Source organism: Dreissena polymorpha, chromosome 1, assembly GCF_020536995.1.
Source record: "Dreissena polymorpha isolate Duluth1 chromosome 1, UMN_Dpol_1.0, whole genome shotgun sequence".
Taxonomy (NCBI): Eukaryota; Metazoa; Mollusca; class Bivalvia; order Myida; family Dreissenidae; genus Dreissena; species Dreissena polymorpha.
Genome location: NC_068355.1, coordinates 150206227 through 150270302, shown reverse-complemented (window position 1 = coordinate 150270302; position 64076 = coordinate 150206227). Strand labels below are relative to the sequence as shown.

Sequence of the window (64076 nt, the reverse complement as noted above, 5' to 3'; positions counted from 1 at the left end):
ACGTTTCTCTGGTGGAGATGTATTTACAAATATCACATCACGGGAACTTTGGGTAAGTGGCAACTGAAGCAAGAGATAAATGGCAGCTTGAGCAGAGATCTCACAGTGATTCAAAAACTAGTTTGAGATGAGTCGTAATTTTTCTCGGAGTTTCACATTGCCCTTTTGCCTCTTCAGCAGCTGTTTGAAGGAGTACACTCATCCCTCTCTGTGATTTCATCATATAGCTAGCTATATACACACATACAGCCCAAGGGTCCAACACATACTGGAGGTCTGTATTGGCTTGCCATATCCTCAGAATATGAAAGTTATCTGCATTTATCCTGGTGTCTTTTACTGCTCTCTTTAGGAGGATCTGTTTTTTCTACAGAGACGATCTAACTGAATTGATGTACTGATCATAAGTTAGTCCACATTTTTCCAGAAATTGGTCAAAATCTGTATCTTCATCTTTAGGTGAACTGCTTATCACTTTCAAGACATTTTCATAATTTTGTTTGTGTACTTTTTGCTCTTTGTTGTCAGTTTGTGTGTCATATGGTTCCAAGATTAGAGTCTCTTTCATTGGAGGAAGAGGAAAACCAAACCGGCATATTCCTTTACCTTTCTTTTTTTACAGGATTTAGAATGTCTGTGCACTTGCAACTGTACAAACTGCTTACTCTCTTCATCAACATCCGAACTGGTACTGATGTGTGAGTCTATGAATTATATGACTTTCTTGTCATCTTCATGTCCATATACTGGGACATCCTGAATCCTGAATAAGCAGTGAAGGTGGGGTGATCCTCTTTGTTGAAATTCTACACGGATATAGTAGTATTGTAACTCACCAATGGGTGATATATCACTCCTCAGTATATTGTTAAGGAAAAGTTGTGACCTTTAGTGGAAATGTCTGGCACATGCAGTGGGTTTTTTTCCGAATCAACTCGCATCTTTCCATCCAGTTTAGGTTTGTGACATTATCTTTTTATCCAGATTTGTTACACAGTAACTGCAGTAAATCTGTCTATTTGGTCTCAGTAGCAGAAAAAATTTCAAAAAATGTTGGTAATCCCAACTGGTTGATCATTGCAAACAACTCCTTCTGCTTGGTTTATTAGTATGGTGGTGCTGATCGTAAATTCTTCAGGAATCTGAAACTGTCATCATGTTGGAAAATGTTCTGTATATTTGCTAATGATTTTAGTTCTCCAGCTGTGAAAGACACATTCTTTGACTTTCTGATTGCAGTGGTGGCCATGACCTTCACCTGAAGCGCCTGTAGTTTCTTCAACTTGAAGAAGATGTTTGGAACTGAGTTGGCAAACCTACAATCCACATTTTTTAGATCTGCTTTACATATAGTACTGTATGTTACTGGAGCAAAACGATCATCATGCTCAGTCCTCTTTTTGCCAGCAAAGATAACAGGAAAAGACTTTTCTTCAGCGTACGGGTCCATAAACAGACTAATTGGATGATTTTTCTTTCCTGGTGCTATTTGAAGGGCATGGAGACCATGACCTGTGAAATCTATATTCTGTTACATCGTTTCTTTGTTGCCTGCTCCAGTCTGTTCTTGTTCGGTTAGTTCATTCCATGTATCTTTGTCATTCTCTGTTTCGGTATCGTTTTTTCTTACATGACTGTAAATATTTTCTAAATTCTCAGAAGAGACAAAGTTTATGTCAGAATGCTGCGAACAATTTTCAAAGCATTCACTTTATGTTTCGGTATCATTTTTTCTGTCTTGACTGATAATATTTTCTAAATTCTCAGAAGAGACAAAGTTTATGTCAGAATGCTGCGTACTATATTCAAACCATTCACTATCTTATGAAATGCCTTCTTCTTTATACAAATCACTGTTGTCTACAAGACCTTTAGTTATGTCATAGATAACTGGTTCATGTAATAAAGACGTTTTGACTTGTAGTCTTCTTTTAAAGTGTAGGTGAATAGTTTCTGTATCCTCAAATCTTCTAGGCAGAACATGTACAACACTTGATGGGTTCGTTGGGACATTAACTGTATTGCCATAGATTCCAAGTTGATTGCCGACACCTAATTGCTTTTACTGAATGAATTGTATCCTTAGAGCTGTACACCGTTCCTCTGTCTCTGTAGGATGTAGCACAGGAAAGTGTTCATATAAGAATGGCATTGCGAAACCATTGGCAACTGACATTGGCGGAACCTTACTGCAGGAGATGTATCTGTAACAGGTTTTACAAATTCATTCTTGTTCCAACATGCTTTTATAATCTGTGAGCACAGTATCCATGAACTGTGGTGATATACCTTTATTGATAAGATTTTAACGACCTACTGTGTAGATACTGTGCTGGTAGAATGATTGTTGGCAGCTAGTGCAAACAGATGTGTCTCCTCTTCGAAGCAGATCGTTATAAAGATGAACCTGGTTTTCAAGTGTGACTGTTCTTGAGTGTGTCTTTTGCCAATGCGTGTTTTCAATTTGCCTAAATCTGTCATCACATCTTAAAATTTGTCTAGTACTATTTCTCTTTTGATTCTCTTTCTCCTTAACTATACTGTCAGTTCTCCACTCTTTCCTTGTCACGTTTCTTTGCCGATTCTCTTTTTCCTTAACTATACTGTCAGTTCTCCACTTTGTCCTTCTCATGTTTCTTTTCAGATTCTCTTTCTCCTTAACTACTCTGTCAGTTAACAACTCTTTCCTTGTCATGTTTCTTTGCCGATTCTCTTTCTCCTTAACTATACTGTCAGTTCTCTACTTTTTCCTTATCATGTTTCTTTTCAGATTCTCTTTCTAATTAACTTCACTGTCAGTTAACAACTCTTTCCTTGTCATGTTTCTTTGCCGATTCTCTTTCTCCTTAACTATACTGTCAGTTCTCAACTCTTTCCTTGTCATATTTCTTTGCTGATTCTCTTTCTCTTTAGCAATGCTATCAGTTCTCCTAAGTTTTCTATTTGTATTTAACAGCTGGTATTCTGTTCTAGAACCTTGTCTCACCAGTTCACTCCACAACATACTGTTTTCTTTAGCACCTTACTCAATGCTTTTCACTGGACCAACCGTCAAAACTACATTAAAATGACATCCTGAAGAATGATCCAAATATATACATTTATCAAAAACTTGCAATGATGGTTCAATCAATACTCAGTCTGGTGAATGCTTCAACCATTGCAGTTGGCTGCCATGCTTGGCATAAGTATATATTATAGTTTTCAATAGGTGTGTCATAGTTATAGTTTTCAATAGGTTTGTCATAGCCATTATTTCCACTTCGGTAGCCCACACTTGATTAAAGGACATCCTTGTCTGTCTGATATATTCAGCCATTCCAATATTTGTTGAAAGGAGAGAATGAAGTAAATCTGAGAATGTACACATATGTAGTAGAAGTGCTTGCCGTATTTGAACATAGTAGTTCTGATCATCACAGAGAAGGAACGATAAACACCTAAAGAAGCAGTTCCCATCACCAACTATCTTTTCACATTTTTCCTGGAATACAATAGGTGATTGTTGTGTCTGCTGTAGGTTGTTCACTATGTTTAATCCAGCATTATAAGTTTGGTTGATTTCAGTCACCTTGTTTATCTGCCAGTTAAGATCAATAGGATTGAATGAAGCAGGCTGCACCTAAAAAGAAAAATGACATAATATCTGTCTCTTTAAAAAAAATCTAACAATGAATTACACTGTTATGGCCCAGACAAGATCATTTATGGCAATTTTTTACCTTTGAACTCAAAGTGTGACCTTGATATTACGGATATCAACATAATTCTTTCGCGTGACACACCATCCAATGATGGTGAACAAATGTGTCAAATGATTTGTGTGTTTGTACATTCTAAATCGTTTGTACAATCAGTTGTACTAAAATAACTTCGTGTCGTTCTTGTAAACATGAACATGAACATGGCATTATAACATGAACAGAACAGAACAGAACAGAATAGTTTAATTGACTTACGCATATACAGCTCATCGTCGTTAACATACATATTCAATAACAGCATGCGTTATAATTAAATACAAAATATACATCATTCGAAGGAAGATCGATTCAAAAAGAATGACATACAACATGTTTAAGTGAGAATGTCACATGGAAGAGGTTAATACTGGGTGACCACATACTGTAAAAACGTTGTTTAATGCTTACAACACGTATAACATTATTATACGCTTAGTGGCTTTATGAAAGATATATAATATATAGTAAGTTTCCAGTTTTTTTTGTTGGAAAAATCGGCAGAACGCAATTGACCATTGACAAACAAGTAAACACAGTATAGTCAAAGTGCATCTATGAATTACAAATACAATCAAGTAAATAAAATATACTACAATGAAACATGTTCACATATATAAGACATTTTCTCGCATTTCAAAGCCTTTTAAACAAAACATGGCTAATTTTCTTAACACATTTTTATCAACAACAAAAGAAAACAATATGGGCGACGTTATCTCCCCCTGAAAAAGGCCGACGTTACTATTGAATATGTCTGATAAGTTACCCATGTGTTTGACCTGTAATTTAACTTCATCGTACATTGATCGAATAAGTGTTAAAAGTTTACCGTCGATGCCCACATTTATCATTTTACTCCATAATTGACCGCGATTGATGACGTCATATGCCTTCCGGTAATCAATATAACAGCAGAATAGTTTATCTTTATTTTGAAACTGTTTTCGAACTTATCAGACATATTCAATAGTAACGTCGGCCTTTTTCAGGGGGAGATAACGTCGCCCATAACATGGAATGTGTGTGGTCTTAGGAAACTTGTACATAACTGTGACTTTGTAAATTATTTATTTTCATTTGACATCATAGGTCTATTAGAGACATGGGGTGAGAAAAACAGTGAATTTTGTGATTTATTAGCAAATTATACATGTTTTGACTCTGTGAGAATTAAAGTAACTAATGCATATCGTAATAGTGGTGGAATAGCCGTGTATGTAAAAAACGAGCTGTTAAAAGATGGCTATATTTCACAAATATGTCATAACTATCAGGATTGTATTGTTTTGTATATCAAAAGTTCTATTTATAGCTCTTTAAAAGATATCATATTATATATAGCCTATGTATCACCAGAAGGTTCACCAATTTATGAAAGAATGAATGAGATTAATGGTATCACTATTATTGACTCCAATATTTCTTCTTTAAGAGTACTTTATGCTGATGCATGTATATACCTAGCAGGAGATTTAAACGCACGCACAAAACATTTATTAGATTATATACCTGATGATAATGTGGATGACTCTGAACGATATAACAATTTTGGGAAAACACTCGTTGAACTTTGTTGTACGCAAGGTATGCATATTTTAAATGGGCGTAGCAACGATGATTTTTTAGGAAACTTTACATGTCTTACATATAATGGCGCTAGTGTTGTTGATCACCATGTTGTATCCACTGAGCTATTTTCTCATATTACTTATTTTTGCGTGGAGATGAGGGACGAGTCTGATCATATGCCTATTAGCTCTAAAATAGTTTTAGGTAAAAAGAAAATTATTCGTGCTAACTTCGTCAATCAATATTACTTAAATAACGGTATGGAAGACTATCCAAAAATAGAAAAGTATAATTGGAAAGACGCGCACAAGCAAGATTTCCTGAGAGTATTTGAAAACAGTTTTAACATTCAACATTCGCAAATATTGGAATCAATCGCGTGCACGGATATTGACGAAGCGATCGATAAAATATTAAATTTATTCAAATACGCTGCACCCGATATGAAGGTTAATTATAAAACAAACTATCTTAATGAAAAGGCCAGTTCAGTAAATCAACCGTGGTGGGATAGAGAATGTAACGCGGCTAAACAAACGATCGAAGTACGCAGCATTAAGAAGATTCCGGTTAAGCAATGATATATCGGACTTTCAATACTATATATCACTCCGTAGAGGGTTTAAAAATATGTGCTCTGCCAAAAAACAAGCGTATCAAACGACGAAACGGAACGAATTGGGTTTATCGCGTACTAAACCAGAGTTGTTTTGGAAAATAATAAAAGGTAGTAATAAGACGAACAACAAAGTTTCTGGTAATATAGCTCCATTAGCATGGTACGATTATTTTAAAAGCCTTCTTTGTAAGGACAATCAACCAAGTCTAAATGAAATAAACCTAGAGGTTAACGAAACTGAAGAGGATCAAGATAAAATTTTAAACACAGAAATCACTAACGAAGAAATCATAAAAAGTATTTCAAAACTCAAAGATGGAAAATCGCAAGGGACCGATGGCCTTGGGGCGGAATTTTATAAAAGTACGATGCATCTGATAACACCTTTATTTCGCGATTTATTTAATAAGATTCTCAATACAGGATTTTTTCCAAATACTTGGCGGGATAGTATAATTGTGCCGGTATAAAAGTCAGGCGCTACAGATGACCCCTCTAATTATAGAGGTATATCTTTAATTAATGTAATGTATAAAATATTCTCCAAAATCGTATACAACAGACTATGCAAATGGGCAGATTTAAACAATAAAATAGCGGAATCACAAGCCGGTTTTCGCAAGGGATATTCAACCATTGATAATTTATTTACTCTTCAAAGCATGGTTCAAAAATATACGTGCAAACCTGGTGGTAGGTTTTATGTGCTTTACGTCGATTTTCAAAAAGCATTTGATAGTTTGATTATTCATAAACTATTTACAACTATGAGTAAAAATGGTGTTAGAGGGAAGCTTTTTCAAGTATTAAAATCCATGTATTCAAATCTACGCGGATGTGTACGGATAAATCATAAAAATATATGTGTGTATATATGTGCTATTTATTTGTTGTACTATGTAGTTATTGTGCATGTGCTTGTATAGGCTTTTAAACATGAATTGTGTGCTATACTTGTTTATAATATCTTAAATTTTAATATAGGTCTGCAATGCTTTGTTTGTACAACAAGTGTATAACATATGTTTTAATAATGAACTTTGCAAAAACAGCTCCAATATAGTTTTTAAGTATATTTCTCTTTGTTGTATTTGTGTGCAACTTACAAAATATTATGTTTTAATGAACATTCTTACTAAATGTTGTGTTTTATGTGCTTTAAATATGTCCTTGTACTATAAATGCTTATATAATATGCTTAATCTTTCTTTCTTTCAACTCAATATACACTTGTTATATATATATACAATTGTTTTGTCGGGAAATAGCTCATGAGTTAATGTTTATTGTTATTCACATCCGACGTTAAATAAAGATTCTTGTATCTAGTATCTTGGGGGCACCTATCCTAGAGCCACCGATTCATCTAAGTATTTGAATTAGTATATTGTGACCTTATCTATACGTATGGGAGAAATGTGTATTAAACATAAATAATTATATTCCTCTTATAAAAATATAAATAGATTATTAATATTAACAAATAAAGTGTAATAACTTTTATTTGGTATTTTTTTCTAGTGATATGAATGATAAATACTTAAATTAGGGGAGAAGCAAATTCACCAAAAACTAGGAATGGAAACAAAATGGCTATCACTTGACAGTTTGAGTCCTGGGCCTAAATCTTAGCCAAGGGAACTCGACAGTATGAGTTCAGTGGCTCAGATGTTAAGGTATGTGTAAGGATGATTTTCGATTATTTGTATTCACTTATTAACCGGACGGTTTGTAGATCCGATCACATTGTAATGGATATTTCGGATGTGCATCTGAGCGCTATGACAACTCAGTAAATCTGACATAACATTTCGGATTGAATTGTTTCGGATAGAATATAATTGACAAAACGTCTGACAAATTGGTGATTTTTGTCAAATTTTTACACTGAACAAACATGCCGTATGTTCATCTTAAATTTATTGTGGTATTTTTGTTTAGGTGTTTACTAGCAATACAAACTTAAACTTTAAAGATGTCTTTAGGTTAAGTTCCAGTTCCTGTTTTTCTCTCACATAATATTCAGTTTCATAATTGAACACATTTGGTAGTTTTGGTATCTCATTGATATGTTAAGTTATTAAAATTAATGACAATAAGTAACACTTACTGAACATTTTGGGCATAAAATGTACATGTTGAGAATGTTTTTTTCTGTTGCAGACAAGCAGATGCTTTGAAGTCCAGTGTTTCCGGTAATTATAGTTTTATATAATATATAATACTATTGTTGACATTGTTGACCTTATTTTGAATTTAAAGACATTGAGATTAAACGAAAGATGGCCGTCATCAAAGGGATTGGAACACACATTGATTTTGATCACAATTAATACTGGTGACTTTGCATAATATTCTTAATGTGAATTTAAAAAGGTTTTCATAAATAAGTATTGTTGATTAGTTTTAAGATGGTTTTTATTTAAATGTCTGTTTTAAGGTTTGTCATTGTGTTATGCACGCGATATTAAATTTTTCTCCCCTCAGACTTCACCTCAATCACACCCCTGTTAAAAACGACGTGCATTCTATAGATTCACAATAAAAATAGGTATTGAAGCTCCATATGGCTTAAATTTACCATCCCTTTATTTCCCTCTATTTAAAAACCATTTTTACCACTCCAGTGTTGTTTTTTTACACTGTATCAGTGATTTATCTGCAAATTATTTTATCAGGCATTCACTGCATTGTGTTTTTATGATAGGGGTTGCTATTTGCTATAAATGCATTGTAGTGAATATTAAGTCGACTTCTTTTGTATTTCATGACCCAATCAAGCCCAAAGATACTATTACGCAGTATTCTTTGTATTATACGTAGGGGTGGCAAAATCAAATGTCCGAGTTGCCTGAGTCGTACATTTGCTTGTCTGGGCAACTGATTTTTTTCAATTAAGTTGTCCGTGGACAACAAGTTTTTTAAAAGTCAGGTCCAGGTATACAAAAAAATACATTGTATTAAAGCCGTAATTAAGTTTTACAAAACCGGATGTTGACATGCGATTACATTGTCAGTGCTATTTGCGGAGCAATCAAGCTAAAATACGGGCACTCTCCTGCGCAGTGATCTCCCTTATTCTATAAGAGACCAGGAGCTTGCCGCATTTTAAACATTCGGTCCGACTGTTAGACAGTGTACAGACTGGTTTCTTTATATTAACAATCAGATGGAAATAAAAAGTATCAAAGTAAGATAATCAATACACGGTCTACCTTGTTATTTAAGAGGACTTTAATGGTAAAAATGGAACATTTAGTTTTTTTTAAATCTTCAACAACGGGGCAGAAACCCAAAGCTTTGAGCAGTCCACCTCCCAAAAAAACTAAGAAAGATTATGATAAAAAATATGAACTAAGTAAACGCACCAGAACTTTTCAAGAAACTTGGCTCACAGATTTTCAATGGTGACCAGTTGATGATAATCAAATTGCTACCAGTAGCCGCGCAGAGCCTGAATCTGATGAGGTCGACATATTGGACTAGTTTAATTTGATAAGATTACGATGTACTTATGTTCAACACATGTTTTAATAACACTAGCTTTGCAAGATTAAAAGTTTTAGAAAGTCTTTATATTGTTTATAATATACTGCTATAATGAATGTACTATTGAAATACAACTATTAACAAAACTAGCAAATGATACTCATTTTGGTATATTCCACATTGTTTTACTTTAATCAATAAATGCATTTATAATTTATATAATTTGTGTAGTTCAGCAACGGACAAGTTAAACTTCTTAAATGGTTGTCTGTGGACAAGTATAGTTTTTTGAGATTTCGCCACCCCTGATACCACCTGAGGTTAAAAAACCTGTCAAAACAACCATTTTGTGTATCAAACAAATTGAGCATTGACGTTTCGCATAAATTTACTTTCGTTTTCAACTGATTTTTCAGAAAATTGTTTGTACATTTTGTATCAAACTTAATTTTGAGTTAATTTATGATTGGTTGAATGAAAACAGTGCTTTATGCGCGTACATTGCGTTACAAGATATACACATGTTCCTTCCGATCGGATGTCATGTACAGGCATGCTCCACATTTCACTTTATGGAGTCATCTGCATAGTGCACATTTGTGTGCCTTTCTGGAAAATGGAGAACGTTTGTGTTCATGAAATTCTTAAAAACAATATATCATCAATATTTGCAAGAAATTATGAGGATTTGTAAGTAACAGACTGATTACTGCCTACATTCAAGGTTGCTTGATTGTTTGTGTTTGGTGTCCCAATTTTTGGTCAAATGTCCCGACATTTCTTATGGAAAGTCCAATTTCGGACCTGAAACATTCTGGCATGTATGCCAGCTAGTTCAGTATAAATATCAGAGGATTGTGGTTTTGATCCTCAGCATGGCCACATTACTTGTGTGGTATTTTGTCATGCAATCCTTTCTACAGTCATTCTATTCCTTCTCTGATAGATTCAAGGAGAGCAGTTGTCAGTTATTGGTTTAGTGCACTTAGTACTGGTACTTAGTACTTCTAGTACTTGCAAACCAGCTAAACACAGGTACTTGAGTGAAATACAGTGACAAACAGCATTCACATAATTTTTCAACTTTCTACCTTTTATTACATGCTGTGGTTGTAGAGGGAATTTTAATTTGTCATGAAGCTCTAAACTTTCCTGGACATTTATTCATGCTTTTTTCTTAGGTCTAACTTTTTAACTTTTATATGATTGTTTTTATTTTTGTAGATACATCTAAGACAATATCAGAGACATGGGTTAGTCGACAACGTCTTGAGGACATTTACAAAAAGGTTCTCCTGACTGATTTGGAGTATGCACTGGACAAAAAGGTGGAACAAGAACTGTAAGTTGCAAGTGTTATGTTGTTAAAAATGCTTGCAAATAGGGGGTGAAGATCTTTAAAAAGTCACTCCCTCTGCAGGGCTACCAACTGACAAAATAAGAATGAAACCGCTCAAAGTTTAAAGTAACATTACTATTCAAAATCAACGAAAATTTGGTACAATTGTTTGTAAAATAAACTTAACCAATTAAAAATCAGTGTTCCTTATGACAATTGCCGAAATTTTAACGTCAGATGTGGTCTGGTAAAATAGATGTTTGTAGATACAAAATGCTCGTTTTTATTATTGTTTTGCATATCTATTCATATGACACATGAACACTAAAATGGTGTTTGTGTGTCGTATGAATAGATATATTTGTGGGAATTACTTGTGGCCACAAATAAATAAAAACGAGCATTTTGTATCTACACAAATCTATGTAATCCTACCACATCTAGAGTTGAAAATTCGGCAATTGCTATAAGGAACACTGTTTGTTAAGGTGTTAACTTTATTTTACGAAATACTTAACGAGATTTTCGTTGATTTTGAGCGTTATAGAGACTTTAACATTTTTCACAGTCATCAATTCCAGGACATGATTTTTCTCATAAGAAATAATGAATATCAAGTAAGATGAAAACTATGTTTATGCTGTTTAATTCAACAATAATAAACTCAACAACTGGACACCTGTCCCAGAACCTGTTGATGATCCGATCAATAGATTTTGTTCTGGAAAAGAGTACATGTTGTTACTACAAAATAAATAGGCATATACATACATCATAAGATTTATAAAAATAAATAATTCCATGCCTATTTGATTGACACATTTATTTAATATTGTTCACTCTCTGTTTCAGATGGAACTATGCGTTCAAAAACCAGATCAACAGCCTTCAGTCTCAAGCCAATGATAAACAGGTAAACAATTGTTGACCATTTTGCTGATGGTGATACAAAAAATTGTGATATTCATTAAAGGCATTATAATATAATTTCAAAATAACCACTTAAGTTAGGGTATATACCATTGAAGTGGGCAATAGGTTAACAAGCTCAGCTGATAGAGCGCTTGACTGTGTCTGCAAGGTTTTTTGATTTAATTCCTTGCCTAGAAGAAGTGTGTGGCGATTGATCATGAAATTATTTTTATTGTTATTCTCCAATTACATCTTTTATCAAATAGGGCAGTTGTCAATCAATGGCATAAGTATGTACAGGTAAACCTAGCAATCGCGGGAAAATTGTGAGTAGGTGAACTCACTTACTGCCATGAAATGGCCGATATACGGAAAACATCCAAATAAACGATGAATGTGTTCAAGTCCTACAGAAACCATGTATGAATAATATCTTTATATATGACATTGGCACTTTTTAACATTTCCGTACACATCCCACTGATATGTTGTTTAAGCTAGTAGACAGATATTGCATGGTACAGCTACTTGACATTTTACTTTGATTGCAAAGTTGTTAAGGCCACACACCTTGAAATGAAATACATGTCATAGTAAATTTGAGTATAAATAAGAAACATATCTGATCTATGCCAATGATGGTTACAAGGTAGAAATCCGTCTCTTTTGCGCTTTAAAACTTATAAAATAATTGCGTCTGTCGAAATGGACCTATACGTCTAGAAATCCTACTTTCGGTTTTATATGTGGTACCGTTTGAAAAATAATAAATTACATGCTAACTAGGCTAAAGATTTAATTTTATCTATGCCAATTTGAATATATCTGGTGGTTACAAGGTAGAAATCCGTCTTTTTGCGCTTTAAAACTTAAAAATAATTGCGTTTGTCGAAATGGACGTATAAGTATAGAAATCCTTCTTTCGGTTTTAAAATTAAAATAAATAAATAAATTACTTGCTTACTAGGCTATAGATTTAATGACAATTTTGCACACTTTCCAATTGCATCTATATGTATTGATTTACATGTACTTCATTTCATGGTGTGTAGCTTTAAGACTAATGGATTAAAAAAGTGAACGAGAGCTTTAGAGGATGTATGTGAAACTGTTAATACACATTAAAGTTACAATGAAACATTTTAGATTTAAAATTATATAAATGACAAATTTAGATTTAAATGTTTAAAAAGTGACATTATTCACTGATATTCACAGTTGCTTACTGTCTAGGGATCTGTGTGTTACTACTGTACTACTGTTACTGGTTTAAACACTATTTATTTAGTTCAAATGAAGTACATTTAACTGAAACTATACAAACATATGTACTAAAAGTTTAACATGTGTGTGTGAATTAAAAACAAAACCATATTTTACTGTAACAACCATCTTGTTTATATGGCTGTCTATTTTTATATGGAGCCCCTTAGTTTTTAGTTCTTGAACATGGATTTGAAAAGGGCAGGATGGTGTTATGTCATAAGGGAACTTACAGGTACTTGGGGGCAGTCATATTATCCCTGTGGCCTTTTTTATATGTGTTGTATATACAAAAATATTTTGTTTTACATGGATTTTCATTTAAAACATTGATTGCTGCATTAAGAAAGCTATTGTCTATTGCTTAACAATGTGATGAGATTGGTGACATGGAGATGCATCCTATTTTTAATCCTAGCTGGAGCACTAAATTACATATGGATGACAATAACCCAAATAAAGGACTTTACAATGTTATTTTTCAGAATGTCAGTCGAGCAGAGGTACAGGCAACACTCAACGTGTTCTTGGAGACTGCTAGTGGCTTCTATCTTCAGGTAACCTTGGAAAGATAAAACTTATGTTAAATAATATGCTGGATGTTGAGATTTGTGTAAGACAATTGTGTCAAGTCATTTTCATATACTGTAAAACCATTAAATTTCATGTGGTACGAATTATCGTGGATTTCGTTGTTCCACTGAACCACGAATTCAAGTACCAACAATTATTTTTACATTTTTAATCCGAAATTGGTCCTTTCCGAATGTCATTGCGGACATTCTCTATTGTTTTCGGTTATCAGAGATATTTGATTGAGAGATGCTAGGTAATACAATATGACTTTTTCTTGATAAGTGTTTGGGTAATAATACTTTTTAAATAAAGCACGGAATTTAAACTGTACATCAACGATTGTTCTCTTTTACGTGACGTCGTCAAATTAACAGTTTGCAGATTTATCACATATGTCAATTAGTGCCAATTAAAGTTAAAAGAGACAAAACGGTTTTCACACCTGTATTTTGGGGACCTTATTACTCAATAGTTTCTACTAGAGGACCGATTGAGCAGAGAATTGCAAATATTGTCAAAACAACATTGATGGCAATTAGCGAGCAGGGACACACAAGATCGCCGCTTATTCGCTCTTATTGACAATTATCGGCAACACTTTCATGCTTCAGTGCACATTAATTACACGCCTTGTTTTCAACACACATTAGCAGATAATTCTTCGTTATTACTCTGGTTGTTTTAGAAAAGTTTAATTATTATGACTGTCAATCTTCCCCGAAAATTTGAAATCCACGAAATTACGTGTCAATGAATTAGTTGTTTTTTATTAAACCACTAAATTTCATATCGACGAATTTCTATACGTTTACAGTAACAAATAACGGGTAAGTGTGGAATACAGGTAAGTTTTTTAAGAGCTGAGACTTAAAACAAAACCATATCTCAAAATGTCTTTAACTTTGATGCAATCAGTTTTGATATATTGGTATTTATATTAAATCTTTTTATCCCCCGCCATAGGCGGAGGGATATTGTTTTGGCGTTGTCCGTCCGTCACTTTTGTGTCCTGAGCCATACATTGGAAGTGCTTTGGTGGATTTTATTGAAACTTGGTATGGGTATATATATGGATATGAGAATGATGCATGCCAAATGGCATTGTACACCATCTGTTAATAACAGAGTTACATGTATGGTCCTTTGTATAATGAAAAAATGCTTTTTTGTGTCCAGAGCCATATCTGGGAAGGGCTTTGGCGGATTTCATTGAAACTTGGTATGAGTATATATATGGATAAGAGGATGATGCACGCCAAATGGCATTGTACACCATTTGTTAATTACGGAGTTATGGCCTTTTGTATCTTGAAAAAATGCTTTTTGTGTGTCCGGAGCCATATCTTGGAAAAGCTTTGAAGGATTTCATTGAAACTTGGTATGAGTATATATATATATGGATAAGAGGATGATGCACGTTGGCTTTGTCCATCCGTCCAGAAAACTTTTGTGTCCAGAAGTATATTGGCGGGGGATATCAATTCAACAAATTTGCTTGTTATATCTAGTTCCTGCAGTTGCTGTGCTCCACATTCAAGCTTGACCTGCCCTTCAGACGCAAGGCTGCCTGCTATGGGGTCATGAAAGGTCAGTGGGGTCATGAAAGGTCAGTTTATCAGTTACTGGCTGCTATGGGGTCATGAAAAGTCATTTTATCAGTTACTGGCTGCTATGGGGTCATGAAAGGTCAGTTTATCAGTTGCTGGCTGCTATGGGATCATGAAAGGTCAGTTTATCAGTTACTGGCTGCTATGGGGTATGAAAGGTGAGTTAATCAGTTACTGGCTGCTATGGGGTCATGAAAGGTCAGTTTATCAGTTACTGGCTGCTATGGGGTCATGAAAGTTCAGTTTATCAGTTACTGGCTGCTATGGGGTCATGAAAGGTCAGTTTATCAGTTACTGGCTGCTATGGGGTCATGAAAGGTCAGTTTATCAGTTACTGGCTGCTATGGGGTCATGAAAGGTCAGTTTATCAGTTACTGGCTGCTATGGGGTCATGAAAGGTCAGTTTATCAGTTACTGGCTGCTATGGGGTCATGAAAGGTCAGTTTATCAGTTACTGCCTGATATGGGGTCATGAAAGGTCAGTTTATCAGTTACTTGCTGCTATGGGGTCATGAAAGGTCAGTTTATCAGTTACTGGCTGCTATGGGGTCATGCAAGGTCAGATTATCAGTTACTGGCTGCTATGGTGTCATGAAAGGTCAGTTATTCAGTTACTGGCTGCTACTGGGTCATGAAAGGTCAGATTATCAGTTACTGGCATCTATGAGATCATGAAAGGTCAGATTATCAGTTACTGGCTGCTATGAGATCATGAAAGGTCAGATTATCAGTTACTGGCTGCTATGGGGTCGTGAAAGGTCAGTTTATTAGTTACTGGCTACTATGGGGTCATGAAAGGTCAGTTAATCAGTTACTGGCTGCAATGGGATCATGAAAGGTCAGTTAATCAGTTACTGGCTGCTATGGGATCATGAAAGGTCAGTTTATCAGTTACTGGCTGCTATGGGGTCGTGAAAGGTCAGTTTATCAGTTACTGGCTGCTATGGGGTCATGAAAGGTCAGTTTATCAGTTACTGCCTGCCATGGGGTAATGAAAGGTCAGTTTATCAGTTACTGGCTGCTATGGGGTCATGAAAGGTCAGTTTATCAGTTACTGGCTGCTATGGGGTCATGAAAGGTCAGATTATCAGTTACTGCCTGCTATGGGGTCATGAAAGGTCAGTTTATCAGTAACTGGCTGCTATGGGGTCATGAAAGGTGAGTTAATCAGATACTGGCTGCTATGGGGCCATGAAAGGTAAGATTATTAGTTACTGGCTGCTATGGGGTCATGAAAGGTCAGTTTATCAGTTACTGGCTGCTTTGGGGTCATGAAAGGTCAGTTTATCAGTTACTGGCTGCTATGAGGTCATGAAAGGTCAGTTTATCAGTTACTGGCTGCTATGGGGTCATGAAAAGTCAGTTTATCTATAACTGCCTGCTATGGGGTCATGAAAGGTCAGATTATCAGTTACTGGTTGCCAGACAGCCATCAAAATAACCAATTCAACTAAGCAAGCCTGAATTCTTATATTATTACTTGACAACAGTAACAGAACAATTTTACAAGCCCACCTATTTAAACCAAGAATCTAGGAAAAAATGATTAAAAATTTAACAACCCACATAGGTGGTGAAATATCAGCAGGCCAAATGAATGCATTAAGGCATTTTGACCTGTTTTAAAAAGATAGGAATTTAAAAAAAAAAATAGTTATGATAATATAACAAATATTATCCTTTAAGGTATTTATTTGCTGTCAAATAAATTGTTTTTAAAAACTCTAGTTTTGTTTAATGAGTATTGTTATTTTTCTTAGGATGGTGAGAATTTTTATAGAGAAAATGTTCATAAGAATATAACTAATATTGTAACAAACACTGAGTCACTACACAAATATCTCTGATATGTTCAGAATGTTGTGCATCTGTCACAAAAGTTTGTATTTTTTCAATGCAAAAAATACTTATTGAAATATGGTTGCAGAAAAGTCATTAACAAAGCTAAAGGTGACCCCTCCAAAGAAGAGCTCCTGTTTGTATGTCTGCCAACACTGTCTGGTGCACTTGGGCGACATTGGTATGTCTTGTAGTAGCATTGAGCAATGTGGTTTACATTCTATCATAACATTATGAATTGAAAAATAACATAGTATAAACCATGTTGAAAACAGCCAACACACTGAATGCAAAGTGATTTTGTCACACAACTCTCATTTTTAATGACCTATGTACACACAGGGACACTGCTTGTATGGGAATCTTCAGTATATATTAGGGATGCAAGAGGTTAACCGGTTAACCTACCGAAATGATCAGTTAACCGGTTACATTTTCGGAAAAAGGTTAACCTGGAAAAAAATGGAATAATTTGTACGATTTTACTTTTTTCGCGTGACATACTGCCAACTTGCGCTGGCGACTAGTTAGAACAACATGCCGCACGATCGACAGTAATAAATAACGTGTCAACAATCAAAGTAATAAAACAATTAATCAATACCTTTGTGATAACAAATAGGCGGTACGTTTTGATAACTGACACTATTGTGTTTTTTTTTGACTTGCTAAAATTTAACTAGCGAACTGCGGTGAGTGGGAGCTATTAGCAAAGAAATAATTGACACGTTTATTGAACTCGCGATAAAAAACAATGGAGACATTAGACGGCTTATTTTGATGTTTTGTTAACCAATACCCAACACTGATTGCTCGCAAAAATACCGTGTTTATAAGTAACATTTTTATCAAGAATTGCATCCGTAGTTGAAATCTTGACGAGTTAACGTCCTTTCGTTTATCAAAAATTAATATAATTATGGTAATATTACGTCTAATGATTCCACCATTACCGTTCGATGAAAGTGTTATTAAAGAAAGCAAATTATTAACTTATTAAATAATTAAACATCAATTAAAAATTGATACAAAATAAAACCGTTGAATTTAGTATTTGTGTAATTGCTTAAAATTTTCGCGCTATGGTACATTAACAAACATACGTAACTATCAGTATTTGAGATCATTATACTTAGTTACTTCGCTATTAAATAAATGTACTGATTATATTAAACATACAACTTACATATCGTGCAAAATTAATTTAATTTGCATTTGTGTTCTTTATTTTAACCACATTTTTTAATTGTATAATGAAAATACTGACAAACGATACTTATTCGGTTACAAACGCCAAAATGCAAACAACAAAATATGTAAGTATCGAATAAGAAGAGATGCGAATTTGTTGGACACATATGACCCACTTTACGTCGAATAGAAAGGGAATAAACGTTTATATATTAAGCCAATTTGAGTTTCAAAAATTAAAACAGAATGAACACACCATTTTTGTGAGCGATACGACGCGAACGTATAATAAGCGGCCCAACCAAAAATAAGTTATTAACACGTGAAAATGAACATTGTGTAGTTTGTTGTTTTTTTTACCCCTGTGCATGTACGCAGGAAAACTAAATAAAATATATAGCATATATACAAAATTATTAAAATAAATTGTACAATACATTTTCTTACGAAACTGGCATGTTATCAACGCAAGCGATTTCAAATTTGAAATAACTTTTGTTTCTACAGGGCTGTTCGAGCGGTATGAATTTTTTTACGTACTCTAAATCATTTTCACTTCTTAAGGCGTTTCGGTTAACCGGTTAATAACCGGTTACGGGAAAAGGTTAACCGGTTAATGATTTTTGTAACCTCTTGCATCCCTAGTATATATTTAAGCCCCAATTGAAGTAGGCCACATATTGAAATGGCAGTGTTTGTCCTTGCATGTGTCTAAATCTGTTTGAAAATTCTTGCCCCAGCCATAAATTCACATTTTATTGATGGCTATAAAAGTAATTGGGCACAATCCGAATTGAATGGTGTTTTCCAGCTCGCTACAGACAGCAGATAGACCAGGCACAGACGTACTACTGGCATGCAGCATCGCTGGTACCTTTCAATGGTGAGGCATGCATAACTGTCTCTACCCTTTACCACTCTGATAAGCACTTTGGCGGTTATATATATTTTCTTAGAGATAAAGGCTCAAATATAAGTAATTCTTTCCAACTAGACTCAAGTTTTAAAGCCGATATTTCCAACCCTAAGATACTAATAAGCAGCACACAGCATAAAATCTGAACAGACTGTAAGTAACTCGCAGGCTGGTCTGGTTTTATTGCATATAGCCATTTTCACTTTGCTTCCTAGTAGGAAAGGGGTAAAAGCACCATTCTGTTTTAGATTGTATTGCCTATAAAAGTGGAAGAGTTCCTGTATTGCAAGGATATAAAAAGCCAAGTTTGAGTTTACTTACCGGTATCCAAATCAATGTTTGCAGTCCGTTTCACTCAATTGTTAATTTTTAGCTCGGCTGTTTTCGGAGAAAACCTGAGGTATTGTGATAGCCAGCTAGTCCGCCGTCCACGTTGTGCTAAAACCTAAATATTGGCTCTTAAATCAAAGTGCTTCCACCTACAACTTTGAAACTTCATATGTAGCTGCACCTTGATGAGTTCTACACACCACACCCATTTTTGGGTCACTAAATAAATTTTAAACTGCACCTGCAGCCGAGCGTTGGCACCAGTTATGTGGTGCTCTTGTTAAATCATACAATGTACAATATGATTTGGGCGAATTCCTTCCAAAAGCTGAACAACCTTATAAGTTCCATAAATAAAATACATTCCTGTGTAGCTGTGTTAAATTTTCCCAATGTGCTAATTGTTATGATCATGTAATCTGAACATTAAATTTTTTTGTGCAACTGAATTCATAAATAATTAAAGAATATATGTGCGACCCTTTTCTCAAAATTGTTTTTATGAGCATAGGAGAAAAGCCTTATACTCCTATATTTAACATTTGTATGCAGGGCTAAATGAACCCTAAACTAAAAGAATTTTTTTTGTATGTGCAGCAAATCTGATGGAACGTTTGATCAATTTGTTGTAGCCTTACAGTGAAATCTCCAAAACACCCATGACTATCCCGTTTATTCCAGGTCAACCCTACAATCAGCTGGCTATCTTGGAGGCGTCCAAAGGGAACAAACTCTCCACGGTCTTCTACTACATTCGAAGTCTTGCTGTGAAGGTGCCGTTCTCTGTGGCTGCCACCAACCTGGAGAAGTTGTACTCTAAATTGACCAAGGACATGTGAGTTCTTGAGCTTTGTTCTGGGAACACTGGGCTTTGGGCATTTTGGATTTGTACCTCACATTTCCCTTGTAGAACTTATTGACGACATTGTCTTGCAAATATGTTTTTTTTTAACCCTTTACCAGAAAGATACATATTTTGATGCATGTGTAGTCCCTTAGAAAGTTACGTTTAATTAAATACCTTTCTTACAAGATTCAAGTTTTAAAGGCTTAATTTCCAACCCTTAGTTACTGATGAGCAGCAAACAGCATAAAACCTGAACAGACTGCGAGTGACTCGCAGGCTGTTCTGGTTATATGCTGGTTTCAAAAGCCATTTTTACTTTGCTTATTATGGGTCGGGTTAAACAACCACTTTGCTTAGCTGTCTTGAAGATGTCAGTTTCCGGAATGTATGTGTACTGATAAGACTGCCAAGGAAAGGTACCAATGAGATGTGACTTAAATACTGAAAACTGCTTATGCATATAAAAAAAATTCATTAAATTATTCAACAGCCAGCTTTGTCTACTTGTTTTCAGCCCGGATTTCAAAGGTCGTCTCTCAGCGAGTGAAATGATCACAGGCTTCCTACAGTTTCATGCCCTGGTGCATCTTTGCACAGGTGGGTGGGTTTAGTACTCCAGCGCATGTTTTCACACATAGAGAAACAAGGCCAGGGCCCTTTCCAGAGGGGAATATTGACCTTGAGTACCTGGAAAGACGGATTTTAAAAATGTCTTTCATTTACTTAAAATAATGAATCCCTATTTACTTTGAATTGCTATTAATAGATACATGCAATGCTGATTAACATTTAGATATTTTACTATAACTAACTAAAATTTAAATAGTTTGATTTGTATTGTTTTTATTGTGTGTTTTTTTTTAAAGTTTTTGCATTCAAGATTCAAAGAGATAAATAGGGAAATAAGATATATTTGTTCATGTTTCTGTACTATATATATATATTACTGAAACTAGTGCAGTAAGAGGTTTGGTATCTGTTTTGTGACACATTTGCAAATTAGCGAAACCAAACGTGATTCTGTTGAATAATAACTTGACAAAGATGAAGCATTACAAGCGTGTCTATAGAAACATGCTTCTTCGTGCAAGCTTTATTCATATGAAGCTTTATTCAGCCCAGTCCTTATTGACTTTGACTCAAAAGGTTAATGCTTTTAAAGAGTGATTAATAATATTAGTTGCGTTGAGAAAATTTAGCTTAATGCATATGCCTAAAGTGTCGTCCCAGACAAGCCTGTGCAGTCCACACAGTCACATCAGGGATGTTTTTATTTATTTTTCATTAAAAGGTTGTATCTTCATAGCAAACATCTAGTAAAGGCTGATTGTTTTGTTAATCTGAAAGCTGACTGCACTGGCTAAACAAGGATGACACTTTACACAAACGCATTAAGCCCAGTTTTCCCATAAAGCATCGCATATTCAACTGTTTGTACTCGCTACATACACAGACCTGGTGAAAGCGGCAGAAATCTCCGACAAGCTGGCAAGCGGTCTGCCCGCCCATGTGACCTCGCAGAGTTTCCCCTGGCAGGTTCTCGTGCACATCGTGGCCATCAACATCTTCGCAATGCACCATGTACAGCATGTGAGCGCAGGGGACGCCCAGTCAGGGGTCCCTAATGGCGACTCAGGGGAACTCACTGATGACGAGGAGACCTGTTTTAGTCTCGTGTTCACTCTGACGGGTCTGTTACACTTTATTTAGCTATTTTTTTTTATCAAAGCAACAAAAGCAGTCAATTAGCACATTTACTGCAGGGGTGTGATATTTCCTGCTTTCAGCTGATTTCCTCCCTTTGAATGTTAAACTAATTTTACAAATAGTTAATGTACTTTGCTGGATCTGTATACATATGAAGGGTTTACTTGAATAATGTAATGTGGTAAGAGGCGGTTCATAAATCACACCCCTGTTTAGTTAACACCTCAAAATTTAAAGTACCGGTAACATTTGTCAAATTAAGTAAAACCTTTAAATAAACATAATGAACAGTTTAAGCACAGTATGTAATGAACATTTTGGAGTACTTACTTTGACTTAGTACACTTTATAAATTTCCTTGATAATAACTTACAAATCCTTATGATTGCCTCTGCCTCTACTCATATCAGTGAACAGGAACTGAAAGGGTGTTGGCAGTTCATTAGAACAAGAAAAGTTGCTTATTCATCTATACACCATTAATTTGATTTTTTTTATAATTTCTTTCATGTAACATTATCTCACAAATGTTTGTGTTCATACAAAACTATTTATTTTATTATGGTCAAGATAAGGTAATATTTTGGTATTGTTTTTTGTAAGTTAAACAACAGTAATTTTTTAACGGTTAAAACAAGCATGTTACAATATTTGAAATATTTATGCAGAAAACTTCATTTAGTCGTTTATAATTTGTTAAATCTGAATTCATATACTAAAAATATTCAAAATATTATGCGTTTTTTTCACAATCATATTCCTTTTTTTTTTTTTTACATTTGAAAGAATATCTTTTGAAAACCATAATCACTAAAAATAATTGAATTCATTCTGACATGAAATCTGTTCATTACTTTGGTAAAACTTACATTAAAATATGAGCATTGATCTGGGAGATCCAAACTTAATGCAGCTGTATAAAATATTGTCCCAGAGGATCCTGTCCAATCCAAATACGCGAGTAAGAGACAATCCTATCTGCCTAATCTAGATTTAGAAGTGATTTCCTGTAAACAAACACCTTCATAAAAGCGGAAACTGCTGTCCCTGTTTAGTCTGTGCTGACTGCACAGTCCAATGTGGGACATTTTTTTACACACAGTAATTTAGCCCAGATTTCCTACAGCGGTCTCATTTGTTGATGTTGGAAAGTTCTTGGAAGGACTAAAATGTACTCTTTACCATGAGCTTGGTAACATAGTGCACTTTATCAATGAAGGAATCGCAACCCAAAAGGTGTACAGAAAAATATTATAATTAACCACCAAACCTTTATAATAAGTCAGATTAATAGTGGTTAATGGTATTTTCAAATGCATTATGTTCTTTAGAAATGTTTTCTACATATTTTAATGTGTTAGTGGAAAGGGATGTTAAACAAAAGACATGCTGGTACTTTTCAGTGTCGATGCTCGACATTCTGCTACAGTACACTCCAAAACAAGAGACAAAAGTGTGCGAGTATTTCACGCTACCTGCTGTGAAACTCATCCTAGATTGGCTCAAACTCAACCCCCAGAGCTTTGATAGACATGTCCTGAAAACCTCAACGTATGTATATTGACTTGTTTATCCCGTTTTCTTGCAGGGTGTACTTTTACTCCTGAGAGAGCAATCAGGGGCCTTTGAATGGTGGAATTTGAACACAGAATACCAGGGGAATATTAGAATATTTAAAATTTACTTACAATAATAAACATTGTTTCGCTAAATAATAAATAGTTTGTTACTAATAGACACTCATATTGAAAATAATTTTAGGCATTGACTTTAGAGCATTTTATACTTTTTTGCTAAATAATGAAAACTTGAAAATCTGATTTTTATTTTAACTTTCAATTTATTTTTTTATTTTGTGGAAACATTCTTGAAAATATACTTTTCGTAGTAGAAATTGGGTCACATTCAGCCCCAAAATTTGAGGAAAATATCCTGTCTTGTGTCTTAATTCCAGAAGTGACAAATATGTCTCTAACACTGTTAAAAGAGATGTCAGTAGTTTAATTAAAATGTGGTAAGTTATAGTTTTGTGAAATTCAATAGACATAATCGTTGTTTTAAAATAATACAATTTGCTCAGAATTCTGAATGGATGCCTATTAAACGTTGCACTTATGTCATTATCAAATCAAATCTAACTACCCGGGAACTGTGAACACATTATGGGTAAAATGATTGATTTAATATTCCCCCTTCCAAAATTCATGGGAAAAGGGTTTCTTGTTTATGCTTTATCTTTTTGCCTCTAAAATCTGACTTGTGCACTTTTGTTTTCAGGTTATGGGGCAACCTCAACAAAGTGTTAAGCAGTATACAAGTGCAGCAAGGGAAACTTGAGGCTGATGTTACAAAATGTAAGAGCAGGCAAATAACAAGAAGGTTATAATATCAAAGAAATGTATTTTTTGATGATGCATTTATGTCAAAACGGTCTGCACAATTTGGTCGAGTCTGAAGAGAAAAGCTTTTATAAAATAAGTACATTTATGAGCTGCAATCTGGGAGAAGGGGCTTTATGCATGTGCCTAAAAGGTGGTGACCCTGATACGCCTTTGCAATCCACATAAGCTAATCAGGGACAAAACGTTTTGCTTCGATAGATTTTTTTGTGTAAAACAAGTCTCTTTTAATCCAAAATCCAGTCAAGGCAGAAATTGTAGTCCCTTATTAGCCTGTCGGTCTGCGCAGGCTTATCTGAAGGTTGTCATTAAATTTAATTGATAAATGTATTCATTGGAACTAAATAGTTCCGTTAAAAAAGCAAAAATGGAATTAATGAAAGAAAAAAGTAACCCTCAACTTGGCTCGAACCACTGACCCCTGGAGTAAAAGTCTATCGCTTAGACCAACTGGCCATCCGTGCTCATAGGATGAGTGATGAATTTTATACTTAATGTAAGCAATCCTCGTAGTATCACTAAATATAACGACAGGGCCCTCAATCCATTTTAGGGAAAGCAGGTCGCTACCCAAAGCAGGGGGAATTTTTGCGGCATTTCCCTTTTTGGGGGATTTTTTACTTACTCTCAAATTATTACATTTGTACATGTTTGCACTATATTCATTGCTTTTTTTCATAATTTAGTATGTTTGACAAGATTGACTTAAAATAGAATTGAGATATAATAATTATGAAACACATCTATTTAAAAAAGAAGAATAAAATTTAGGGGGAATTTTTCCCCCCAAAAGGGGAAAAAAGTATACTTTTCAGGTGGGGCAATGCGGCCGAATTTCGGCCGTGAATTTGACAGATTGAGGGCCCTGTAACGACAACAACAGAACTCTCCAAATTATTCAATCGTTTGGCGTTTGCAACTCTTTACAATTTTCAGTCAAGAGATACCTATTAGGGATATTTTAGTGTATGGTCAATTTTCAGTGTAACTGCTTTCTCGCAAATATCATAACTACAAGGAAAATTTGTGGATCTGAAACAAATATTTTCTATTTTGTATATTTACCAAAACGTGAAAAGGTCCCTTTCAGATTGTAATTGGTAGGCAATAATAAATATAAATAAACTTCAATGCAGATAACTAGTAACATTAATGTTAAATCTGCAGTTTAATAATAAAATTTTCATAGGCACTTTTCGGGTTGAATGTTATATTGCCCCCCTCACCCAGTAGTGTTCACCTTTCGGCTTCTGTTTTGGCTTTGGTTGACAAGACTCCGTGGGGTGCAGTATTTACTATACCCCTCAACTGTGTATTATATTAATAATAAGATTTCCTGTTTCTGTAAACTGTTTTGTCACATGCAGGCATAACTGGAGGGGATTATATGTTTACCACCTGTCCTTGAATCTGGATTGTGCAATATCTCAAAAAGTTCTTAAGCTAGGTTAATGAAACTTGGTACGTGGTTAGGGAGACATATTGGAAATATTTGTCATATTTCAGAGGTTCTGTGTGTCTGCCAAAATTGTGGTTGCATTTTTCAAGAAATACATAAAAACTAAATCTGAATGAGGTGAGACCTCATAAAAAACTTTAGCTAGATGGATGAAATTTGGTATTTGGATAGAAGGCCAAATGGGGATTATGCACGTTAAGTCAATTAAATCTGTTGGTATTCAGTTGGTCGCGTTAGCGGCCAAATAAATTTACAGAGCATGTTTTGCAAATCAGTATGTGCTTAGCTACGCTAAGGACGGTAACTCACTATGGTAGGAACGATTACTGCAGCTTGTCTGCACTGCAGACGACGAATGCTTAGGAGCATCTGCTCTACTACTGCAGTGTGTGTATTAACCAGCTTGTAAGACGACATTGGCCAGTCTAGTGTTTATCATTGAAATCTGTACGTATTGGCTGCTTTCAGGGAAAACGGGGCTTAATGCATGTCAAATAAGATTAGCCTGTGCACACTGATTAGCCTGTGCAATGTGCTCAAGCTATTGAAGGATGACAACAGGGAACAACTTCAGTGCCTTCAGCGCTTTGATTCAGATCGTTTAACAAATCTGGCCATTGCGATAAATAGAAAGTACTAACCAGTCAGTACTCAGTATGTGTATGGAGAGCAATATGGGGATTATACACATTATTTTTTTGACAAAAAATGTGGTTGCTATGGTTACAGAAATAAATGATGACCAAAATCTGGATCCTGCAACAACTCAACAAGTATTTATGTTAAGTTGTTTAAACTAGGTATTAGTTAAGTGGTCACGTTATTTCAGTTTGTTCTGTAAGACCAAATTGTGGTTGCTATTGTTACAGAAATGATTGAAAAATATACTCTGCATTTTGCCATTACGAAAACATACATTATGTAGGCTACTTTGACAACCTGGTAAGGGACTGCTGTTATCTCTGTGACAAAGCTCTTTCGTAGGACAGTTGACATATGTTCTGGAATTATTTTGTCTAAATATCCTGCCCTTGGGGTTTTAAATGAGACCACTAAACTATATATGATAAAAATTTTGCAGACGAAGATTTCCCATTACCCGAGGATGCAGAGCTGCGCTGTTTTCAGCCAATAGAGAAGGCCCACAGTTGCTATAGTTACAGTAAGCTGCCCCCTGAAGGCCTGGCCACGGAGATCGAGACTCAGCTAAGATGTCACAGGCTACTGGAGCACGGTCGCTGGATCAGCCAGCAACACAGCAAGTGAGTCAGGGAAGAAAATGAGACATGCTGTTGGAATGCTGGGTTTAATGCATGTGCCTCAAGTGTCGTCCCAGATTAGCCTATGCATTTTGAAAAGTCTAATCAGGGACGAAACTTTTCACGTTTTGGATTTTTTGTTTAAAATCAGCCTCTTAATGAAAGTGCAATGTAGTTGGAAAGTGTTGTTCTTGATTAGCCTGTGCTGACTGCATATGCCCTGCTTTACAAGAGCAAGGCAGATATGTATGTATGGTGATGGAATCACAAATGACATTCAAAGGTCTTAGTGGCAGTTGCATGGCAGGTATGACAATAGCTTTATTAAGTAAAATCAAGTGAGCAATAAAGGGCCATCATTTTTAGCTCAGATGTTTTTGGAGAAAACTCAAGGTATTGTCATAGCCTGCTCGTCGTGTCGTCCGCCGTCTACCGTCGACGTTGTGCTTAAACCTTAACATTGGCTCTAAAATCAAAGTGCTTCCACCTACAACTTTGAAACTTCATATGTAGCTGCACCTTGATGAGTTCTACTCGCCACACCCATTTTTGGGTCTCTAGGTCAAAGGTTAAGGTCACTGTGACCTCTAAAACAAAAAATTCTTCTGACAAGCTTTCATTTATTATGCTCCCCCAAATTTATTTTGGGGGGAGCATATAGTCGCCGCTTTGTCCGTCTGTCCGTGTGTCCGTCCGTGCACAATTCTTGTCCGGGCTATTTCTCAGCAACTAATGACCGGAATTCAATGAAACTTTATGGGAAGCTTCAGTTCCAAGAGGAGATGTGCATATTATCAGTGGGTTCTGGTCAGATGATTTTTCACAGAGTTGCCCTTTTGAAATTTTCCATTAACTGTACATATAGTGCAATTCTTGTCCCGGCTATTTCTCAGCAACTAATGACCACCGGATTTCAATGAAACTTTATGGGAAGTTTCACTACCAAAAGGAGATGTGCATATTATCAGCGGGTTCTGGTCGGATGATTTTTCACAGAGTTATGGCCCTTTGAAATTTTCTATAAAAAATTCTTGTCCCCCCAACTACTGTGCCCTCAAGACGTTTCCTTTTATCTGAATATATAGTGCAATATTGTGACAAAAAAAACTTTGGGGAGCATCACCCGTCTCCGTGTTTCTTGTTCACAACTGAAACTGCAGCTGAGCGTTGGCACCCGCTATGCGGTGCTCTTGTTACACATAACAACAAGTCTAATAACAGTTATAAAGGCAATATGAAGTGATAGGGGGAAATATGACATTACATCTGCGTGTGATTCCATTTGACCGCAAGTTTATGATTTCTCGCCCATCTGATTTTTCTCTTTCAATGCTACAACAGTTTTAATAATTAGTCTGCATCTTTGCTTGTGTATGGGTGCTCCAAGCATAGGGTTTTCTTTCCCAGAGTTGAGTCTAAAGCCACACCCCTGTCATTGACATTCAGCTGTGTTGAACCATCTTTTTGTTTTAATAATTTAAAGCTCTTTATCAGAAGTGTAATCTGATTATAGTCAAGATGGGGACGTCCTTGCAATACAGGTATTTTTTGTTGTTGATTACCATTTATAGCTTTTTAACCAGTTTTTTTTTAAGGAAAAAACTGGTTATTAGATTGGTGAATGTCGTCTGGCGGGTGGGCGCGTGGGCGGGCGGAACAAGCTTGTCCGGGCCATAACTTTTTCGTTCATTGTGAGATTTTAAAATCATTTGGCACATTTGTTCACTATCATTAGATGGTATGTTGCGCAAAAAATAAAAACAATATCGCCAAGGTCAAGGTCACACTTTGAGTGCAAAGGCAGGCTGTCAAGCGGTCATACTTTTTCCTACTTTTTCCTACTATTTCCTACTTTTTCATCAGGATCCTACTTTTTCCTATTTTTTTACCAAATCTTCCTACTATTCCTACTTTTTCATTTTCAATGGAGAATTTTTTTTTTTAAGAGTTAATTTAGTAAACTTGCAGGATGAATGAATCTATGGCATGACTGTATCCCTGTTAATGTGCATTCATCTAGATGAGAACTGACATACCATGCTGACTGTCTGCTAGCACCTCTTCAGGAGCATAAATATTTATTTCTTATGTAACTTTTAAAATTATTGACAAGTTTTTTTTGAAGTAACAATAGTGCCTTGTTTACTAACTTAGCATTTGTACACTGCAGACTTCACTACCTTACACAGTTCCCAGTGATGCAAGAGCTGAGGGAACCCATTGTTTATTCCAGTTTTATTTTGTTTCCATTGACAACAATTTGACCAAACCTTATGCATGTTTACATGATATTGCTGTTTGGAATGTAGAGATATAGAGATACATGTATTGTATGAGTGGTTATGTAATATGGAATTTATTACACAAGTTATTGGAAAAAAGATAAAACTGATGCTTTGCCGAGTTTTTATCATTTACAAATATAATGTAATAAATTCTGTATTACATGACAACGGATATGATGTTCTATTGATATCATAGGTACATCATGTTTAGTAATTAAAGATAAATGCACAGAGCCTAAATGCCCTGATACATTTTTATGCTCCCGGTAGGGTGGCATATTGCAGTTGTACTGTCAGTCCGTTTGTCTGTCTGTCTGTGTGTGTGTGTCCGTCCGAAAACTTTAATATGGGCCATAACTTTTGCAATATTGAAGATAGCAACTTGATATTTGGCATGCATGTGTATCTCATGAAGCTGCACATTTTGAGTGGTGAAAGGTGAAGGTCATTCTTCAAGGTCAAAAGTTAAAAAATACAATCCAAGGGAAGTAATAAGCTTTAAAAGGGAGATAATTTCTAAACCTGCCAAATGATATATTGAAATTTTATTTCAAAGCTGCGCAATAGTGGGCATTGTGTTTTGGACAAACACAGTTCTTGTCTAATGATGCCATTGCTAGTGAGGTAACTTCAAGGTGTTAAAGCGAAGTATTAAAATTATTAAACAGCATTATTACACTCCCGCAAAGTCATCAATAATGTAAAAGCCATTATTTGAAACTGGAATAAACAATGTAGTGCAACTGTTTCATTGCCCAATCAATGCTGTCATAAAAGATGTCAGGTGATAAGGTCCTATCTCCAGTTGCATAATCTGCTCTGCAATGACCAGTCATTTTGAATGTAACTTAAGTCATTATAACTGCACCCTATTGTCAATTTAAAGGTTTCACAATGTAGCTGTAGCAGAGCATTTACACTTCTTTATATACTAGTATTAATCTTGTACAACAAGTTGGTGTATCACTAAATAAATTTGGTCTTCTGCTTAAGGATATAACATGCACAATATAATTACCATTTTTATATCGATACACAGAAGACCTCTAACCACTTATTTGATGATACACAAAAATGAACAGCATCTAATTACATGTATACTTCTTTATCAGGGTAGCTTTGCTTGAAACTTAATTATCATAGATACACTATAAGTGCTAAAATTCCTAGTGGGAAAACAAAGTTTAACCCTTCATGGATGGAGAAGTTGGACAACAGTGGAAAAACACTGGGATCATGGTGCAAGAGAGATACCGGCAATGAGTTTGCAAGATATTGTACTGTCTGAATGAAGTCCATCTTGTAGTAATTCTGGTGCTAATCAACTTATAAGTCATGCAGATGGATAAAAACACAAGGAAAACATGAAATACATGCATGATAATTCACAAAAGTGTTTGTTTGGAAGTGCCCAAAAGCCAAGCAGCTCTCAGGGTTGTGGGGATAAATCTATCTGTATGCAAGTACATCCATCACACAAGGAACAGGTACAAAAGGCTGAAATCTTCTGGGCCCTTAAGGTAGCTTCAAGTGGGTATCCATACAGAACATGTGATGGCACTCCTGCTCTGTTTCAAGCTATGTTTCCTGGACCTGTGTCTAAAAAATAAGTATTATGTATTCCTACTTTTGAGGGAAAAGTTCCTACTTTTTCCTACTTTTTTCCTACTTTTCTTGCAAAAGTAGTTCCTATTTTTTCCTACTTTTTGAAAAAAGGTCACTTGACAGCCTGCAAAGGTCAAAAATGGCCAAAAATGAGCTTGTCCGATCCATAACTATGTCATTCATTGTGAATTTTAAAATCATTTGGCACCTTTGTTCACCATCATTAGACGGTGTGTTGCGCGAAAGAATTACATCGATATCTCCAAGGTAAAGGTTACACTTTGAGTTCAAAGGTAAAAAATCGCCATAAATGAGCTTGTCCAGGCCATAACTATGTCATTCATTGTGAGATTTTAAAGTCATTCTGCACATTTGATCACCATCATTGGACGGTGTGTCGCACGAAAGAATTACGTCATTATCTCCAAGGTCGAGTTCGCCACAACTAAAAATAGATTTATTATGAAACTTAAGGGGTTCATTATAAACAATCAGTTCAGTTTGAGTTGTCTCCCTTTATCAGACTTTTTTTCATATTGAAAACCTGGTTTTGTGACAATTGTGTCCCTTGTATCAATATCTTTTAATTCGGCTTTCCAGCCATATCAGCAAGAAAATGATAAGTGTTTATTTTGTTTAAATATTCACTCTCTATCTGGACTTAACTGATACGGCTGGAAAGTGAAGGGAAAGTAAATATAAAACAAAAGCAGTGAAAAATACCTGTCTCTGCAAGGATGTTCCCATCTTGACTAGCATGTTATTACCCTCTCTGTTAATGTACCACATCATTTTATATAATTTCGACTAAATTATTTCAGGCTGAATTTCTCAGTGAAAACAGTAAAAGCTGAGGAGGGTGTAAGTGTGTCAACGTCAACCATAACCAAGACAACCAAGACTGTGACCCTGGCGATTCCTAGCGATCACAACTCGGAAAACAAATCTACGATGATGCTTGGTCCCAGCCCAGAAAGAAAGTCAAGACAGAATGTGGCCATTCAGGTAATATTGCTCTGTTCCAGTACAATGAAATGTGTTTCTTTGTATTTAGCTTTCTCACCATCTGGAAAGCTTTTTACTTAGGCAATATCTTGTCCAAGTTCAACTTTGTGCAAAGTGGGGTCAAAAACTAGATCATCTGGTCTAAGTCTCATTTTTTACCCTATCGCAATGAAACTTGGTCTGAATGTTTATGTTGACCATATGCTAATCAAGTTTTCAATTGAGTCACATGAAGTAAAAATACATTCAACAATACATATCTTCAACATTTGTTGTACCTGAAACTCAGCTAAGCCCTTAAGGGCTAAGGGCTTAATTGCCCACTTCTAATTTATTATTTACCTAATTTTTGTGCAGACTTTTCATGCCCAAGGCAGTGAATATCATGTAGTCCTCTTTATATTTTAGGCCATCATGCAAAAACAAGCCCAGCAAGACAATCTGAAGAGCGGAAAATCAGTGAAAGACGAGCCCAACTCGCCCAAGTATCTCCTGGGTGCACCCACGACTGAGCCCGTGTTCTTCCGGTCCCCAGGGGGCAGGGTTGGTGCCCAGCCTACGCCATCACCACAGGCTGCCCAAGTACCAGCTAAAACTGTTGGTAGGTAATGTTATGGGCCTTTATTACCGGGCCCCACAGTATTGAAATAAAATTATTTTTATAGCGATTTATTTTATCATTAGACACCTAATCATTAGGCATCATTAAACACATTTGACATGACATTTATATCAAAGTATTCTAACAATTATAATTGTATTAATGGGTAATGTTGTTGTACGGATTTTATAAAGCCAAAGATGATCAATAGTGTTATTATCCAATTGATTTTATCTTAGCATCCAATTAGGATGTTTTTCAAGTCCCCAGTCCGACCACATAACTTGTGTGGACATTGGCCATGAAATGCACTCTACTTCCATTGCCACCGTACCTCTATTTAAGTGAAAGACGTAATACCATTGATAACAATTAAAATTGAAACCAAACACAACAAATCTGTTTCAAATCTACCCCCACACTATTTTGGTAATATAAAATCAAATGAGCCTCGCATTGGAAAACCAGGTTAAATGAATTTGCTAAAGTGTCATCCCGGATTAGCCTGCGCAGTGAGCAGAGGCTAGTCAGAGACAACACTTTCTGCTTTTATTGTATTTTTGGTTTAGATGAAGTCTCTTCTTAGCAAAAATCCAGCTTGAATGATAAGTGTTGTACCTTATTAGCCTGTTTTGACTACACAGGCTAATCTTACATGACACTTCACACTTATGCATAAAAGGGATCTTTTCATGGTTTGGTAAATTGACAAAATTGAAGTTGTTTCAGTATCGCAAATTTTCGGTTTGTTATGATATTTGTGAGGAAACAGTATGACTGAACATTTGCCATGGTCTAATATAGCTATATATGCATCTTTTGACGATTTCAAAGCCTAAAAATTATAAAGCGTTGCAACGCGAAACAATTGAATAATTGGAAAGTTCTATTGTTGTCGTTTAAATTTGTGAAACTATGAAGATTGCTTATATAAGGTATAAAATACGCATCTTATGTATGCTTGGCAGGATAGCTCAGTTGGCTAATGTTTGTTAACTTCAGGATTCCGAGGGTCACTGGTTCGAGCCCTGCTGCGGGCTACTTTTTTTTCCTTTTTTAAATTTTATTTTTTATTTTTTACTGGAGCTTTTAAAATTTAATGTTAACATTTATCAATATAAAGCATTTAATGACAAACTCAACAACATGCCAAACCCTGTGATAAGGCCCCTTTAAGTCACGTGTTCCTAAAGGAAGGCTCACAAAATTATATTTACATATTCCTGTCATTGTAGGGAGTGGTGTTCACACTGGGGGTGTATTGGTTCTGAAAAACAATGAGCATCTGGCTCCCAGCAAGCCTGCCTCACAGACTGAGAAGGCCTGGAATCAGCCCAGACAGGCCTCTGCAGGGTCGTCGTCGTGGCAACAAGGGAAGTCACCCAGTGACAAGCAGACATGGACCAGCTCTCCGGTAAAAGACACTTCCACATGTGTCAATCATATCTCATATAATATGCAATCTTTTTATCTTGTGAGATATAAAGTGTTACGCATTTAAAACCATTTTGTACAAAGAGCGTTAGGTTGTTTTTTTTTGGTGATTTTTTAGACAGTAAAGCTCGATTCCATTTTCAAGGAATGTGTCTGATGCTTTCATTGTGATGTGCGTAGAATGCCCGTCTATCAATAACAACACAGGTTTCTTTACTTGGCGGGCGTTAATATCGGGTATGAAAACGTTTTTAGCCAACAAACGAAAACCTCGCAGTCCATCCAACCGTTTTCAGAACGACCAAACGCAGCTTCCTCAAAGACATCTAAGGGGTCGTATGGGAAGCCTTGGCCAGGAAAGATCATCATTGGCGTTACGAAGTGACCAGAAGCACTTGCTGCTGCCATCACCGTCATCTGAGTCTTGTCCGAGTTGCCAAAATGATATACGACGGGGTCTCCTTTTTTTGCAACAACTTTACTATTCTTGTGTGCACACAAAGAGAACCCTGTCTCGTCTGCGTTGTAGTTTCTACTAGGATCAAGCAGCAGAGTTTCATCTTTGAGCTTATCCTTAAAGTAGCGTTCGAATTCGGCAAACCAACGTTGAATGATGAAGGCCCGCTCCTTCCCTAATTGGATAATTGTGTGGACGGACAAATACGGATGACGCTTAAAAACCCCACGCAACCATTGCTGTCCCGGTTTGTTTTCAAGAAAAGTTTTTTTCTGCCAGCGTCATTGATAATTTTCTGGACAACCGTACACAGCTCATGTCTTGTTCGACCGTAGCCAACCCTACTCATATGGACCACCCAGTTGGCAATTTGTTGCTCTTCGTCAGCACTGAGGACGGTCTTCGCACCGATATGGTCAGTTGCGTACTTCCCACGGACACGATCATTGAGTGTTGTTTTAGGTATTTTATACGTTTTGGAAGCCTGGCCAAGCGTCATTGTACCCGATTTTATTATTTCGACTGCGCGACCAACCACTTCTGGGTCGTACTTTTTACGTTTTGCTTGTAATTGACGACTCATAATATCTAAAATAAAACGAATTCATGTGACAAGACATTAGCCATTTATTTTAAGTTTTGGTAATTTATAAAACAATATTCTTGTAAGTTTTTGCTTTATTGCAGTAAACTTCAATGATAAACACTTACAAAAATTTGTTCGGAATAATGAACATCGTTTAATATATCGGTTGTAATTCCGAACACTTGATTTTTGCCTTTTTTGTTTGTGGAAGCTATACATAGAGCATACACACTAGTTGGGAAATGCCTAACTAACAATAGAATAGCAAAACCTGACGGGGAAATACTTAAATGACGTCACGTAACCTTAGGAATTAGTGAAGGTGAAATTGAGATTTGCGTAATTCAATTCACTTGACTGGTTGGTGAAACGACTTTGCGAGATTCTTCAAAATTTAAACAACGTTGCCGCTCAAACATGGACGAAACGGAAAGAGTTAAGTTATGATGTCATAAATATGATGTCATATGTCAGAGTTCATGCTTGAATTATATTGTTTTTAAATGTTTAAATTTTCGTTCGAAATTAGACGCTGTTCGAAAATAGGTACACCCGCTCTAAATATCTTTAACTTAAGCCTTGGAGGAAATTAAAGTTTTTGATCCAAAGCTCAGATGAATTTGTGGTGCATTTTCCTCACATTTCATTCATCAAAAATATAAATAATTCGTCGAGTATTTCAGTTCATCTTAGCACAGCCTTGATCATTTCAGCTCATCTTAGCACAGCCTTGGGCATTTCAGCTGCTCATCTTAGCACAGCGTTGAGCATTACGGCTCATTTTAGCACAGCCTTGATCATTTCAGCTCATCTTAGCACAGCCTTGATCATTTCAGCTCATCTTAGCACATCCTTGATCATTTCAGCTCATCTTAGCACATCCTTGATCATTTCAGCTCATCTTAGCACATCCTTGATCATTTAAGCTCATCTTAGCGCTAACCTCTCATAGATATGCTTTTATGGACAGTCACTGTCTGTCTTCAAATGTCAGTTGTTTTGATACACAATTATGATCAAATAACTTCTTTAGATGTCTTATAGATATTAACCAAACTTTTCAGAAATGTTTCTTGGGTGGTTTCTAAATTAAAAGTACGTTTGAAATGCATGATCCTTTTTTTGATCAGCTTCTAAATGCCTAATATTATTTTGAATTTATAACAAAGTAATATTGCAATAATCCACCAAATATATTTTGATTTGTTTAAAAAACATGGCGAATACTTTTTAGCTCGACTATTATATATGAAATATATATAGTGGAGCTATCCTACGTTGGCGTTTTCAATCCGTTCCGTGCCGTGCCGTAAGCGTGCCAATGTTAAAGTTTTCGTACTACCCCAATTATTTTCATTGTCCCTTGACATATTGCTTTCATATTTTGCATACTTCTTTACCAACATGACCCCAACCTATAAACAAGAGCAGACAACTCTATCAAGCATTTTGTCATAATTATGGCCCTTTTCCACTTAGAATATGCAGCAAATGTTAAAGTTTGTGTACTATCCCAAATATTTTCAATGTCCCTTGACATATTGCTTTCATATTTTGCATACTTGTTAACCATCATGACCCCAACCTATAAACAAGAGAATACAACTGTATCAAGCATTTTGACAGAATTATTGCCCCAATTATACTTTGAATATGCATATGCTATGTTAAACTTTGCGTACTACCCCAAATATTTCCTATATCCTTTGACATATTGCTTTTATATTTTGCATACTTGTTTACTAACATGACCCCAACCTATAAACAAGACCAGACAACTCTATCGAGCATTTTGTCATAATTATAGCCCCTTTTCCACTTAGAATATGCAGCAAATGTTAAAAGTTTGCGTACTACCCCAAATATTTTCAATGTGCCTTGACACATTGCTTTCATATTGTGCATACTTGTTTACCATCATGACTCCAACCTATAAACAAGAGCATACAACTGTATCAAGCATTTTGACAGAATTATTGCCCCTTTTATACTTAGAATATTCATATTATTGATAAATCTATGTACTACCCCAAATAATTCCTATACCCTTTGACATATTGCTTTTATATTTTGCATACTTTACCAACATGACCCAAACCTATAAATAAGAGCAGACCACTGTATCAAGCATTTTGACATAATTATGGCCCCTTTTACACTTAGATAATTGAACATTTTGCTTTAATTGCCATAACTTCTTTATTTATGATCACATTTTATTATTACTTTGACAAAACAACACTTACCTGAATACCACAATGGATTCCACCCAAACAATACCCCACGCCCCTACCCAGAATCCCTCCCCCCCCCCCCAGCCCCCCCCCAATTTTTTTTTTAAACATCATCAAATAAATAACCACACCCCACATTATACCCCCTCTCAACCCCTCCCCCCCCCCAAAAAAAAAATAAATTATTTTTTCCTTTTTTTATTTTTGAAAGATCGTCTAATAAATTATTGAATATAATCAATTTCCCCATGATGGCTTACGTTATACTGTCAAGCACTCGAATAGTAGAGCGCGCTGTCCTCTGACAGCTTTTGTTTTTAAAATTGCTACATAGAAAATTAAACAATCCTAGAGAGTATGGACTGGATTTCAAAATAATTGCGCAGAAATGTTCTTTGGATGGCCCTCTAAACAGAATAAATTGTGTGTTTGAACTGTTTTGTATACTAGTATTCATTTTCGTTTTTTGAGTGTATATGGTTTATAAGTTAAAATGACACAAATTCAACATGGGAGAAGTTTAATATTTATATGTTACTCTAAATTCAAGTTTATGTACATGTTTTGACTGTATTCAAATACATTCATGGCTGAAGGTCAATTTCACAACAGTGGGAACAGCGTCTGGCACGAGAGTTATTGCTGGACCATTTGAACACACACTTTATGTCATAGTATGTAATATGTTCTCAAAATGTTTGACCTTTCAGCAAGGTCAAGGTCCCCAGGGTCAAGGGTCTCCATGGCAACAAGGTCAGTCATCCGGGCCACGACCCCAGCTTTCACCACAGGCAGGTCAAGGCCAATGGTCATTTACTGGGCAACCAGGCTATTCCAGGCAGGAATTCAGGTATGTTTGCACCAGACTGACCGGAAAACAGGGATGGAGTAAACAAAATCCCTTTAGGGCAAACTTCTATTTACTTTACAATAAAATGAAAATTGGAATAGTGGTTACTTCTAAGAAAGGTAAAACACCTTTTGATTTTGAGGTCACCTGGTGAAAAATTTAAATAGGATCTTGTAACACACCGTTTGTTGCAGCACTATTTTTAAGAATGCTTTTACCTACTATTATGCAAATTGGTAAGAGTGTTTTCATGTGTGGAAAAGTAGACAAATTTGATTTGAGGTCATGAGGTCAAGGTCACATAGGCTTGTATCATTACATTGTTTGCTGCACTATATCTTGAAGATTCATAGGATTCTAGTTAGTCTTGATGAAGGATGACACCGATTGGTTTTGAAATCAAGAGATCTTTGTTCAAATTCACAGAGCTGTCTTTGCAGCAAGTTGTGGGCATACATGTTAACATGTTCAAACATTTCTTGATATTTTAATTCCAATTTTACACTATAATTCATTAGATTTACATTTTTATACGCCCGTTTTTATAAAAACGGGACGTATTATAGTTTCACCCTTGGCGGGCGGCGGGCAGCGTCCACAGCTGTCCGCTCTCTTATTCAAATAGTTTTCATCCGATGTTCACCAAACTTGGTCAGAAGTTGTGTCTAGACAATATCTAGGTCAAGTTCGAATATGGGTCATGCTTGGTCAAAAACTAGGTTACGGGGTCACTTAGTGCATTTCAAAGATTAAGCATGTTGTCCTCTCTCTTATTGAAGTAGTTTTCATCCGATCTTCACCAAAGTTGGTCAGAAGTTGTGTCTAGATGATATGTAGGTCAAGTTCAAATATGGGTCATGCCGGGTCAAAAACCAGGTCATGAGGTTACTTAGTGCATTTCAAGCATTTAGCATGGTGTCCGCTCTCTAATAGACCCTTACAGTTATTCGCATTTACTAGTGTAAGAGTTGTGTCCCTTAGCCAGATGTGACGTAATGAGATGAAAAAAATTCCGCCAGAGAGAAAATTGTACAGTGTCGCTGATAATATCAACGTCTCTTGCACTATACCGTTTATGCGTAAATTGCACAAATATTTCTTTTTTTATTATATTTACGCCTATGAAAGCTATTGCTTTTCGCATATTTCATTTTAGTACATTGAAGCGTGAAAATACATGAAACATTCCGTTCAATAACTCTGTGTGTTGCAAGACAAATCCCGCACTGTTACCACTAAACTTTAAACGTATATATTTTATTAAAATGCCATATATTGAAGAAAAAAAGAGCGCCGAACGTTTATATTTTAATGGTATTGATCATTGGCATATGATTTAAGCGCTTTTTTACCACTTGGGACCATGACCTTTACCAATAAAAAAGGGGAATTGAAGTGTCAATTCACCCCACCTGCAAAGTTTAGACTCTGCCCACTGGTTGGCAAAAGGAGGTGGAATTCATATAAGCGCATAAAGGGAAGGCTGACAAAATCATCGTTTGTAATAATAATCATGCAACATATCAAATAAAATTTTACTAGTTATGTCTGAATAAAACATTTGCATGCAAGAAAATGCATTTTTGAAACGATTATATTGTTGTTATTATTTGTTTTTACTAATCTCCATACTTGGCACTTCTTCGCGACCATTTTTTTTGCTAAAAAATTCTCATTAATTGAACTTATTTCAGAATAAATTAAATTTAACGAACGAAAACAAGTAATGATGAAAACAGAAAACAATTAAATTGATCGATTTTATGTACGCAACATATTGCACCTGATTTGAAACTTTTTTTGTCTGAAAAAACATACCTTGTTACACATAAAATAAATTCTCTTGAATAATGTAATTGTTTTATTTAACTGTTCACACAAATGTTGACACTCTTTGTTGCAGCATTTTTATCCCCGTGTTTTATTGCACCTTTGTTCATCACAACCCGATTATCTCGTTATGATATCAGATACTGCCCAGACAATTACAAAGAAAACAAGGTGTCATAAACCCAGGGACATATACTTGGGTCCCTACATAAACCACATGTTGCAGCCTAGTGTCTGGTAATAAACACAATTTATGATACCCCCATGTCATCCCCCCTTGGCATATCAAGCAGTCATTTTAGCCAAATTTTAAAGCCAAAATACTGCACATTTACTTCAATAAAATATTTTAACATTAAAAAGAATGAAGACATTATCCGAAATGGATTTACAGGAACAAGTGTATATATATTAGCCAGTTTAATCATAATAATACAGTGTTTAATAACTAAAAATAAATTAAAAATATTGTGCAATTTAACTGCTAAGCAATTTAGATATTTAACAGGTACCGGCAAATGTAAACTCCGCTATTACGTGTATACATTTAAGTACATTATTTTAGTGTACGAAACACCATCAAGAAAACAAGCAATCACAATAGGGTAAACAATACTTGCCTTAAATAAATTAATTGTATAGATTTATTCATCATAAAATGCTAGATTTGTATCACTCCTTGTCATTAGTAAAGAGATTTCAATATACATGCAAAGACAGTTCAATTTGCATAATATGCATAATTCTTTTCCGTATGTACATGTATGCTAACATTTATTAATGTTTTCATTCAATGTAAACGAAACGAAAATCCATTCAATGGAAAAGAAAATGATAACATTTAACAATTGTTATGTATTTCGCTTTTTTAGGCCTTTGTTTTACAATTGATTAAATGCATCTCTTACACGTTCGATCGCTGATGAACAACAACAATATCCACACCACTTATAATTGTGATCAAATAAATATATGTTTTATTATTTTTTCAAACAGCATTTTGTGGGATTTTCAGTATTAAGTCTTCCGATCACGTTCTCTGATAAACAATACCGCTGCTGTATCAGCAGTATAAACTGAATATCAAAATTTCATTAGAAAATAATACATTATTAACAATTAGGTAAGTACAAATCTTTTCGTGCATATGTTCAGTCCATTTACATCGTTAACAAAAATATTTTCTAACAAGATTTTTGTTCTGGTTTACAATTGATACACTCAATTATCATCGCATGACGTCACACAAGGGAAATAATTTAAAACCGTCAATAAGTGAAAGGGTCTATTGAAGTAGTTTTCATCTGATCTTCACCTAATTTGGTCAGAAGTTGTGTCTAGATGAAATGTAGGTCAAGTTCGAATATGGGTCATGCCGGGTCAAAAACGAGGTCACGAGGTCACATAGTACATTTCAAGCATTTAGCATGGTGTCCGCTCTCTAATTGAAGTAGTTTTCATCTGATCTTCACCAAATTTAGTCAGATGCTACATCTAAATTATATCTAGGTCAAGTTCAAATATGGGTCATGCCGGGTCAATAACTAGGTCTGGAGGTCACTTAGTGCATTTCAAGCATTGAGCATGGTGTCCAAAACCTTCGAACGGGCGTATCTTGTGACAGTTTGGCACTCTTGTTATTCTTAGCCTGTAAGTGAATAAGGTGTTTATCACCCTTTATTGCTTTCAATGTGTATGTTGATTTTAACAGGCCCCCAAGGATGAACCCAGCAAACAATCAGCAAGCCCAAATGAGTTCCATGTTCCAACAGAGCCCCAACTTACGGCCTCCATTTAACCCGATAGGCTCCCAGCCTAATGGCCCTAATGTTGGCCTGGAAATGTATGACAGCGAGAATAGTTCTGTGGGTAGGGCACAACAAGGGGGCCAACACCAACACACATCTGGAAACATGACAGGGCAGGGGGCGTCGCCCTTTGGGCCAGGAAACATGGGAAATCTGGGAATGCACCTTGGAATAAACATGGGTAACATGATGAGCAATCGACCCATAGGGCAGCCTGTGAATAGCGGTTCACTCTCAGATCATGGTGGTGTTTTTCCTCCCACAAGAATGGCAGAAGATGGGATGGGAAATGGAGGTAAGTAGTATTGGTTTTTCGTAAGAAGATTGCTAAATCAATTGTCCTTATATTCTTGTACAATAACATAAATGAAAAATTAAAATTTGACAGAATATGCTATTTACTAGTATTACTTTATGGAAAATAAACATATACTGTTATTATGCCCCCCTTCGAAGAAGAGGGGGTATATTGCTTTGTACATGTCGGTCCGTCTGTCGGTCCGTCCACCAGGTGGTTTCCGGATGATTACTCAAGAACGCTTAGGCCTAGGATCATGAAACTTCATAGGTACATTGATCATGACTCGCAGATGACCTCTATTGATTTTGAGGTCACTAGGTCAAAGGTCAAGGTCACTGTGACCCGAAATAGTAAAATGGTTTCCGGATGATAATTTAAGAACGCTTATGCCTAGGATCATGAAACTTGATAGGTAGATTGATCATGACTCGCAGATGACCCCTATTGATTTTCAGGTCACTAGGTCAAAGGTCAAGGTCACGGTGACCCGAAATAGTAAAATGGTTTCCGGATGATAACTCAAGAACGCTTATGCCTAGGATCATGAAACTTGATAGGTACATTGATCATGACTCGCAGATGACCTTTAGTGATTTTGAGGTCACTAGGTCAAAGGTCAAGGTCACGGTGACCCAAAATAGTAAAATGGTTTCCGGATTATAACTCAATACGCTTATGCCTAGCAGCATGAAACTTGATAGGTACATTGATCATGACTTGCAGATGACCCCTATTGATTTTTAGGTCACTAGGTCAAAGGTCAAGGTCACAGTGACAAAAAACATATTTACAAAATGGCTGTCACTACAACTGAGAGCCCATATGGGGGGCATGCATGTTTTACAAACAGCCCTTGTTTTTTATGGACTTGTTAGCCAATATGAATTTTTGCCATGCCAGTAAGTTGTTGTGTGGCAAATAATGTAAACATTTAAAATTGCTTAAAATGGAATACACTTTATTGACATTTTTTTTTGTCCCAGAAGTAAAACGTGTGTAAAGTTTGTTTGAGTATATGTGTGTTTCATCAAACCATGAACTAGGTAAAATTTCTTTGGTAGAGGTTATTGTTTTGAGCAATATCAAAATTGCAAGGTGTGAATTTACCAAATAATTTATGATGAATTTCATATAAGGAAGCACAGCTTGTTGATTTGTCTGTATTTCAAATATAATTGTTTGGTATTATTTCAGGGATGCCAAATCTGTTTGGTTCTGGTTTTCCCCCACTGTTCCGTCATCCCCCACCTGGTAGCCGGTTCCCGCCTCCACCAAACTACAACAGCTCCCCTGCAGAGTTCTCACCAGCCGGCTCCCAGCCCGGCAACACTCAGTCTGGAGTGCAGGTAGTTGTACAGAAAATGAGACTCCAGTCCAAGAGCAATATTGGATTGCGCAATATTGTATTTACCACTCGCCAGCTGTCTTTAAAATTAATCAGCCAATCTTTTGAATCTAGGTGCCAACTTTTTGTTCCACAAACAAATGTTGTATTTGTTTATATGAATGAGTGTTATATGTGATATAATTAAGAAGGAAAAGCACTCAATGATATGGAACTGGTTACTTGAATGAACAATATTACGATCAATTAGAGTTAACTGAACAAAAATGTTGAACTGAATTGCCTTACACTGTAATTTTAAAGTGTAAATTGCAACATATTGAAGGAACAATAAAAAAATATATGACAGAATGCAAAATCAGAAAGTTTATTGTATTATTCAAATTTCAACTTAATCTATGGTCATGTTAAAACATTATTTTGTAGGAATAATAAGATTTCGGATAATTATGTTTTTGCCTATGACGATTGTATTATGACATTATTTTTTTTACAAAAAATGTATGGAATTTAAAGCGGGTTTGCATGATTTTTTCAAATATTATGAATTTATATAAAATGTGTAAAAACATATTAAACATATTTTTCAATATAAATTAAAATAAAAGTTAAGAAGAACATGCGTCAAAGATGCGAAATAAGCCGGATATTTAATTCTGAAATCGAAAATGTCTGTACAGTCGAATTCGCCAGCATGTACATCATGCATGTACGATGTTAATCTTAATTTAGTTTTACGGATCATGTTAATATCCTGCAACGATATCTATTCATACAACACATGAACACTAACTCCGATCCTAATAAAAAGACGAATGGTTCCGTTATTGTAGGAAAATATGTACGAAATATCTTCGTCACAATTGGCTCAGGAGGCTTATTTGTCTTTGCTGCATTTTATATAATTCGTCTTCTATGTATAGCTTTTCTTGCCTATTTTGTGTTATTGTAACATATTTTCATCAATATATTGCAATTGAACACATATAAAAATCTTGCATACTCGCTTTAAAGGGATGTTTTTTAGCAAAAGATGTGGAAAGTTGCAAAGCAATTATTGTAAAGTATTACCTTGCACTGTTATCCTGGACCACTTTCTGTTATTGTTTACAGGGCCCTAGGGGCAGTAATATGCCATTCACCACCAACAACGGTTTCCCTGGAAACAGTTTTCCTCATGCCCCTGGGACGGAGCGAACCCAAGCAGTGAGGGAGTCAGCCCAACAGCCCCCGCCCCCTGGCCCAATGAACTACCAGCAGGTTTTTATAATGTGCAATTTAATCGGATCCATTATGGGCCTCAGAAAACTTGGCAAAATGCATGTGCGTATAGTATTATCCCAGACAAACCTGTGTGGTATGCACAGGCAAATCAGGGAAGACACTTGCCACTTTCAAGGATGTCTCTCCTTAACAAAAATCCAGTGTATGTGGAAAGTGCTGTCCCTTATTAGCCTGTGCAGACTGCAAAGGCCTAGCCAGGACGACACTTTACAGACATGCATTTAGCCCAGTTTTCTCAGAATGAGGTTCATATGAAAAAACATGTGAAATTGAAAGAGTTGCTTGTTACGTTGTGATGGTAGGTATTGCTTTGAACTTGAAATGAATATGATTTTTTCACAGGAGAGAGGAAAAAGCTTATCGATTTTTAGGTAAACATGTTTCATGTGACACTCACAATTATGTATGCTGATATTGAAATATAGATTCAGCCTTAAATTGAACCTCGCTCTTGGAATATGGGACTCAATGCATGTGTGTTAAGTATCATCCCTGATTAGCCTGTTCACTGTGTTCAGTCCCTTTCTGTCTTGACAGGATTTTTGTTTAGAAAAGACTTTCATTACACAAAAATTTCATAAAAGCAGAAAGTTTTGCCTCTGATTAACCGGTGTGGACTTCAAAAGCTAATCGGGGACGCAGTTTCTATGCAGGCATTAAGCCCAGTTTTGCTAGAATGAGGCTCATATAGATGCAGCCTAAAATGTGTACCATTTTCAGAACCAGTACATGAACACATTGCCTGGTTTCCTGGGATTGCCAGGCAACCAGATGAAGTCACCACTTGAAAGTCTGTTTGGTAAACCGAGATTCCCCCATGAGGACCTGTCCTCCAACATGGCAGAAATCCTCGGTACCATCAGCAAAATGAATATGCAGGTAATAATATGTAGGGACTTAATTCTTTTAGAATTTTACTTTTCAAGGGTAGCTAATTACAAATTTGTCTCTTTTTGTCTCAGGTAAGTTATTAGCATTGCATCATGTTGAGGGAAGAGTTTTCTGAAAACCATCAACAAAAGCATTAACAATATTTGAAAGACCTTATTGCAAGTTTAAAATGTTCTATCGGGTAATCTTACATTAAAGTTTTGCAATAACTTTTGAAATATTGAACATAGCAACTTGATATTTGGCATGCATGTGTATCTCATGGAGCTGCACATTTTGAGTGGTGAAAGGTCAAGGTCATCCTTCAAAGTCAAAGGTAAAAAAAAAAAGCGACGCATTTGGGGGCATTGTGTTTCTGACAAACACATCTCTTGTTAGAGTTTATTGATTAATTTTATGCCACTCCATGAACCTTTATCAGAATATTTGCAAAATGTTGTCCAGAGAGTTTGAAAAAGGGTCATGTTGGGTCAAAAAATGAATTTTTCTGTGGATCATTATAAACAATATATTATTTTTTCAGCAACCACGTGACAATATGTTACCCCCACAGAGATCTGGCCTTTCTGCTTACCAAGGGCATACAGAGGTGTGTGATCAGGTCTTAATTTACTGATATATACGATTGTAAAATATGATGCAATTATATGATGTTTTATCTAACAGTTGAATGGAATACCAGTTATCATTGTGTTTTGCACATGTAGACGTGGAATTTTTGCTATACTGACGGTGTGTTTTAGTTATAAACAAACTGTAATGTCAATACTGCCAGTATAAACAAACCTGCAAATACTTGTGTATAACTGTGTGACTATTTTATGTTATTTTAGGGCACATCAAAAGCTGAAAACTACTATCAGCCTCACAGAGGGTAAGTTTCCTATAGCTCTCCTTCAATGCAGCTGGATTCACAAGTTGACTAATATCATATAATCTGAAAGTACAGTATAACTTCATAAATATTATCAGCCTTGTGTCATTGATCAAAGAGTTTTGTTATATTGTTGACCTTATTTATGGCTTTATTTACATTTTGGAAAAAATGTGGTTAAAAATGCTATTTTGAAAAAATTGTATGGTAAACAAAGTTATATTGAATTGTTTGTATGGTGCTAAGGAGACATTATTTAAAACTATTATTGTAATTGTCATTTATTTCGTTTCCTAGTGCACCAGTTGTAAGCGTTGATCTAGATATTCAAGTCTGTGAAGGTCTGCCACTGCCTTCATCAACAGCGTCAACGCCATTGTCAGTCATGTCTGGAGGCGGTCTAGGACAACATCAGCAGCAGCAGCAGCAACAACAACAACAGGGGACCTACTCGCTGTTTAGTGGGTCACCATGGCTTACTTCTGCTGACTCAAAAAGTATTTGACCTGCATCTAAAATAAGTTTAAAAAACATCATATATAAAAGCTAAAAATCTTTTTATAGTTCTTTAGTTGTCATTTCTTATTGTAAGTATTTATGTAAACAGCAACATTTTTAGGCTGGACTTTGGTGTTTGAAATGTCAAGATATTATAAATATATAGAGTTTCTTTAAACCAAGAACAATGAATAGTGTTTTAGTCATTTTTTTCAAGTGTATGTACTATATATTATTAAAGTGGCGTGTGTTATGCTGTAATTTTTAAGAGGCATTTCTTTTTAAATTTTCTAAGACAATAAGACTTACTATTTGAAGCAGTTAATTTTTAAATGAAAATTTTACTGCATTCCATGGACAGAAGAGGCTGTGAATTGTTTCATCTTTTGCACGATCATTGTGTTATTTAATATGTTTAAATTAGAAATGTCTGCTTAATGTTGATACATATCATTCTTCATTCTAAAGAATACAATTCTCCACTTTCAGGTCTTGGGTCATCCCCTTTTTCATCAGAGTCGAGCAGTATCCGCAACTCACCTGACCCAAATGGGGACAACTTCGGAGGGGACATCAAATCATCCCAGGTTTGTGTTAATAGCCAGAATAGAGTTAATGGAGTGAATACATTGAAACTTGCTTAGTTACTCAGGTAATGCATAATAATATTATACCTTACATCATTAATTATGCTTCTTCTTTGGGTAAATTAACGTCCAAGAAGTGTTTTTTTAGGCTAATTAACAAAATGTATTTAATTTTAGTGGGCCAATTAAATAGCATAGTGCTCATTGGCATTATATTGCACTAGAGTCCACTCTGCTCTAGTTGTTTCTAGCTTATTTTACAATACAAATAATTTCCTAGATCTACCAATGTAGTCTGCTGAATTTGCTTGGCTGTCAGGAAAATTATGTTACTTACCTAAAAATTCTAAATATTTGTTTGCGATGAAATACCATTTTAAGCTCGACTATTGTTTATGAAATATATATAGTGGATATATCCTACTCACCCCGGCGTCGGCGTGACCGTCTGCGTCACCGTTCGCGTTAGCGTGCCAATGTTAAAGTTTTTGTACTACCCCAATTATTTTCATTGTCCCTTGACATATTGCTTTCATATTTGCATACTTGTTTACCAACATGACTCCAACCTATAAACAAGAGCAGACAACTCTATCAAGCATTTTGTCATAATTATGGCCCCTTTTCCACTTAGAATATGCAGCAAATGTTAAAGTTTTCGTACTACCCCATTTATTTTCATTGTCCCTTGACATATCGCTTTTGTATTTTGCATACTTGTTAACCAACATCACCCCAACCTATAAACAAGAGCAGACCACTGTATCAAGCATTTTAACATAATTATGGCCCCTTTTACACTTAGATAATTGAACATTTTGCTTAAATTGCCATAACTTCTTTATTTATGATCACATTTTATTATTACTTTGACAACACAACACTTACCTGAATACCACAATGGATTCCACCCAAACAATACCCCACGCCCCTACCAGAATCCCTTCCCCCCCCCCCTACCTCACCTTCCTATTTTTTTTTTACACATCATCTAATAAATACCCCCCCTGTCCTATGACAGCTCTTGTATAAGTCCCCTACCAGTTTCGCCGTCCGACCGTTTTGTCTCCGTCCGTCTGTCACACTTTTCTGGATCCTGCGATAACTTTAAAAGTTCTGAATATTTTTTCATGAAACTTGGAACATGGATAGATGGCAATATGGACATTATGCACGTCATTTCATTTTGTTCCTACGTCAAAAATTCTGGTTGCTATGGCAACAAATAGACTAGAAATAGTGCTGAAAATGGTGTTTTTTTCTGGATCCTGCGATAACTTTTAAAGTTCTTCTTATTTTTTCATGAAACTTGGAATATGGATAGATGGCAATACGGACATTATGCACGTCATTTCATTTTGTTCCTACATCAAAAATTGGGGTTGCAATGGCAACAAATAGACTAGAAATAGTGCTAAAATGGTGTTTTTTTCTGGATCCTGCGATAACTTTTCAAGTTCTTTATATTTTTTATGAAATTTGGAACATGGATAGATGGCAATGTGGACATGTGCACGTCATTAGCTCATCTATTTTTTGAAAAAAAAATATGAGCTATTGTCATCACCTTGGCGTCGGCGTCTGCGTGGGCGTCGGCCTCCCGGTTAAGTTTTGCGTTTAGGTCCACTTTTCTCAGAAAGTATCAATGCTATTGCATTCAAACTTGGTACACTTACTTACTATCATGAGGGGACTGGGCAGGCAAAGTTAGATAACTCTGACGTACATTTTGACTGAATTATGTGCCCTTTTTATACTTAGAAAATTGAAAATTTTGGTTAAGTTTTGTGTTTAGGTCCATTTTATTCCTTAAGTATCAAAGCTATTGCTTTCATACTTGCAACACTTACTAACTATCATAAGGGGACTGTGCAGGCAAAGTAATGTAACTCTTACTGACATTTTGACAGAATTATGTGCCCTTTTTATACTTAGAAAATTGAAAACTTGGTTATGTTTTGTGTTTAGGTCCACTTTATTCCTACAGTATCAAAGCTATTGCTTTCATACTTGCAACACTTATTAACTATCGTAAGCGGACTGTGCAGGCAAAGTTATGTAACTCTGACTGGCATTTGGACGGAATTATGGGCCCTTTATACTTAGAAAATTGAAAGTTTGGTTAAGTTTTGTGTTTTGGTCCACTTTACCCCTAAAGTATCATAGATATTGCTTTCATACTTGGAACACTCGCAAACTATCATAAGGGTACAGTAAAAGGACAAGTTGCATAACTCTGGATGTCATTTTTACGGAATTATGGCCCTTTTTATGTCCCCCACTATAGTAGTGGGGGACATATTGTTTTTGCCCTGTCTGTTGGTTGGTCTTTCTGTCTGTCTGTCTGTCTGTTTGCGCCAACTTTAACATTTTGCAATAACTTTTGCTATATTGAAGATAGCAACTTCATATTTGGCATGCATGTGTATCTCATGGAGCTGCACATTTTGAGTGGTGAAAGGTCAAGGTCAAGGTCATCCTTCAAGGTCAGAGGTCAAATATATGTGGCCCAAATCGCTTATTTTATGAATACTTTTGCGATATTGAAGATAGCAACTTGATATTTGGCATGCATGTGTATCTCATGGAGCTGCACATTTTGAGTGGTGAAAGGTCAAGGTCAAGGTCATTCTTCAAGGTCAGAGGTCAAATATATGTGGCCCAAATCGCTTATTTTATGAATACTTTTGCGATATTGAAGATAGCAACTTGATATTTGGCATGCATGTGTATCTCATGGAGCTGCACATTTTTAGTGGTCAAAGGTCAAGGTCATCCTTCAAGGTCAAATATATGGGTCAAAATTGCGCATGTAATGTCACTTCTGCAATATTGAAGCTAGCAATTTTATATTTGAAATGCGTGTGTATCTCAAGGAGCTGCACATTTCATGTGGTGAAGGGTCAAGGTCAAGGTCATCCTACAAGGTCAAACATCATACAGGGGGACATTGTGTTTCACAAACACATCTTGTTTGACTTGGTAACTTTGAATATATGGTTAAATTTTGTGTTTCGATCCACTTTACTTCTTAAGTATCAAGGCTATTGCTTTCAAACTTCAAATACTTTCATGCTATCATGAGGTTTCTGTACCTGGCAAGTTGAATTTTACCTTGACCTTTGAATGACCTTGACTCTCAAGGTCAAATTATTAAATTTTGCTAAAATTGCCATAACTTCTTTATTTATGATTAGATTTGATTGATACTTTGACAAAACTACTCTTACCTGACATACCACAATAGACTCCACCCAAACCATCGCCCGTGCCTCCCCCTCCCCCCCCCCCCCCGAATCCCTGATTATTTTATGTTTGAAATACCGTCCAACCATCGCACCCAAGAATCCCCCCCCACCCCCCCCTCCCAACCCGAATCCCCCCCCCCCATTTTTTTTTTTGAAACGGTTAAAAAACACAAATATTTATTTTTATTATTTTATGTTTGAAATACCGTCCAACCATCGTTGAAATACCGTCCAACCATCGCACCCAAGAATCCCCCCACCCCACCCCCACCCCCCCCCCCACCCCGATTTTTTTTTTTCCTTTTTTTCGCATTTTTGGAAGATAATGTAATAAATGTCCACCCCCCCACACAATGCACCCCTCTTCACTCCACCCCTCCTTCCTTTGTGATTGAAAATGATGGTTTGCGCTCTGTCAGTCAGTCTGTCCGTCATACTTTTCTGGATCCTGCGATATTTGAAAAAAGTTCTTAATATTTTTTCATGAAAGTTGAAACATGGATAGATGGCAATATGGACATTACGCACGTCATTTCATTTTGTTCCTACATCAAAAATTCTGGTTGCTATGGCAACAAATAGACTAGAAATACTGCTGAAAATCGTCTTTTTTTGGATCCTGCAATTACTTTAAAAGTTCTTCATATTTGTTCATGAAACTTGAAACATGGATAGATGGCAATATGGACATTATGCACGTCTTTTCATTTTGTTCCTACAACAAAAATTCTGGTTGCTATGGCAACAAATAGACTAGAAATACTGCTGAAAGTGGTGGTTTTCTGGATCCTGCGATAACTTTAAAGGTTCTTCATATTTTTTCATGGAACTTGAAACATGGATAGATGGCAATATGGACATTATTCACGTCATTTCATTTTGTTCCTATGTCAAAAATTCTGGTTGCTATGGCAACAAATATAAAAACAAAAAATTCTTACAATGGTGGAATTTCTGACAATGATGGAGCCGGTCGGGGACCATATTGCTTGGCAATCTCTTGTTTTATATAGTTTGAATAGGATTTATTGTTTGTGAATCATTCTAATTTCTTTGTTGTAATTTAATTTCATTTGAACCTTGTGATTGATTTTAAAAAATGAGTTATTTATATTTATTGATTGGTTATACTGTTATTGTGTGCATAAGATATGGGTGTCAGCTTTTTGCCATCAACAATTTAGATTACATATTTGTCTACTATATATTTCTTATCAATGTTTTCTTGTAGGTATTGGATATGGGTCTGAGGTTTGGGTCAATGGAAGAGCGAGGCAGTAAGATGCCACTAGACTTGCAGCAACAGCATGTACAGGCCCAGGCTGGGCAGTTTTTCCAGAGCAACGTCCAGGTAATGGTGGGGAAGATATGCATAAACATATGATAATGAGGATCAGTCAAGTTTTTGTATTATTGATGGGGGCTTTATAAATTTATTGTTGGATTGTTAAGCTGTATGTTTTTTTAATGAAATATAAACAAGTTACGTGAACTTAGTGTGTTATTCATCAATGTTTTGTGTGTTTTGGAACAAATTTAATACAATTCTTAATCATTTAAAGTTCCATGTAAGTCTGTTGAAGAGCAAGCAAAGTGAAAATTGCTTTTGGAACCAGCATAAAACCAGAACAGTTTGCAAGTAACTCGCAGTCTGTTTAGTTTTATGCTGTTTGCTGCTCATCAGTAACTAAGGATTGGAAATGAAGCCTATAAAGCTTGGAATTTAGTTTGAAAGGTATATAACTTTCTAAAGAATTACAAACGCGTCAAAATACATACCTAAGTGGTAAAGGAATAATGGTTTCTCTGCATCCGATTTCAGTCACTGTGGTCGAGCCAGTCTATGAATCCACTGGAGCGTTTGCTGGAATTACAAAAGCAGCAGAGACACAATGACCCGCACTGAAAGTGACCTGATCGGTCACCCCGATGGATCTAATCTAACGCATTGGAGTCATTGGAATTTCCTTGACGACTCGCAGAAACGATGACAGGATTACGATAATCAACCTGCCGCTAACTTCTGGTGGAAATCAACGTATTCTTGAAGTAATAACCAATAACAAAGAAGTTGTTTATTTGTTTTTATATAGAATTTGGACATTGAACGGGAAAAATAGTAAAAACTGAAACGTCAATGTAGTACAGACATGTAGATGCTGAAACTGAATAAGAATCGCAGCCTCGTAAGGAAATGGAAAAACAGTATGTGTGGATTTCATGTGTGTTGTTTGCATATACTTGTGAAACTAATATTGCCTCAGATATCCCACTCAAACATACAATTTCTGAATGACAAAGTCACATATTACAAAAAAACAATCTATGAAAGACCAAGTCACGTAATGCAAGAAATAGAATTTTCTGAATAATAAAGTCAAATATTCGAAATTCTGAAAAACTTAGCCAGATATTTCAAGGAAACATACAATCTGTGAAACGAAAGACTACTAGTGACCATTTTCTCCTTAAATAACACAGTCTTCGGCTGTATTCTCAGAGCAAAAAGAGTCGTTCATTCAGAATTAATGGATCGAGGCTGTGATATTATTGAGAAGGATTTTATTGCTTGTTTGTTTTAGCCATGTGTATTATTATATGCAGAAAAGAGACTGTGTTACAGTACTGTATTATATCTACTCATTGTAGCGTAATCATTATTATTTTGTTTTTTAAAGTCATTCTGCTCCCTATTTGCATTTAAATATTATCTCAGTTTAAATCTCTAGTACCTAATATACCAATCCTAACCTATGCAGAACGTTCGTGTTTTACATTTTTGTTTGTGTGAATGTATACTGCAGACTATGAAAAAAGATTCCTTACAATTTCCTGCCATGCAGAAAAAGATATATAACAAAGTGTTATTGATTTCTTATTGATGTCACATCCATTTTTGCCTCTTTAAATAGCAATTACTTTTCAAAACATATAAACTGGCATGTACATTTTGGACATTTTTTATCATTAAAAAAATTGAAAAGTGGGACATAATTTATGCAAGTGATTTGATTCTGCTATTATATCAACCTTTTGAAATCTTTTGTGTGTTACCACATTGGTTCTCTCGCAGAATGCACTGAAATCGTTTTTAGCATTTGGCGAATTTGTTCTGTATGAACATCAGTAAATTATATGGAAAACTAAGATTTAACTCATAACAGACGTTCTATAACTTTCAATTGTGTAACTTTTTGCCCTGGCAAACACATCCCCCAATATTTTTGTATGGACAACTTAAATTGAAAATTAAAATGATTATGTACATTTTAAGCTGATATTCCTATTAATAAAGACTGTACAATAATTTCAATTGTTAGCATTATAACTTGTGTTGAGTGCGCAATTCTTTTTTGGTTCAACTGACAAAGCATAGATATAGTTTACATTTTGTAATTGTATTTATGACAACTAGATCTACTGCCGAAAAAATAACAAATTGTCTAGACTTAAATTACACTCCGATTGTGTTTTTTTTACACATAGGCACTTATTCAGTTTTATGATGGACCTGAGTATTATTTTTCCTTTTAAAACAATGATATAGAATCTAAGCAGAAACAAACTGTTGTTAAATTGAACTGGAAAATTGTAAATTAGTTGCTATTTTTGCGTGATTTTTTTAAGGATTCTGGACGCAAAGTCAGTCTTGTCTTTGATCTTAAAGTTCCTGGTGTAATAAAGTGTATCATTTTTCATCTTGGCGTTGTTTTTTATCCCCAAATTCCTCACATTGTTTTCTCCAGTAATAAATCCGTCTCTTGACAGCGATATCTGCTTCCTGAACCAACGTCCACGAGGCAATTAAGTTCATTCTGTTATTCAAAATGCGTGATTAAGGATGACCAGTGACGTAAACGGACCAGAATGTGACGATCTCATTGCCTATTGATATGCGATGTTATTGTTTTATTTGAATAAGAAATATGATATCACCAGTGCGAACTGGATTGTTGTCAACCAACAACTTGGTCTACGAATAAAACACATGCAATACACTCGTGATTTATTTTTTAAGCAATTAAGATAGAAGATGTTTTAATTAGCAAACGTTTCAGTGCTCTTCCAACTTACATGATCGTTGATTATCTTTGTATTGAGAAGCTTCCACAAATGCCAATCATAGTTTAATTAATTTGAAATTTTATCCTATCATCGTTTGTAGATGTTACGGGTTTAGCTGTGAGACCATTTAATAAAAACAGATTTTAACACGAGTCCGTGATGATGATTCTTAAATAAATAATTAAATGGAATTTAATTCTTTAACACATGTAGGGGAAGACTTTCGACTTTTCCTGGCAAACCGAGCTTCTTGTATTAGTGTGCTATTGTTAAGGGACCTTTTTGAAGTTTAGCAATATAACAATAAAAAGTCATTGTACATGTACATATATTTAATAGATAATGTATGCGTCATATTCATATAAGTAACATAAGTCTCTTGATTAAGACATATAACGTAAAAAATGTCATATATATATATATATATATATATATATATATATATATATATATATATATATATATATACACATATTTTGTTCTTTTATTGACAGTCCTTCATCGAAACCGGGCAATTAATAAAGCGTATACCACGCTTTGCTTTGGAAATGAAGCAAAACGCATATTTCCGACAGTTCGTTTAAACTACCTCCGAATTGACAATCTTACTGGATGCATTTGTGAGACAATACCTTCTGCTTATAGACGTGCTGGGGCCTCTACGTTTCTTTCCTAAATTTTACATATTTCCTTTTTATGTTAATTATTGAAAACGATTCAAAATGTAACAGTTTCGAAATAAATTTATAAAGTTTTTTTTCCAAAATACGAAAGTCTCTAATGAATACACGGCAAACTGTTAAAGGGTGTTATTTTCGGCCGTTTATCTACTTCAATACGCAATACCGATACTTAAATCACGTTATAAAACTTTTGTTGACAACCAAGAGAAAAACAAATGCACATGCATTTCCAAGTTTTGTGTTTAATACATGTAACAACTCGTGCATCGATTTTAAATGAAAAACCAGCTTCAAATGTGAATAATTGTAAACAAACATTATATTTCTCACCCGTTCTTTGTTGGCCATATCCTAAAAACGACCATGTTGCATATTGTGTAAACTTACCATTTTTGACCTACATAAAGTCTTATGTTTCAGATATTGCTCACTCAATGTCCACGGTAAAAACAGTTGTTCAAGCGGTAAAATAGTTTCAACGTTCATGGCATTTCAATATTTGTTATACACGTATTTGAAGCATTAAAGTATTTTAAACAATTTATGAAACATATTTGGAACAAACTAGTATTTAGCAATATTGATTTAGTATTTATTGCGGCATTCCAGTATTGTGCAATACTCAGGAGATTTTAATTGACAAGTACAAAAGAGTTGTATAACGAATTAGTAATAGTACTTTAATGATAATGATGAGGAGGAATATGATGATGATTAGAAGCAGGATGCTGCTGTTGCCGATGGCCATGATGCTTCTATTGCTGTTGCTGCTTGTGCTGCTGAAGATGATACTTAAAATGATGATGCTGATACAAATGCTGTGGCAATTGACGATTCTGAAAATACAGAATTTATTGATGTATCAGCATACGTACCATTCACCGTTGAATGGTCAATTAAACAAATGATGTTGACCGGTCATTTTCAAAATTTAAAAACAACTTAAGTTGTGGTATTGATGATATTCCCGCGGGTTTTTATGAGGATACCTCGAACGAAATAACCCCGTATTTACGTATATTTTTTAACAAAATTCTCGATTCAAGTTATTTTCCAGATCTTGGCAGCATAATTATGTCCTATTTTTGAATGGGAATAACTAATGACCTTGTACATAACAAAGGTTTTTATTTTACTAATACGATGTTCAAAGTATTTTCTGATATAATAAAAACAGGTTTATACTCTAGGGCCGTGAACTATCATAAAATCGACAAATCGCAAGCTAGCTTCAGACGTGGGTACTTGACAATGGACAACATTTTTGCATCTTAGCAAAAATATCAAAAAAAGTAAAGCAGATTCTATTGTCTTTACGTTGATTATAAGAAAGCGTATGGTTTCATCATCAACAATTTTAAACTGTTTATATGTCTTGAAAAGTAAGGATTACATGGTAAATTTCTGAATGCAATATAATAGAACTAAAAATCCTGCGTTAAAGTGCAAAAGAAATCTACATGCACAAAATATTATAACACACAATTAGTTAAACACGCTGTTACCCATCTGTTCTCTTGTAACATCTGCACCAGAAAAAGAGACAAAACAAGTTCGATAATATTTGTCCTCTTTATTGACGAGTTATATACATATCTGCATTAAAACTGTGGTTCGGGTATTTTTTCACTAATCAAATTCCTGACAGTTTATGTTTATTTTTCGCTGACGATATTCCCAATTGCGCGGAAGAAAAAAAAATACAAGAACAAATCAATTTAATTGAGATATTCTGTCAAAACACAGAGATGGAAATAAATCTCAATAAAACTAGTATAATTGTATTTCGTTATGCTGGTGTATACATAAAGATTGGATCTAGAGTTATGCAAACAACATCAAAGGAATTCCTCCAGTTTACAAAGATAATATTAAGATTAACAAGATGTCATAGACAGAATTCTGCTATGAAAGGAGATTTTGGATACAATGTGGATACTGTTCATAAGCTAATAAAAAAAAACATTAAAAAAAAAACAAAGGTAAAGAAGAGAAAGAAGAGAAAAATATACGAGTACAAGAAGAGACATATTTTTTGTTAAATCATTTTCTGATCCATCCGACATCAGTTTTGTATTCCGACAATAATAATTAGATGCAACAGTGATAATACACAGGAGGGTGCTCTAAGGGCATATTGTTCCGTAACTAAATCGTGTTGTGCGTTTAGTAACAGCTGGGCTTTCTTGTAAAGATTCACGTTATTTTCATAATAACGGGTTGTATACCGATTAAAAGTTGCATTCTTGGGTGAAAGTACGGAAGGTTCTGGACATATGTAAACGCTCTTCGCTATAAGTCGGAACGGTTAAAGAAATAATGATCTGTATCTTCAGTGTCTGTGGAAGTCACAGCCACAATTAGACAAGTCAATTATGTGACTTTTAAACAGATGTGCTTTCAAGGGACCTTTTCACGTTTTGGTAAATAGACAACATTTATTTTATAAGATTCGACATTGCTTGTTGTAATTATGATATTTGTGAGAAATCTGGAATAATTAGCCATGCTTTAAAATATCCATTATAAAACAATTTTGGCGATTGAAAAACCTGCAAATTATAAAGCGTTACGAACGCGAAACGATTGAATAATCGGGACAGTTCTATTATTATCCTCATATTTTGAAACCTTGAGGATTGCTTATATAAAGTATAAAATACAGATCTCACCGTTTGAGCACCGATGGCTGATTGGTTTAATTGCTAGACTTTTCCACAAAGCGTCAGTTAATGTGTCTTTAATGAGTACCTGTACGTGTTCAGTAGATACGTTCAGATAAGCACTAGTTATAGCGCATACAGAAAATTATTCTATATCCAATAAATTCATCCAATCGGCATTCTTCATATGTACCACGTGACCGTCCAATATATTCCGGTATTGGATCCAAAAAGTCTGTATTTTTCCATATTGGACAGTTGAGTACAAGTGCACTAAGCAATTGTTTTATAACGATTAAAGCCGTTACCGAGAAAAAGTATCCGATTGTACTATAATCGATTCACACAGGCGATATTTTGCTTGTATGTCTCTTTTTAATACTTTCCTATTGAAAATATGAGAGGAAATAAAAAACGAATCGAGAATGTGATATTTAATTAATTTTTATTGTTAGAAATTAAAAAAAAAATTGCAAAAGCAAGTGATATTGTTATTGCTAGATATTGAAAACAAATATGCAACAGCAAAACAAAAAATCAATTTTATTAACCTCAATGACAACTTTAATCCAATGCTAGCCTAATAACAACTAAGTTACAATGATATGCATTTCCATTTTCCATTTTCTGTTCTTCCATCCATTTATCGAAATGTATTTTAAACCACAGTATTTGTTGATAGCGTTTGTACACATGCTCACCATTCTGACCCAAAGGCCAAAACACAATTTACGAATTCGTAATCCTGTCGGAGCGAGTTGTTTTATTCCTATCGAAGTTAACAATTATGCATGACAAACACACAATCCGAAATACGTTTTGCCTTTTGGATTCGTTTAATGCTATCAAAATGGTATAATTTGCTACTAGATTTATTAAACACTACCACCTCCATATTGTGTGTTTATTAACTACCTATGCAGTGCACAGGTGGTTAGCGTGTGGCTATGCTATTAATTAGTGAAAACATCATTTTGAATGATAAATAATCATATTATAACGAAAAACTTAACTTTTCTGAAAAAAAATATTTCACTATCAAATATATATATAACAAGGTATGCAACTCAAAATCAGCCCAAAACGGGGTGCATCGCTTTGAACAGCCATATCTTCATCAATTTTGCAGCGATTTTCACGATCTCGGTCTTATTCAACGCAGAAATGAATTTCCTTTCTGGAAATGTATATGTCTTGCAATATTTTTACAAATGCTGGGTCAACTTTTAAGAAATAACACGATACACAACACGCATGACCCAGTTGACATGACCTTATGACCTTATTTCTGCGTTGAATAAGACCGAAATCGTGAAAATCGCTGCAAAATTGATGAAGATATTGCTGTTCAAAGCGATGCACCCCGTTTTGGGCTGATTTTGAGTTGTTATATATATATTTGATAGTGAACTATTTTTTTTCAGAAAAGTTAATTTTTCGTTATAATATGATTATTTATCATTAAAAATGATGTTTTCACTTATTAATATCATAGCCACACGCTAACCACCTGTGATGCAGTGTGTAACTTTCTTATGCAACTTCTGTGATAATAATGAACATGTGATTATATTTATTCATTCTTAATCAGTAATATACTTTATTAAACAGTACATATTTGATACATATACATTATTAAAATCTAATACATGACTGTTTCATGGTTACTGCCACCAATAACAAGGACCACAATGGAAATAAGTGAAAATCATTTTTCTCTTTTTTGTGTTATCCTTGGTATTGTGTGTGCATTCCATGGTTTGCTATGTATATTGCTGTGATAATATATTTTATATTGTCTGCATTATGTAGTAACTATGTAATGTTCATATGTTTACCAAATAAAATCAATCAATCAATCAGTCCCTAAAATGCAGAGTCTTGCTTATACTAGTATGTTTCGTCAGAGAAATGACGTCACACGAGATACGTCATAAAGTGCGTAATCAATGAATGAAAATACAAATACGGAAAGCTGGTTTGGTAATGAGGATATAGAATAAAAAGTATTTTAGACGTTTAAACTGTACAATACGTGATATATTTGGACTCGCACACAGTTTGAAGTCGTTTTTATTTATTACTGTTATCATTTTAATAGGATTATAAGTTTATTGATAGTGAAATTAAGTGAGCAAATTAATTTCATCTTACACTTTATGTTCACACTTTAATTCCGCTCGTGTATGTATGCGTGTGCGTGCTTGCGTGTGTGAATACATCATTGTTTGGGAATATACGTCATTTTGTTCATAATGAAATATTCTTGCTTTCGTGTGCGCAAACGAACATACAGATGCGCTTGTAAGAAAATAATTTCATTTTTCATATTTCGCATAACAGACTGGTGCCCTTAGTTCATATGCCAATTAAATGTTTACCATGAGGATTTGGTGTAAGGCATGTGAGACACGGTTCCTTAGCTCAATGTAAATGTTATAGTAAGAGATTAAGGCGTATTGCAGCTTTCCGGAAATAAACATCACATTTTAACAATAAATATTGATTTCACTGACAACTTAATAAATGTTCACCATTTCGGAACGGCGTGGTGCGTGCACGAAATGTCAAATTTTTACATAAAACCGATTGTCTGTGTGCTTTTCATGTATGACCCAACGCAACGCAACATTCCACAAATATTCACTAATTGGTAAAGGCGTCTTGAATGTACAGTAAATGCTATATATTGTATTTAAGGTCCATTCTTTAATACAGCTGTAGGTGGCTGTTACATCAAATTATAACTAAAAAGTAAATCTTATTCGTTAAACGTTTATAGAGGACATGTTGCGTGAATTGCTCATGTCTCGTATTGAAAGGTCAAGGTTGGATTACATTTTTACAACTGGTTCGACATGTTGCCGACTCCTGTTCCTATAAATGGCTTTTACAAGTATCTCAAGTTTCTATTAATTGGAAACAAGAATACCCGTGCACATTACATTTCCAAATTTTTTTTTACCGGATTGATACGCTTTATTTTTATTAATAAAAGGTCGAAAGTTTAGATTTGAGATGAAAACCAGCGCCCTGAAACATTGATTGTTAAATACTATTTATAAGCGCTTACCGATTATTGTATTGTACGGAATGCTCGGAAAATCCACGTTACTATCTATTTGCGCGGGATATAAGACAATCACGGGATATAATCACGTGACAAATAAGATGGCGAAGTCCATTCCGATTGTAATTTTAGCCGATTTACACCTTCATGTCTGTTAAGTTATTACCCCCTATGGGTTTACAAAACCATGCAAAAGACAAACACAAATCTTACATCCTATACTTAAAACTAAAATCTAAAAAGGATTTGAATATAATGCCTGCCGACTATCGTGGTATATAAATATAATAAAGCGATGGGTAAATGCAAATTGTATCACGGAAGAGTCACGCGAAGCATAGCAATTGAATAAATCAAACCATCGCCGACCCCAACCACATCATGCTATATTAGTGTTTAATTTCTACTTAACGATTCGTGCTGGTATCAAGCGAATGTTTAGAGACCATTCTTCATCTGACATGATTTTTGATATAAAAATAAAAACAATCGTGAGCTGGATATTTCTAAAATGGCGGTAAATCCGCAATGTTTGCCCCATGTTTGCTAGGAAAACAAAACTGATTTCTTCAAGCGTTGACCTATGAATTGTCTGTATTGACACATGAGGATGCGTAGATATAGCAATCAGCTACAACATACGCTACTTGTCTTCATTCATTTTCCCAAGCTACAAATATAGATGTGAACTTTTCAAGACATATAATACAATATAACATTATGAGTTTTGACATAACATTTATTCCACGCTTTCTTAACTATGAATAATGTAAATATCTGTGTCATTACAAGTATTGTCTTATGAATTTAGGACATGCTTTGTGAACCCACTAGATCACAATCAGTTAAATCGATACACGTATTGTTGGGAGTGCAGCATTGACAATATCCAATAATATAAATGATTATATTCGTCTACATTCATATATCATTCACTGGCACTATGTCTCATCCCTCAAACCATCTTTAAGCGATATGACAACTGCGCTCAAAACGTTGCACAATTTAAAGAGTTCTGTTGTTGTCGTTATATTTTGTGGCACTACGAGGATTGCTTATATAACGTATGAAATATCCACTCATTGTATGATCACGGGTGGCCAAGTGGTCTAAGTGTTAAAGCATCTTTTTACACAGAAAAAGACTCCATCAGACAAGTAATTTCGTATTATTAGTCAAATATGTGTACCTAATACTTGTTGATGAAAAATGAATGAATGGAATAGGTATTTATTGAAATCGACATTTACACACAATTATAATAACTTATGAAATAATACGTTCACATTTTTTTAACACGATGACATAATATTATACAAAGTTCCATGAAAAGAAAATGTAGAAAACAAATAAATAAACTATTCAACAATAGCATGTTTGTACTTTAAAAAACACATAGAAGCAAATAATTAAACATCACAATTAACACGAACATGATTATACAGTATTTGATGTGAAACACGTTATCCAATAAAACTTATACAATCAAAATTGATATGCGATGTATGTGAACAGGAAAGGACACCACTATGAACATGGTATTCTCTGCGTGCAATCAATCATTTTGTACTATATAATTTCACGCCGTCTAATTTCCTATGTGTACTATATCATTGCACGTCGTGTAATTGAGGATGGAAGTCCCTGCGTGCACTCTATCATTGTGCACTCTATCATTGCACCTCGTCTAATTGCATGCGTGCACTCTATCATTGCACGTCGTCTAATCCAGGATGGAAGTCCCTGCGTGCACTCTATCATTGTGCACTCTATCATTGCACGTCGTTTAATTGCGTGCGTGTACTCGATCATTGCACGATCTCTAATTGAGGATCATCTTTATTATCCGTTTAAGCTATGCCATCTTTTTTTCTGTGAGACATTGAAATAATCAATCAGAGGAAGTTAATTGGGAGACACGCATGTGACCACTTGCGTAGCTTTCTTAGGGAATTTGATTATACCACATACCAAGCCTAAGATTGCGTTTTGTCCCTCTTTAAATGTCCATTTATTTTTGCATTGTAACTTGTATTTGTTAGATTTATAACAAAAGAAAAGTATGCGTAAGAATTAAACAGGAGTGCAATCTACTCTAAGCAAATATGTATTCACATTGAAAAGCACATATATATTCACAGACAAATACTTGTTTTATGACTTTCATAAAACTAGTTTTTTTAACATGTAATAAGGAATGCCGCAAACATGTTTAATTATGATAACGACCGTCGGATTTCGTAGAATACAGCAAGCTTCATTATTTGTATTTCCCTTCATAACCAATATGTATTGTAAACAATCAAGAACAATTTCAAATCGCCCTTTTGTTTTTGCAAATCACATCGACCTGCACATTGGTGAATTGATGGTACTTGCAATGACATAAAACGTGGGAACTATTTGCAAAATATATAACATATTAATAGCATGTTTTTTTTTGTTTTATACATTAAGTCTGTTGTAATATGCTTCGAATTTCATTCAAATTAATAATCAAAACAAAGCAAAGTACGAAGTTTCGAATGTGTTTTTAATTGTGTCCTCCTTGAAATGTGTCCCACATTAAACACAGTTTAATGGTCTGTATTATATTAAACAAAGCATGTGATAATTCTAGAAAATAAAGTTTGTACCCATGGTAATGTGTCTTAAAAATAATTTAAAGTACTCTTATTAATCAAAATACAGCAACACATAACATCATCAAAAGGTTGCAATGTAATCAAAACCTTTTTATCCTATTACCAGATGAAATTCGATAGTATAACAACGATCGTATAAACATGAGCTTTATACTATCGCTAT

At 35.2% G+C, this 64076-nt stretch overlaps 1 protein-coding gene across 17 annotated transcripts; it reads left to right on the top strand.

The window, feature by feature from the left end:
- Nucleotides 1-7477: 7477 nt before the first annotated feature.
- LOC127855164 (nonsense-mediated mRNA decay factor SMG7-like) lies at nt 7478-54485 on the top strand. Of its 17 annotated transcripts, XM_052390579.1 has the most exons (28): nt 7478-7607; nt 8095-8126; nt 10645-10762; nt 11612-11672; nt 13420-13491; nt 15019-15097; nt 17045-17137; nt 18959-19030; nt 20075-20228; nt 20755-20837; nt 21694-21930; nt 23351-23498; nt 24225-24301; nt 26887-27067; nt 31776-31959; nt 32368-32560; nt 33796-33974; nt 37982-38121; nt 41663-42054; nt 43255-43406; nt 44519-44665; nt 45410-45568; nt 46104-46169; nt 46414-46454; nt 46752-46951; nt 47442-47539; nt 52019-52138; nt 52610-54485. In XM_052390579.1, exons 1-28 carry the CDS (start codon nt 7582-7584, stop codon nt 52691-52693), a joined length of 3588 nt encoding a protein of 1195 aa, XP_052246539.1. In that variant the 5' UTR covers nt 7478-7581; the 3' UTR covers nt 52694-54485. The 17 variants fall into 17 exon arrangements, with proteins under 17 accessions (XP_052246539.1, XP_052246626.1, XP_052246620.1 ...); XM_052390666.1 differs by lacking the exons at nt 7478-7607; nt 8095-8126; nt 10645-10762; ... (1 more) ...; nt 13420-13491; nt 15019-15097 and adding an exon at nt 15183-15196; XM_052390660.1 differs by lacking the exons at nt 7478-7607; nt 8095-8126; nt 10645-10762; ... (1 more) ...; nt 13420-13491; nt 15019-15097 and adding an exon at nt 15302-15315.
- Nucleotides 54486-64076: the final 9591 nt, after the last annotated feature.

Coding starts and splice junctions, on each gene's coding strand:
- LOC127855164 (XM_052390579.1), top strand. CDS start 7,582: ATGAGTTCAGTGGCTCAGATGTTAAG. Junction 23,499..24,224: donor CATGTCCTGAAAACCTCAAC/GTATGTATATTG, acceptor TTTTGTTTTCAG/GTTATGGGGCAACCTCAACA. Junction 27,068..31,775: donor ATCAGCCAGCAACACAGCAA/GTGAGTCAGGGA, acceptor AAATTATTTCAG/GCTGAATTTCTCAGTGAAAA.